Raw genomic sequence first — 72,089 nt, 5'->3', positions numbered from 1 at the left:
TTAAGTAGATTCTGATTCCTTTCTCTTCCCCACTTCTATGTGAAATGTTGCATCTTGTTGGAATAATTAACAAAACGCTTATAGGCAAGATGACAATTTGGGGAAATGTCTGTGGAATGTGGAGCAATTTAGCTAGACTTGAAAGTAGCCTAATTATAGTGGCACACAGTTTAAATGATTTTTGGAAAGGTGGGCTGCAGCCTGATATGCAGGGCTTTGCAAGTTAGGGCAAGAAATTTTAAGATAATTTCATTGATGATAGGAAGCCATTGCAAGTATTTAAAGTAAAGAGAATCACACTTAGACCCGTGCTTTAGAGAGATAATCCATAAGCCATGTGAAGAATGAATCGGAGAAAAGGGCAGAAAGATAATTTTAGGAGGTTAGTTACATAAAAAGATCAATAATTGTAATTTTTATAATTGAATGCCTATTTGCAGCCAGAATTTATATATATATAATTTTATCTTCTCAGCTATCTTAGAATACAGATCTCTCCATTTTGCTAGTTAAGAATATGAAGCTCAGTGACTTATTCATGGCATAGCTAAATAGCATATGCCATGACTTACATAAGGCATGTTACTAGTTGATCCAGTGTTTAAAACCACAGTTTTCCGATGCCACACCCCATAATAGAAAGAAAACTCACACTGATCTGAATGAAATGTGTGACCTAGGATAAGTCTCTAAGTTTCCCTAAGATTCAGTTTCTCCATATGAGGAGACAAATCAAACTTTTAAATTTTACAGTCTACCTATACCCATACATCCGATTCTTATTACAGTCAATGGCATGCATTTGTGTCCTAAGAGGCCAGGGAATCAAATAGAGACTAATATGGAATTTCCTTGGGAGCTATTTTTTGACTGAAAAGAGCCTTACTCTTCAGGCTAAAGTATACTGCATTTTAGCAATTTCTAATAATATGATTTTTATAACTTAGATTATATAGAGAGTTATACTTACAAGTCATATAAATTCTGCAGGAATAAGATAATATTTAACTATAATTTTATAAAAGACACATTTAGCAAGATCCAATCAATTATATTTCACTTGCAGATATTCCAAGTTAAGAAGAAAAAGTTTGAGAAAAAATATAAAGGCTTTAAACCCCTTATTACTTTAGTTCAACAAGGAATCAAGAGTAGAGTTCTTCAAAGAATTAATTGAAGACACCCTGGGAAGAGGGTACTGAGGTTCTGAAGTTTATCATAAATCATTCAATGCCTTTGGCAAAGCCTCGGTGGAACTTATGAAGCTGAATATTATAATGTAATTTAAGTTTTCACTAAGGACTTAATTCTAATTCTAATGGGACTTTGACCCACGAAAGGATTGCAGAACTGAATGCCAAGAGACAGATTCTGTTGATCATTATAATGTTTTGCTTCTACCAGAAAGGAGAGCTGCTGTTTTTGAACCCAAATGAGAAACGTTTTCAAGGCATCATATCTATTCTTTTATATTGATCAGGAGTAAACCAAGGAGAGGATATGAAATCTATGCCTCTTCTGGGAAAAGGATAAATGATAGTACCTTTATTTGTATAGGACTGAACTTAGAAATCTCTTCTGAAATCTATATCAAGTGTTTCTAAATGGTATAGGCGTGTGCATCAGTGATGGCTCAGTAGATCTAAACCTGTCTGAAAATCAGAGCAATTGGAAAATGTTTGTGCTCACTCACCTTCTGACAAAGGAAACAATAACTAACGCAGTAGGGAGCTGCAGCTATCTTCTGACACATTATGTTTCCAGCCCCAAAATGTCACATGAAACCCACTGAATGGAGATGAATGAAAACCAGCAGTGGTCCTGAAACACGCAAAAGGAAAAAAAGCTCCAGCTGCAAAAACGGCTGAGGTTCTTCAAAGCCCAACAAGCTGTTGACTCAGACCTTTGCAAAGTTGAGAGCATGTATTCATTCTTTGGTAAGGCCAAGGGTCTTATAATTGACTAGGCGGGGAAACTCAAATCTAATTTGAGGTATAACTGCAACATGCAAATTCTTTGCAAGAAGCCCTTAGAGGGAAAAGCTATGGTAAACGTTAAAATGATTTTCTGTTTCTCTGTCAATTGAAAGTTTAAGGACTCTGAAGCGTATAATGTTTGAAGACAAAGGGACCTAGGAGCTTCCAGAATTCAAACTTATTCTCCTAGGGCTGATTCTCCAAATTTAAATTGTGTACCCTATGGTGCTAACAAAACAATCCTTTATAATTTGTGTGGGTTGAAGACAGCTGATGAGTGAAGACGAGTTATAAACTTGATAGTAATATCCTCAGAGTTTCTTCTATCACCATTTTTGCAGTCAATATGAACTTTTTAAACCACAACCATTTCTTAATGAATGAAGTTAGAAATTTATGCTCATTAAAAATCAAGGGGAAAAATGAGAAAATATGAGTTATCTTTCATAACTTTAATTTCGAAAGTTATCTTTAAACTTTAAAATAATTTATAACAATAACATATTTTGAGACTCTACTGAGCAATTTTACTTTATTATGAAACAATGTAATTGAGTTCCATGTATGTGCTGGACATCAGAATTTCTCCTTTTTCTCTAGTTTCTTATTTGCATGTATTGTTTGCTTTCAATTGGCCTGGATTAAAAACTTGGCTATCTTTTTGGTTGGTGCACTAAATAATAAAAGCATCTTGCAGAATCCGAGAAAGACCTCACCATTTTATGAGATTATTGTGGTCCTGAGTTAATACAAAGCACCAAGTTTTGTTAGTTTTCCTGTCTCACAAAGAAGGTGCTGGTGCCTCAGATTTTTGCTTGTTGCTATTGTTTCACATTATATTGTCTTTCCAGTAATATTAACAACGAACTGGAGTCACATTTTTAAAATTGGGTGGATAACTCCATTAATTGGGAAGGTAACATCTGAAGTTAGGTAACTGATTTCAAAGGTGAGAGGTTATCGGAAGACAAGAAAAGGGACTTCACATTAGTTATCTAGTTGAATTGTTCATTTGAATAGAAACATTGCATTCTGACCTTGGAGAAAGCCATAAATAACACAACCACACTTTAGGAATTTCTTATATTTGTGATAAGTATATTTAAGATAGGCCATTTTTACATTTATATATAAATCCTTGGCTCTTTTTCTACCGAGGATCTAAGATTTCATTAAAAATATTTCAACCCCATGGTGGAATTTAGAGGCTGGTGAAATATGTGCCGAGACCACTATGTGTTGACATTTAGTTAAAATGAAACATTACCATTAGGCTAGGTAAATAGATACTATTGCTTCTCTCACCAAGTTATAGTTCATAACTGGGCAAAAAAAATGAACCCTCTCTAATTTTTTCAGCACTTAGACCTGTCAGAGCTCAATACCTGTCCCGTGATCAGTAATAAAGTGACTCCTCTCAAAAATGAAACTACACATATACTGACTTTATTTTCCCAAGCCCTTGAAATCCCTCTGGTAGCCAACCCAACATGATCTGTCAAGAGCTAAACTGAAATGTGTATGCAACGTTATAAATTCACAACGTTCTCTTTAATTCTGAAAAACTTAATTTTGCTCTTGTAGGCATTATTTTCTAGTATTTTGTAGTAGTAGGCAAAATATGTTATCAGAGACATCTGGTACAAAAGGAAAGAAGAGAAGCTTTTGGGCTATTGAAGTTTTATTAACACCTTTCTCTAGCATTATTTTAAAAATTGAGGCAATAAATTTCATTTTAAATGTTTTATCATACATTTAATCTGGTAGAGTTGGGCTTTGGCAATTTATTTTTAAACATAATGTTTCTTAATGAGGTTTTTCATACACAAAATTCATTAGTGTTCAGGACAAAGAAAAATAAGTGAATTTGTACCCCTATGTTGCCATGTGTATGATTTGTTGGTTTACTAAATAAGTATAGTTTTTATATTAATAGATTAATTCCACATACATTATGAAAGTATGAATTGTCCAATTTTCCTAATTTTATTTTGCAACATCATAGAAACTAATTAAATTTGTGTCTAAGAGATCATTCCTCAAGCTTTAATAATGTGAGGTACGAGTTTATAATGAATTTCAACCTCTTTGTTTTATGATTTTGAATGTCTCAGATAATCTAGAGATTCATTGATTAATTCATTCATATATTCAGAGTGATGCATTATGCCTAATATGTGCCAGGTACTAATTTATATGCTGGGATACAATGGTGAAAAGGGCTGGTTCTTGCCTACAGTGGTGTGGGTACCTGGCACCCACAAGAATGATGGGAGGGGATATTGGAGGCTTGGCTGAGGTGCCAGTTGAGGGACTACACTATGTAGGCTTGAAATGCTTTCCTTGGAATGTGTATATGCCCCAAATTAATGGCAACATATGGTGCTACTAGAATTAAAAAAGCTGGAATACATGGGTTAGGAACCATGATGTAAAGACTAGCCCCATTGTTGTCACTCATACTTCCTAGTGATGCCTGTGCTTCTCATTCCTACAATCTAGGCTCTGATGAATTAAGAGTTCTGATTTCTACCATAGTAGGAGGATACATCACCAGAGGACAGAATAAGCATTTTATGGCCTTGGAACTATGACCATTTTTTGGCCATTTTGGGCTTCTCATACAAGTGTCCCCAAAGGCAGAGAAGAAAGTCACCATGTTGGTGGGGACAACTGAACCTGATTTTATTGAGGAGCAATGGTTGCTACTGGTGGTGGTGCTGCTTGGTGTTACCATGGAAGAGCTGGTGTAGAACCCAGGAATTTCCCTGGGGTTGTCCAGGTAATAACAGAAAATGGACTATTGTAAAGCCAATGACCTGACTGGAGTGTAGTAATAAAGGTTTCTAACCCCATGGAGATGATGGTTTGAGCCATCTCTCCAGACAAGGCAGTGTAGACCAACTGGAGTGGTAACTGAGAGTAGGGGAAACTTAGATGGCATTGGCGGAGGAAAAAAGTTGGTTAATATCAGTGATGGCCTGGTAGTATCAAGGACTCCCTTGCTCAAATAACTTTTCTTTATTGAGTATATTGTAGAAATCACTACTAACCACACTACCTTGAAGGCTCTGAGTGCAGTCTCAATGATGCAAGAGGAGGACTCTACCATAAACCTCTTATATCCTACCTCACAACATCTTGGTTGGCCATTTTATTCCAGACAGTGATACCACAGCTAGCTGATTGCAGGTGTGACCAGCTGGCACCTCACTACAACTTTTGCCCTGGTGTTCCTGTGTGGAACACTCATGGGAACCTGCTCAGCCCTTCGGAATTTTTCCTAACACAGCCATGGGATTACCCTTAAATAATGGAAGATAGAAGCCTGCATCTCAGAAGATAATTCTGACATGTATTATGCAGGCCTTCCAGGGGATCCCTAATCATGTTGAGCCCTAGTTACCCACATTTGTCACCAACATGATAATGCACTGCTAGATTAGCTTTTCTTTTTTTCTCTTTTCACTCTTCCCATTTTTCCATTTTCATTCCTTGGCATTACTTGCAAAATAAACTGCCTGCATGCAAGCTCTTCCATCAGGTTATTTTGTTGTTGGGGGCAGGATTGGAATAGAGGGGTGATGTAGAATATGGTGGTGAGGGATGTTTTAAACGGAAGTAAAACAGGGAATGGAGTAGAGGAATATCAAGAGGAAGAGAGGAACTGGTGACATTCAAAGAGGCCTAAGGAAAAACAATGAACCCTGCAGATCATAAGGGGAGGAGCACCACAGGCAGATGAAGCTTAGTGTAAGGGCCCCATGGAAATGTGCCTGTTACATTTGAGGAGCAGCAGGGTGACCAGTGTGGCTGGAGCTGATTGAATGAGAAAGAGAGTGATACAAAGTAAGTCTATAGAGGCAACTGGGCCAGATGGAATTAGGGGCATTGATGTCTACATCAGGATATTTAGAATTCCCGGTCTCTCATTTGTTAATGGGGCTAGTAATGCTGACCTTCCATGGTCCTGAAAAAGGTCCCAGAGAGTGCCTAAGAGGTATGAGACTGTTTTCCATTTTTATATCTGTTGATCTATTGATTTATCTATCATCACCTTCCTAGCTAAGCTATCTACATTGTACTCCTTAATTTTCTCATCCTCTTCCATCTCCTCCTGTAGCACAGCACTCATTGATACAAAGTCTACTATGGACTCTGACCACACAGGCAGTAATCGAAAAAAACTGGAGGTCTGACAGCCTTCAGGGGATAAGACCATACATCTTTGTGTATGGCACATCACGTCATTTGCTTCCCTTTCTCATCCTGTGTCTCTGTTAGGTCTCTGGACTGTTACCTCTTTGCCTAAAAGCACTGTACTGCAAGGAAAACTTACATTCCTATCATTTAGAAGGACATTTGCTTAATTATGTACTTTCTCTAAAGGAGCCTGTAAAACTCATAGGGATCTTGACCTTCTATTCTATTATTGGTAGCAAGAAGGCCCTTAGTTTGTTGAGTCTTGCTTTATGTTATTCTTTTTCATTTAGGCTATCAAGAAAAGTGTGAGTCATCATTATTGGAAACAACAAGGTAATGGAAAGAACAAGAACAAGTCAACAAATAAGTTGACTATCATCAGAACATGGGCAAATTATTTGACACCTCCTGGAACTTCTGCTTTTATATTAATTATGAAGCAACTTTGATATGTTCTCTTCTTTTGTGATATGTTCTTTTCTTCTTATATACTAATAGAATTTTAACCTGAGCCAGCTAAAAGTTTCCCAGCTTCTTCCCATTTGTGACAACCAAAAATGTCTCCAAACATTGCCAAATATCTCCTGGGTACATTCCTAATAAGAAACCTTTCTCAGGTAGATGTCCTTGGGCAAGTCACCTGACCCTTTGAAATCTTAGTTTCCTCAAAGGTGAAAATAACAGATATTTATCTCTCTTTCTTTTTTTCAAAGATGGTGTTTCACCATGATGGCCAGGCTGGTCTTGAACTCCTGACCTCAGGTGATCCACCCACAAGATTACTGACGTAGGCAGTATTCTAAGATGTCTTAAATGGTTAGGCTTTGTGTCCCCATCCAAATCTCATCTTGAATTGTAATCCCCAGGTATTTAGGGAGAGCCTTGGTGGGAAGTGGTTGGATTAAGAGGGAGATTTCCCCCATGCTGTTCTCATGATAGTGAGTTCCCACAACATCTGATGGTTTTCTAAGGCAGTTTTCTCTGCTCTTGTTAGCACTCTCTCCGACTGCCATATGAAAAGGTTGAAGTTTGTTTCCCCTTCACCTTCCATCATGATTGTAAGTTAACTGAGGCCTCCTCAACCAGGTGGAACTGTGAAGCAATTAAACCTTTTTCCTTCATAAGTTACCCAGTATCAGGTAATATCTTTATAGCAGTGCGAGAACAGACTAATACATACTTCCTATTCCACATTTTGGCTACTTAAACATCTGTTAATTTTGTATCTGGTGATTTTGACTTTCCTCAGTACTATGAATTCTACTTGTAATAAACTATATGAGATCCATTCATTAATTTGTTTGCCAGATTATATTTAATCTTATAGGGTTATAAAAATGATTGTGACTTGAAAAATATCCATGCCTGTTAACCCATCTTTACAATTTTTTTCTGCCCTTTTTAACAAGGTAGTTTGGGTCTCTCATTCTTTATTTTACAAGAATCTGATTATGCCTGATATGGTGCCAGATACCAGGAAAATAATAATGTACAAGATGTGGGTCCCATGGTGTAATGTCTCCAGCAAAGGGTAAGTACAGAGATTGGAGGAGCTGATAACATAGGCACTAGCTGGGCCTGAGCAGTTCTGTGAGTCTCTGTGCTGTATGCCTCATTCATTCACTTTTCCTGCCACTTATACTCTGCTGTAAATATTTAGAAGCTAGAAACTCAAGCTGGAAGAAGACATATTCTGATTTCTTTCACAAGGCAGCATGCCATGGGAGCAACTAGGGAGGAAGTTCAATAGAGGGGTTCAGTAATGCAAGACCCAGAGCCCCTCAAAGAGGAGCTGTTCAGAGACTCAACTTGAGTTCTGAATTATGCAATTAGGTCTAACTGGAATTTAAACTAATAGGATAGTTCCCAAATCACTTCCTTCTACTTTATCCTCCTATCCCCTCTATGACTTCACCAAAGCCAAAACCAAATGAGGTAGAAACACGTTTCTTACATAAAATTAACTTTGTGGTACTTCAAGTGGTAAGGCTACTGACACAACTTCAAAATTGATGCCTAAAATTGCAGGCAGTAGATAAAGCCCAAATCACAAAATGATTCTTGTGGACTATTTTAAAGCTCAGACTCCCACAAACCATGCCTAGAATAGGCATCCAAATATAAGACCTTTGGCATTAGAAAATGTAAACTAAGGACAAACAGCATATACTTAGGAGTTTTAAAAGTTGAGAATTTTTACAGTTTGAAGCATTAAAGACAATACTGTACCCCAAACAAGCATGCTATTTCATAAATATTACACTAAAAAGACTGAAAGAATTTGAAAATAATTTTTGGAATCTCAACAAAATTGGGTCAAACTTGAATGTTCATGACACTATAAAATAAAGTTGGGATTTGACTATAATCTCTTGAGCATTTTAATCATTAATTATACTACTCAGTTGAGATTTCAAAGTAGAATTTGTTTGTTTAAATTTAAATATATTCACTGACATATTAAATGCTCTGCTATTTGGGGATGAAAAATTATTTTTATTTACAAATAAATGTATAAGTTATACTGTCATGCTTCATTTCTTTCATTCTTCACCTGGCTCCTGGGAATTAGCACTCTCCTAGATCCTGTCCTTCCTCACTGATCATTTCACCTCAGTCTTCCTTGTTGGGTTCTCCTTTGCTCCCTGAACTCTAAAGAATGAGTGTCCAAGAACCCAGCCTTTGGACTTCTTCTCATGATCTCAAAATCTTAAAGCAAAGATGTCTCCGTAATATAGAAACTTTTACAGGCAATTGCTTACTCAACCCCTCCTTAAATGTTCAAACTCTGATCCACTTCCCTCCACCAATCTGCTCCTCCCAAACCTTTTTCCATTGAATAAATGGCAATTCCAACCTTCCGTTTGCTCAGGTTAAAAACTTGGAATTATCCTTGACTTTCATTCTTTCACATTTTTTATCCAATTTATTGGCAAATCCTATCTACCCCAGCTTCTAAGTGTATCCAGAATCTAACTTCTTCATTCCATCTCCACCGATAATACAAACCTTCCTCATCTCTCATCTGCATTATTTTAGCAGCTTCTTAACTAGTCTATTTCCTTCCCTTTATCTATCAAGAGTCTATTCTCAAGGTAGCTCAGTGTTCTTTTTCCGTCATAAGGCAAATCATATTGTTCATCTGCTAAGGGTCCTTTGACAGCTGATTGTCTGACTCAGTGTAGAGGCTACTCAATGGATGCCCCCTCCAACACACACACATTCTCCCTACCATCACCATTTCTCTGATCTCATCAACTGCACTTCTCCCTTTTTTACTCCCACTGCCTCAGCTACATTGGCTTCCCTGATATTCCAGGGAAGCACCTGTCTGAATGCTTTTACAATTGCTTTTCCCTCTGCCTAGAACATTCTCTGCAGCCCCTAGCTGCATGGCTTGCTTCCTTTCTTCCTTTGGGGACTTTTGTGCAAATGTCATCTTTTCAGAGAGGCTCTCCCTAAACATTCTCTTTTCTGTCTGAATTTTCTCCATAACATTTGTCATCAACCAATATACTATATGTATATCTATCTCCCTACTGTAATGTACATTCCAGACAGACATTTTTGGAAGTTTTATTCATTTCTTCATGGTGAAATTATAATTTAAAAATAACTAATATGCACACATGCACACCTTAAGAAGCGCATGTATTACACATTTAATAACTAGATGAGGCAGGCAGCATAGTGAGGTCTCCGTGTGGACTTAGCTTTGAAACAAATCATGGAACATTAAGGTTTATCAAATTATTTAAAGATCAAGGCTTCTGCTTAGATGAAGTTGTTACATAGTTTAAAGATAAAATATTTAAACAATCATGAAAAAGTGACAAAAATTATTCCTAGAAAAATATTGTTTTAAATGTTTGCTAATTATGTTAATGTATGATTATCAGCAGATTTTGATGTGTTAATAAACTATCAAACAACTCCAAGAAAGTAGCAAAAGTAACCTCTGTCTTAGAGTGTGTAGCTGACTACAACAGAAGACAATTCTATAATCCACAGTACAAGTTCTCATGACTATTAAAAATCTGTATAGATCCCAAGAGACTCCAAATAGAAGCAGGCCAGACATCCTGGCATCCATGCAAAATTAGGCATGACAATTTATTAAAAGTATCTTTTAGAGAGGATTGATGGTTCTTTTAAATTCTCTTGCTGCAAAACAAAACAAAAAAAAATAAGATGAAATCCTAATATCATGTTTAACTGGCTGACATTCTTTCTGTTTTTTTTTTAATAAAAAAAGGATTTCAAGTGCCACAATACCATATTCATTGTCAAACATAAGAATGATGTGTATGAATAAGAAATAAGTAGAGATGAAGACAGTGTGCATCAGTGTCCATATCAATCTTGTAAAGTTTTACATATTTACAAATTCTTGTGGCCCTGCACTTTGCCTTTCTGGGAATAATAATCTCTGGAATTTAGGACTGTTTGTTTATAATTTAGGAATATAATGTTTCATTTTTTTCTGATACGAATGGGACTTATTAGTAATGTTATACTCTTTTTGTGAACACACCCATTTCTCAACAAATTCACGGCTTGGTGCTTTGGCTAAAAGGAAATGCCATTTAAAGGACAGACTGCAAACTGAAATAGGATGCAGAGAAACAGCAGTGAGGAAATTATTGAAAATAAAACTCGGCTGGGTGCGGTGGCTAACACCTGTAATCTCAGCACTTTTGGAGGCCGAGGTGGGCGGATCTCCTGAGGTTAGGAGTTCGAGACCAGCCTGAGCAACATGGAGAAACCCATCTCTACTAAAAATATAAAAAATTAGCCAGGCATTGTAGCACATGCCTGTAATCCCAGCTACTGGGGAGGCTAAGGCAGGAGAATCGCTTGAATCAGAGAGGCAGAGGTTGCAGTGAGCTGAGATCACGCCATTGCACTCCAGCCTGAGCAACCAGACTGAAACTCCATCTCAAAACAAAACAAAACATCAACAACAACAAAACTCATTATTGAATCAATCAAGATAGTAATTTGGGGGCTAATTTCACCTGCTAATGGAAAAGTCTCTCACAACCTCTAAGATTTCAAACTCAGATTTTATGTGTTTTACAAACTGAAAAAATAAAGCAAAGGTTTGACTACTGTTTCTCGCCCCTTTCTGAATCCTTAACTCATGTAAAAGCTTTGTTAGGAAGGCTGGCAGCAGCCTTAAGTGTTTTAGTTCTCCACTGCTACATGAAGTCAAATTGCCATGGAGTGATAATTGCTCAGAAACTGAACTATAGGAGGCTCTGTCCATACGGTGTATCATCAGACAAATATTTCAAAAGGAATATTGAAACTCAGAGAAGCACAAATGATCTTGGCTGTGGAAGTCTTAGGATTTCAACTTCAATCAAAGGAAATAGGGCCTGCTTAAAAATAGTCGTCTCCATGCACACTGCAGCCTGAAGTTAGCCCTGCGTAATCACAGACAGTCCCTGTCAAGTGAATGGAAGGCTCCCCTTAAAGCAGGAATGCACATGCGGCTCTCGAGGCAGCGCGTTTGGATGATTTGTGGCATAGGATCAGAAATTGCTTCAACTTGTTTGAAAGAAAAGAGCAACATACTTTAGAAAAAGAACACAAAATCCCATGTGATCTTGATTCTTGGAAACACTTATTTTCTTAGTAAATGTAAAGCATAGAGGAGAGCATCTTGTATTATTTATTCCTGGATGGGAGTGTATGTCAGAGTGAAAGGGCTGTGTGTGCTTGTGCGTGCGTGTGTGTGTGTGTGTGTGTGTGTGTGTTGGCATACAGGATTGGAATGAGACAGACAGAGCAACACAAATATTCCATTGTTTGCTTCTGTAGACTGAGGGATTGGAGACAAAGGCACTAGAATGCTGGAGAAGCACTTTTGCAGAAGTGCTGGTGAGAAGCACCAAATGCTACCCTCCTGTCTCCCCAGCTTGCTTTCATTTCTCTGGAGCTGAAACAAAGGTAACTCTAAAAGTACACACACACACATACACACATAATAGAAAGGTGATATGCCGAGTCACAGTTACAAATGAGAAAAATATTCTTATAACATTTACAAAAATGGGAACCTACTTGGAGCCCCCCTCATCACCATGCATACACCCTCAATTAAAACAATGCCCCTGATAGCAGGCAGTATAATCTGCATTTTATTTCACTCATGAGCAAAATAACAAGTTACTCAGGCCTGAGGCACTCATGAGTGATATGGGGCGTGTAATATCCTTTCCATTGAGTTTCCTATTATTAAGCTTGAAATAAGGAGTTCAGAATTAACTGTGACAATGATTTTATCTAGTGTTGGCATCACCATTAGCTTTTGCAGTTTACTGCTAATAAAACTTTAAAATTGCTATTACTTCTAATAACCTTCTTGCCACCTTAGCTGTAGAAATTAGACAAAGAACCCTGCTGACATGTGGCTAGTGACATTTTCTGGAAATGCAGAAAACACCAATGACAACAGTGACTATTATTTACCAAAGTATAATAAAGCCAGGCCCCACTGGCCTTTGGCAGCCTAATTTAAAGCACCTATTCCCAGGGTTTAAAGGGGCCTGTAAAAGAACAAAGCATAAAATTTTAGTTTCTGTTATTGCTGTTCCAAGCATTCGAGTTTTATTTTATAGCAGTCCAGTAGATTCCAAAGTAGGAAAAATAATTTGTGACAAGTCCTACATGAGTGAGATGAAATATTCAAGTCATTGCTCAAAACAGAAACTCAAATTCATTCACCTAAAGCATGAAAAAATGAGGCAATGATAGATACATTCGTGGGCTTGATCACTTTCTATCAAATCTCTAGTTTCTTTCAACCCTTCCCCTGTGATATTGGGCTTTGGTCTTCCCCAATTCACACCCCTAGTTATAGGGTAATGGTTGCTCCCATTTTCCCATATTGTCCACAGAATTTTTCTGACTTCTGGCCATAGCTGAGATCGATCTTGTAACCTTGTCCCAACAAAATTTTCCCAAACAAACAAACAATAATGAGACAATAGACTTAAGCATTCAGAAAAAAATATAATAATGGGTCATTAAATATTTTTTTAAGTATTTTCTTTTAATCACAGTGAAAAACATTAGCCAGTCACCAGACTTTATTTGGGAACCAGTATGTATTTGGGAACCATCAGAATTATGTCTTTCCCTCACACATGTTCATCTCAGGGCATGCCGTGATATTGGCAGGTTTGCTGTTTACTCTCATTGGGCAGTGCAATTGTTTGTTGAGAAAGTCTGAGTTCCAGAAAATTGGGGAATCAAAATATAGCCTGTTGGTCAAATAAAAACATGCCTTTGTGCAATGATTCCTTTTTACTCTATCTTCTTTCGTCAATTATCTCCTCATTTTACATAATTGAAGTTTATTAAGAAATGTGCAGCAAAGAAAGAAATTTTTCTCCCAAGACACTTCGTTGAAGATGTGCTCTTTGCCAGCACTTCTAGCTTCACTTTGAGCAAGATGTCTGTAAGTGGCAATAGAGAAGGGAGCCACCTCTTGAGAGTTGCTGAGCTGTGAATGAGTTTTTGATAATTGGAGGAACATGCTCAGAGTTGATTATGGCCTTTACAGAGTTGATTATGGCCACAGTAAATGGTGGTACTTTCTTTCTCAAGTAACTTCAGCATCATTCTTTTTTCCCCAGACCACTATAATCACTTCCCTAGTGAAAGTTAGGCATGCACCCATTTCACCTTCCTCTTTTTTTTTTCTTTTTTTGAGACAGAGTCTTGCTCTGTGACTGAGGCTGGAGTGCAGTGGTGTGATCTTGTCTCACTGCAACCCCCACCTCATGGGTTCAAGCAGTTCTCCTACCTCAGCCTCCCAAGTAGCTGGGATTATAGGCACCCACGACCATATCCAGCTAATTTTTGTATTATTTAGTAGAGATGGAGTTTTTCCATGTTGGCCAGGCTGCTCTTGAACTCCCAATCTCAGATGATCCATCCGCCCTGGCCTCCCCAAATGCTGGGAATACAGGTGTGAGCCACTGCACCCGGTCTTCACCTTCCTCTTAATCCATATTGTCTTTCAGCCAATCACTCATTGAAGAGCTAGAGCTTTGCTACTGCTCTTCTGGGCCAGCCTTTTTGAACCAGAAATAAGGGTATATGGGTACCAACACAAGGTCTAACTAGGAGTCAGGGGAGGGGGTTTGTGTGAGATTACAAGAAGGCTAAGTGCCAAGGAAAACACTTGGAACTGGGTGGGATATCAATGGTATTCTCTTGTTATGACTTTCTTGGTGACCCAGGAAGTATTCCTTATGGCTTTTGTTAAATTTCCCAATTCCCTCTCAACTCTAGGAAATGCTATCTTGGTATTCTGAGCCAGGACAGAATGGTATCTTCCCTTTAATGAGCCAGGATTTTATTCTCTGTGAACTATTTTTTGCACATCTGGGATTCATCTGTTCAACCACAAAGCATCGGTTAAGAAAGAATTTAGTAAATATGGATATTCAAGGTCAGCCCATTCTGAGCTGGCTGAGAACTTGGTTATTAGAGATAGAAAATGACTGAGCACCAGGTGAGAACTACTGATGGATAGACAGTGCAAAAGGAAGGACACAGCTCCTGGCCCTCGTTGCTGACCCCTCCACTTGCATGTGATTCCTCCTCATGTCAGGGACCCATCCCAAGTTCCTGCCTTTAGTCCAAGCATCATGTTTCTAAAAACTCCATTTTGATTTCCTAAGTTACAGACAAGACAGTTGGGGAAGAAGGAGAGAGGAGGATCTCCTGCTTTAACCTCCAGGGGGCTTGCTCCTGACCTGCACCAATTTAGGGGTATAAAATGTGATTGCAAGTTCCCACTGGACTCTTGTTGAAAAATTGTGTTTAGCATTGAGTTAGAGCCACTGAAAGTTAAATTGTCACTAGGAAAGGCATTACTAATATGAAGTAATGCATCTGGGCCTTCCAGATACCTCCTCTCAACAAAGCATTGGAAAATGTAATTGATTCACACGTGGTTTTTGCAAAAATGCTGGACTAATTTCCATAGAATGCCTTGGATTTTATTGCCTTTGAATAGATATATATCATCTATGTTTATTAAAATTCTTTTTTTCTTATTATTAAAATAGTGACAACTTTTCTAAACTTATTATTTGCCCCCCAAAACAGTACTAAAATTGCATGTACTTGTCCCCAAATGGCTTTCTTCTCTGGTAGTTACTAACCACTTGGACTATTCATCTCAATTGCTGAAGCACAACAACAAGACAAAAGGTATCTTTTGTTATATACAAACAGCTTTCAATCTGTTAATTAAGGCTAATTGGAGGACAATTGAACTTTGCTTTGCTTGTGTTCCCTCTTTAAACTGTAAGCTGATGGCATTTTGCAGACTAACAGAATGAGCAGTCTTCCTGAGCCTCGTACTCTTTATTCATTCTGGTTCTATACTTTCCTTGTCAGCGTTGGTATATGGAAACTCTAGGAGTGCATCTGTACTTAGTACACATGCTAGGTGGGACTAAGGTGACTGGATAGAGCTTGGCTGTTTGTAAAGAGAACCTTTGGCGTAAGGAGGGGTAAAGAAAGGTGTCCAGGAAATCCCTTCGGATTCACTTATTCTCTGATTATTTACAGATACTTTCCTCTGTAAAAGTAAAGTACAAAAGTAAGACTTCTCTGTTACTCTGTTCCATATTATTAACTAACATGATTTCTCTGGTTTCTTTTATCAGCCTTGTAGGGTGAACAGTTTTCTGAGCCCCATTTCTCTGAGAAATGGAGGCTTGGAGAACTACCTGGAAAGGGAACATGACACAGTATGGTCTTTGAAATTAGACAGCCTTAGGTTTAACTTCTGCTCTGCTCTTTCTGTTGTTTACTTGAGCATGTTTCAGAAACACTTTGAATTTTACATTCCCTCAATTCTTTATGGAAAGATAGTACCTAAGGATTTGGTGAGACTGGGAGTCAAAAGTTAAATTCAGTGAGCTCAAGATTCATTCATTCATGAAACTCTCGTTGAAATTCTATGATGTGCTATATATTATAAGGTACTGAAAACATGAAAGTCAACAGAGAAGATGCTGTCCTCCAATGAATTTTGATCCAATGGAGAAGACGTGCAAGGTAACAGAAAAATCAGAAGACAGTGGCCATAGGAGGATAAGGGTGAGAGGGTCACCTGATTCAGTTTGGGGAAATTCAGGAAGGGAATCTAGAGAAGGTGGCAATTTAGCTGAGACTCGAAACAAGAGACAAGTTAACAAAATCAAATGATAAGCAAACTTAAGGTAATGGGACTCCAGAAGCAAATGAGTGATGGCAGGTGCCCATACAGAAAATTCAGGGAGTTATAAATACATAAGTTGTGGATGAGAACACAGGGTTCAGGGGAGTAGCTAGAGAAGTAGTTGATAAGGTAAAAGGTAGTATCAGTTTAAGATTGTAATTAAGAAGAGGTAGAATCAGGTTTGAATGCTAACTTTCTGATTTCAAATCCTATTCTTTTTCTTCACTGTCCTATCCCAGGTCACATGAGTATGGACATATATGTGTGTATGCATATGTGTGTATGTATATATGTGTACATTTTCATGTATTTGTATGCATGTGGTATGTGTGTACATGTGTATGTGCATGTATGTGTATATATATATGTGGATGCATATGTGTATGTGTGTATATCTGTGTATGTATGTGTGAAGCAGGAGCGGCTGCGAACAAACCTCTCAAACACCAAACTGGGAAGGAAATGGCTTTTTATTCATCTGGGAATCTCAGCAGACTCACATCTCAAGAACCGAGCTCCCCGACTAGAAAATCATGGCCTCTTTTAAAGGCTCACAGTCTTAGAGGGTACATGTGAGAGGGTCACAACTGATGAGGTAAGTGAGGGATATGTGACTAGGTGGGGATTTGAGCAAGATTGAGCGAGAACAATGCTTTCTGGAGGGCATTTCTCCATATTAAACCTGTAATCTATAGATAGGAGTGCGATTAAGGGTTGAGGGTTTGATCTTTAATCTCCAAGTCCAGCTAGTGGCGCTGGTTTTGTCTCCTCCACTGACCTTGTGCCTTCTATTTTCAACTTTTACTTCTCCTTTTGAAATGTAGAAGGCTAAGGGGAAGTGGTCTTAGAAGCTTAAGAGGAAGGCATTTCCTTCCTCATGTGTATGTGTGTTTATGTGTGTATGTAAGTGTATGGTTACATGTGTTTATATGTGTGTCTGTACGTGTTATGTCTATGTTTGTATATGTATAGTCATATGCTGAAATGAGTCCTGCACATAATGTGCTTACCACTGTAGAGATGGTATTTTCTTTACACACAACATGTGAATATACATTGTAATCCTGTTCTAATGAAAAAGGAGTGTCAGCATACTTTGAGAAACATCTTTAGCTATATGTTTTTTTTCTACAGTTATCTGTATTTTAAAAATACAGAACAATTCAAGCCATTCAAAACTGTTTGTGAAATACTCAAGCTTTAAAAAGTTGTCTTTGATGAGAGTGCAAGCAAAGAAAGAAAGCAAAGCAAATTTGGGCAGAACATAGTTATCATTTTATCTGAAGTGAGAACCAACCATCCTAATGGACTTTAAGGACTGTGAATATTGTTCCAGTGATTGGCAGTTGCAGAGAGAACTCTGTAAGCAGGCTACTTTTTGTCCTTGATTCATTGTAAATTTACATTCGTAGATAGGCAGATAATGGATAGATATTTTATCTATGTAGGGAAGTAGTTGTTACTTTTTGTTTTAAAACACAACCAATATGTGTTACATAATACCTGGATTCAGTATGGAATGTAAATTTTCTGGCCAAGAATGTCACTTTTCAAATGAAAATAGATAAATTTGTATTTTTAAAATAAGATTCCATGGCATTCTAATCCTCTAATTCTAACCCAGAGCATTTGATTGCAGAAACCATAATGAAAACATCTGTGAATGAAAAAAAAAAATACACAAAACAAAAATAACTAAGCCCGTATCTAATACCTAACAGATTTAAATGTTTACAATAAAATGGGCTTCTTACAAAAGTGCGATTTAGAAAAGAAAAAACCAAAAGTTCATATACATTTTAAACTTGTTCTGACAAACATACGATACTGATGTCACTCTTTTTATGGATATAGTGCATATTTTAAAATATAGTCTATGATTAAATGTCTTTAAAGCAAATCCCAGTTTCCTGTTGTTTTTCTTATTAACTAGGGGGCACATTTTAATAGTCTGATTAAGGGGGTTCTTTGGGAGAGTAGTGAGGAAGAGGTTAGTTATTCCCATGGCTCCTGGGAATATTATCACAGTATTTATGCTTGCTGTAATGTTGTATTTGCTAAGAAGTGGAAGGCAAAGGTTAACTGATTTCCACTGCTTTTGTTCTGCTTTGTTTAATTTTGTTTAACTTCTATTTCTGAAGATCTTAGTTTCTCCCAGTCATAGATACTTTTACTTGATGCTTGTACGTCCCAAAGCTGAATCTCTCTCTTAACTTGGTCAGGGTATGTCATAAGTGCAGCAAAAAGATGCATTTTTGTTTTTCTGCTGAAGTTTAAGAATTGCAATTATATTGCCAATTCCAGGAGTATAGAGTATAGATCAAGAATAAAATACTCTTACAATGCAATGTTGGGTTTTGTTTGTTTGTGCCCTTCTAGATCATTCTGGGGCTTTCTCCCTTGGTGCTATGTCTCAGCAGGCTGGTATGAAGAGACTGTGAAATAGGCTTCTTTTTATCTGGTTTTCAGTGGGGTTCAGCCAGTAGGAGCCCCTGGTAGGAAGCTGGAAGACATGAAGAAACAAAAGGTGGGGTGATTGTTCCCTTGCTTCATGGATTGGCAGTGTCTGAGCTCCTCTTCCATCGGCCCCAGCTCCTGTTGGGTGGCCTTCCCTTCAGACTCAGGCCACAGCACCTCTTGAAACATTCTCTTCTCTCTTCGCTTCAGACTCGGTGGTGGTTGGGAGCCTCAGGAATGCTTGTTTCACCCTCCTTGGTTGAATTCCCTTAACCCTGCCCATGCTTTGTGCTACTACTGAAACTCTTTAATCGCTCCTTTGAGTTCTGTTTCTGGCCAGAACTCTGCTTAATGCTACTTTTTAAACCCAAAATGAAGCAAACAATGGAAACAAATAAATTTCGAGTTTGGGCATTGAATAAGCTGAACTTCGTTTCCTTGCATCATCATGTACTGTATAAAGCAAATTGATCTGAATATAAAGTGAATAATCTCTTTAAAAAGAGGTCAAGTCAGGACTCACAAATTATTAGTATTGCCTATGCTTAGTACTTATTGTAGACCAAACATTTGCAAATAGTACCAGTTTGCACTGGAAAGTAAACTGTGTTTTCTTCTGTCCTGGAAGGCCAATTCTGTTTGAATATGACAGTTTATTTTTCATGCAAAGGGATGTACAGAAGATGGAATTACAGAAGCCAAATACAGATGACTTCAAAGCCACAGTTTTAGGCATTTTATAGGCTCCTCAATCTGATATGGTAAAATCCTGCCTGCCAATCAGTGGGCCTGTGCTTAAAAGACAAATTTCGTTGTGTAATGACTTACCACTAACTCCATTAATGCAATTTGGTGGGTTTTGTTTGTTTCATTTGTGGCTCGTTTCTTGCTGCACACTTTCTTGGTATCTGGTGCTGCTTTCCACCATAAGTTAGAAATGAATTTTTTAAAATAAGCACTTGTACTTTGAACCATAAAACAAAATCTGAAGCTGAAATCAAAGGAAGAAGGTAAATTACTTTTAGTGCTCTGCAAAGAAACTTTCACTTGGCTATTTCCTGTTGTTTTGAGACTCTGAAAATCAATACCGAAACATATCATATTCTGAAGGCAGGTCATCTGTGCACTAGGTGTTTTTAACAGTTGGCTTTGAAGGGGATACTTATGCCCCCTTGACATGAATCTACAGTTCTTTGCACTAAGTGTCCCCATGAAACTACATTTTTGCTCAGGCTATCCATCTCAATGGTTATTACTTTTTACTGTTCCAAGCTCCCATCTTCTATTATAGATTCACTGATAGATCAATATGACAGAGGCGAGATAAAAGTCAGTTAGCTGTACATGTCTATTATGAGCCTGAAAATTCAGACACACATTTCTCCTGACAGAAGCCAGGCACATAACTGAGCCGTTACGTGTCTGGGTGGTTTTCTAGTCCTTTCTATACAAACTCACATTTCTGGACATCTTTCTTAATTTTGAGGTCCTCATGGCCTGTCGGGGAGTTAGTAGTGAGTGGCTCCCTAGGGGCAAGAGTGATTTTAAAATATAATCTTCACTTTCGAAAGGAGAGAACAAAACACATTTGCTGCTACACTGAGGCAGTAAAAAGGAGTGCTGACATGCTTGGTTCCTAAACCACAGGCAAGCGGACTATAAAACCAAGTGTTGTTTCAAAGTCAAGGGAAAAATCTTTGTGGTCTTCTGGTGGGAAACAGGAATGAGAAAGCTGGCTTTGGGCAGGTTGGAAACCTCAGGTTCCCTCTGGGGTTGATCCCTTCAGCTATTAATCAGCAACCATTTTGAGAAAGAAGTAGAAATCTGCCAAACATTGAAGCTACTGTCCACTAGATGGTCTAAAATATCTACTAGTAACAGTTGGGATAGAGTGCTTCAGGGACATGCCAGAAAAGGAAGAAATGGGCAGCAAAAGAAGCTGAGATTCAAATAGTCTCATATTTTAAGATTTTTAGCTCTTATTGCAAGTTCTCATCATTAGATTTGTAGCAAAAGACAAAACTTGAAAAGCACACAAAGATCATTAGAAATTCAACTAAAATATAGTGCTTTTAATTCATTAACATATCATGTCATGCATGGATTTAATACACAGTTATTGAGTTCTTACTGGGTATCATACACTGTGTAAGGTGTCCAAGTTGGGAAAAGGCTGGTTTCCCATCCTTAAATAGCTTCCAATTCAGCAGCAGAGACAGACAGGTGAAGAGCAATTATGTGTAAAATACTCACAGACATTTTTACAGTCTTATTCACAATCAAGAATCCGTACATGTATATGAATCCAAAGGACGCCATACAGCAGGTGACTATAGGCAGAGGTAATGGCATGAAAACATGAGGATGCAGGAATTAATTAATTAAAATTAATTAAAGTGGTTTTAAAAAAGACATTATATGCACTGGTAACAATTTGCTATGAAAAAAGTTTACAGAAAAATAAAACCAATCCTAGAAGTGATAATGCTATGTGATGTGTGCATAGAGCACTGCTGTCAACATGGACAAGGGTGCTTGGCTTAGATGGGTTTAGAAAAGGTGTTTCTGATCCAGTAGCTTTAGAGATGAGAACACACAAATCTCAGATTTAGAAAGGCCTCCTGGCAGACTTGGTGCTAAAAGGACTGCCAGAGGATGAGGGGGCTTGTCAAGTGAAGAGAGATCAATAAAGATATATCCAAATCTATATAAATATTCATAAATTCAAGTATTCTATGGTAAAAAGCATATGAGATGCAGCCTCTTAAATTTTTAAGTGTGCAGTACAGTATTGTTAATACTAAGTTCAATGTTGTACAGATTTCTAAAATATTTTCATCTTGAATGAATAAAACTTTATACCTGTTAAGCAGCAACTCCCCATTTCTTTCTCTCCCAGTCTATTTAATCTAGTTTTAATTTTAATTTCTTCCCTTCTACTACACATAAAGACAAGGGAGCACTTATTTGAAGGCATGAGAGAGAACACTGAATGTTTATTAGCTCCAAGGGGAGGGAGTGGCAAGATTTCTCATGGCTGTCAGATTATGAAAGGCCTTCTAAGTTACACTATTACATTTTTCCTTATCTGGTGTGATTGTAAGAAACTGGAATTATTTTTTGTAAGGACACGAAATGTCAGGTTACCCACTTCACAACCATCACCCTGGGGGCAATTAGGAGAGTGGACTTGAGGGGAGTGAAACCAGAAGCCAGTGAGCCAGTCTGGAAAAAAGTGGCAATTTAGGCAAAAATCATGAAGACCTGAAAAAAAGCTGTGGTGGGTGGCAGTGGGTGGGGATTCCAGAAGAGATAACTCAGGTGACAGCACTGCGGGCTGTCTGTTCACTCAGTTTCTCACAACTGGGCAAGTTAAACCTCAAACCTGCTACTGCAGGAGAGGCTGTGAACATTAAATTGAGGACAGCTCCAAGTGTGCCTGGTGCAAGTGTCATTTCCACCCTGAAGTGGGCCTTGATATGCAAACCCTAAAAGGTGATAAGTAGTGCCCTTTCTTTTTCACAGATCGATTTTAAGAGCAAGCTGAGAATGAGTGAGTATCACAGAAAACAAGACAGAGCTGGAGTTCTGGGAAAAATCAGTGTCTAGTATAGAACATCAAAAATTCTTCATTATTTCACTTTTTAAATGTGTCAAATATAGTAAATAAGTGTGCGGTTCTAATGAAGCACTATGAAGACTTTTGATTTGTTTGGTTTTCACTATAAAGCTTCCAATCAAGAAGGTAGAAAAAACAGAGGCTAAAACAAGAAATAAGCCATGTTCTGATCAGAAGATGAGGCTTAAGTGTTTTTGTAATTTTTACCAGGTTCATTGAGATATAATTCATATCGTATAAAAATCACCTAGACAATTAGATGAGTTTTAGCATAAACACAGAGTTGTGCAACCATCACTGTGATCACTATGATCTAATTTTACATTTCTTTTCACCCAAAAGAAACCCATTGTACTCTTTGGTAGTTACCTCCCATGCCCTCCATCTCTGCAATGATCAATCTGTTTTCTTTTTTATAGAATTGCCTGTTTTGGGCATTTTGTATAAATAGAGTCATATACTATGTGGGACTTGGTAACTGGCTTCTTTTATTTAGTGTGATGTTTTCAAAATTCATGCATTGTCACTTATATCAGCACTCATTCCTTTTCCTTGCTGAGTAATATTTTATGGTATGGATATACCAAATTTTGTTTATTAATTCATCTGTTGATCCATATTTGAATTGTTTCCTTTTTGGCCATTTGTGTAATGCTCTCACGAACATTTGTACAAGTTTTTACATGGACCTAGGTTTTCCTTTCTCTTGGGCAAATACCAAGGAGGAGTATTGCTATGTTTAACATTTTGAAGAACAATTTGACTGTTTTCCAAAGTGGATGCACCACTCTATATTCCCACCAGCAACATATGAGGGCTCCAATTCCTTCATATCCTTTCAAACATTTGTTTTTATCTATCTTTGATTATAGTCCTCCCTAGCGGGTGTGAAGTGGTGTCTCATTGTGACTTAATTTCCATTTTCCTATATTTGTATTTTAAATCTGGTAACTCAATAAAAAATCTCTTCTTGCATTATTTATAGAATGCATTTCTCCGGTATTTCTTTGATATTGTAAAACTTTGTGAAAACTCTCCAGTTGTCTATTAACGCAGTAATGCTCTTAACAAATAGTATACAACTCAGGGGCTTAAAGCATTCAGCGTCTATTTGTTCCTGAATCTGTGGATGATGTAGGGTGGACTCAGGTGGTTCTGATTCGAGCTCACTCAGCCATCCAGGGATTGGCTGGTTGTTGGCTGGCCTTAATAGAACAACTTAGCTCTCTTCCATGTGTCTCCTGCCCTCCAGCAAGCAAATCCAGACATGTTCTTCCTAGACAGTGTCTTCATAGCCTAAGCTGACTTGTGCAGATGCTTTTCTATGCCAAAAATTTTCTGCTAGCAAAATTGCTTCCATCCCATTGGCCAAGACAAGTCACATGACTAGACTCAGAGCCAAGGGACAAGGAAAGATACTTGCTTCTTGATGGAAAGAGCAGCAAAATCTTGTGGCAAAGGGCATGAATATAATGAAGGGTGAAGCATCAGAGCCATTTATAATATCAGTCCCACATGTTACCCTGTCTGTCATTTGGAAGAGAGATGGATTAAGTTGGTGGGTCAGTACCTGTTGCTTCACTAACCTCCTACACTAGGGCCATATTTGTTTTCAAGGTTTTGTGAAATATTCAGGGTTAAACATTCTCCTGGTGATAGCTATTCTATTTTCTTTTAAAGATAGAAAAGATGTTTATGTGGCAAATGAACATTCTATTGTTTGAAAACATCTCCAGTGCCATAATGAGAACTCAGGACAAACTAGGATCAAATAGCAGCAGGTACTCTGAAATATTCTGTGAAGTGCTTTAGCCTGGGATATGTGACATTATTTAAGTATTTATAAAAGTCATATTATCTGTTTTAGGAAAAGCTAATAGAATGTCTTGCAGACATTTCAAGTCTTAAAAACATGCTTCTGTAATCTATTTCTATAGAATCCGCAAATATGGAAGCAGATATATTATGGTTCAATACCAGTGAAAGGACGCTCTGCACAGACATAGGATTCACAGTCCATTAAGCTTCAGGTCTTCCCTGATGCGGATTCCCCTGATGTATTACTATTATATCCTATTTTTGTTGACTCAGTTACTATGTCAGCAAAATCAAACATTTTGGCTTGTGGCCCAGCCTCCAGCTGTCTATGGAGGATATGTTTTTGCCTTTACCACCATGACAGTAATGAGCAACTGGCATTAGTTTGATTTGCATAATTGTGTGCTTCCAACTTAGACTCTGTGTCAGTGGGAGACAACTTATTGTGATGATACCCACAGCATATTATCTGTTTTGTGCTATCAGCATTTATTTATGTAAATTCCATCATTACAAGGGGTCATTTTCCGACCGTCTACCACGAAATCACTTCTCTGCCAGTAAACTGGAAGAAAATGCCATAGGAGGAGCTGGGTGTATTCTGTCATTCACAGTTGTTGGTCAAGGAGTTGGAAAGGGTATTTTTGGTGGTGGCTTGCTCGTTTGCGTTCTAGGGTAGTTTGTTTTAAGGACTGACAGGTAAGATGACAATCAGGTAGTCTGTCTACGATCATTTAGAATGAATGCCATCAAGCAGACATTCTCCTTCTCGCTCACAAACATGTATACATATATGACAAAGAGTATCCAACTCATCTAAGATATTCTTTAAGAATAATTTATGGTCCAAAAAATATTTTGTGTTTCCTAGATGATGAGTGAATGCTTTCTTTGATAAGAAGCAGAACTCTGTAATTTATTCATGCCAGAGATAAAAAGATAGAATAACTAACTGGGATATCCTACTTGTAAAAGTATCTAAAAATACAGTCAGAAACCATGTGAAATGTGAGATTTCATTAACCAGACTTCACAACTCTGTTCACAAAACTACAGCCCAGGTTGATTGCCTATCTTGTCATTAGAGGTGGATGAGCCTCCTAAGCATCAGTGTAACTGGAGCTATAATTTATACATTGCTTTGATAGTTATCTCTGGTTAAGCACAAAGGGATGTCAGCATTTAACCCTACCTCAAGGAATGACAGTGTAGAAAAAAGGAAAAGAAAAAAGAACCCAGCAGCCAACCATTTAAATCTAGTTGACACCTGTCAAAAGCAGCCCTTACTAAGAGGATGATAATTAGGGTATTACTCTGTTGCAAACATGTAGTTCTCAGCTTGGTTTGTATCACTCGTTAGGCTGGTCAGAGAAAAGAAAGAAGAGGGAAAATGGAAGAAGGAAAGACAACAATCAGAAATCACATTTTATACTTTGGCAAACTCACATTTAAGAATTGTCTTTGCCAAAGCTTTTAATGGGAACCCAGCTGATGATTCAGCTCAAAAGGAACTTGAAATAATCTTATAATGGGTACAACATAAAACCCACATTTGGGAAAGTTTGTAAGGAAGAGGTGGGGTTTCCCTAGACAGCTTTCCAAGCCCCAGTGCTAAGTTGAGATATAACAGAAAGGTATTTCTAAACCCCAAACTTAGTAGAATAATCCTTTAAAAGAACATTCTGTTAGGTGTATGATTTTTCCCCCACTTAATTTTTGACACTTTGGTATGCAGAAGGGCAGTGATTCACAGGTATATACGATACCTACAATGGCATGGGACATTCTTTCCTCTTGTATAAGCATTTAGAGCTTCAACTCATATCTAAATATGTTTTACATTTTTCTCTTTATTTCAATTGCCCTTCTTGATAATATTATTCACTTTGTATTTTATGAATGAAATCTCTCTCTATAAAACACGTAGAATCTGCTGCCACTTTAACTTCTGTTTAGAAAATATAGTGGGAAGTGAAACTGGGTCAGGAATACAGTGATCAAATGAGATACCACGAAGTACCGTACAAAATATGTGATGAGGAGTTATAGAAAGATTTAATTCTCAGTCATTTTCTACTAATTATGTAACATTTGCTAGCCTTTTAACATGTTGGGCCCTCGGTTTCCTCACTTGTGAAACACAATTGAGAGCTCTATTGTCCTGTGAGTGCAACCTTTCAAACAGCAGTATGATTTGTTATCATTTGCTTGACTGCTTGCATTTGCCATGGAGCTAGGAATGGAAAAGTTAGGTCTACTGATGTTATTTCTCATGTGACACAAGTTCTCAAAGGGAGAGGAGAAAGTTCTCAAAGAAACACAAAGCCAGCCCATCAGTGCACACTTTCCCTCAGGAATACCTACTAACAAAGAGTTCAAATGAGTGAGAAAGGAAAAGCTGGCTGTGGAAGAAAAGCTGGGAGAAGCAAAGGTCTAGCCACTGCTTCGTCTACAGTGGGAAAGTTACACCACACACATATGTTAAAGGGAAAAGGCAGCATTTCTAAAGAGCCCACTGTGTATTTGGAGATGTGGAAGGTTGAAAGCCAATGTGAAAAATCACCTAAAAGCTAGAGGGGCAGAACAGTAGCACTGGGAAAATAATACCCAACCCAAATGGGGGCAAGACAACTAACAGTTACAGTTTAAGGAACTGAGATCCATGTGAGGTAGCTGAGCAAGAAAGATAGAAGGAAATGACAGTAGCAGTCTGGAAAAAAGTGAACATGCTGGACCACAGCAACTGACAGAGGCATCTGGAAACAATGAGAGGCAGAATTTATTTTTCTGCAAAAGTTTTATTTGAAAATAAAACTCCCATAAAACAAAGACCATAATAACAATACCCTCACATTTCACTTTCATTTGTTTTAAAAAATGATCTAAGAAATAAACACACAATTCTGGCTTTGTTAATTAAGTGGAAATAAGATTTACAAAACAATTGCTTGTAGCCTTTTCTGATGTCATGAGGTCTAACTCTACTTAGAAATCTAGGGCATAAGAAGATGGCTTTAATGAATACTCATTCTCTATTCCCTATAGCCACTCTTTACTCTGCTCACCCTCTTTTGGACATAGGGAAGCATAATGCAAGGAATGAACAAAAGACTTAGTGATGTCTTTTCTTGGCTAATGACAAAGAAAAAAAATCCATGCTGATCATTTATAATATGTAATGTACTCATATCAAAGATAACATAATCAGAGAAGAGTGGGTTGCAAACTACCCAATTGACTCAGCAGGTATCACCAAAATATTTGCAGGTTGCTTGGTAACCCAATTAAAAGGCTCCATTTAAATCCAAGATCATTAGTGACTGAAAGTCACTATCATTTGATGGCTCATCTCAGTCCAGTTCTTAGAGGAGATTTTCCTGTATCAGAAAACCACCAACATATTTGGCACTAATTGGCTCCCTTGGTGGCAATCTCAGCCTATAGGCCAAGAATTGAGTGGACCTGAGAGGATAAACTATTTCCCCAGCCTGAGAGTTGGTGCTTCTCAACACAGACTGAAGGACATTGGTGGGTTAATATGAGATTTTTACATGGATGTTACCTGTCTTTGCACAGATTGAGGTGCTTTATTTTTAAGAATATTATATTGGTGTTGAGTTCTTTTTTAAGAAATTAAGTTTCATTTAGGACTTTCTTTTTAAAACATGTCTTCCCTCCTTTCACCTTTCTCAGATCCTCCCCCAAGCTTACAATGATTAACAGGAAGAATATCAAATTTTATTATCTTAAAATTAGAAATGTGAATTACAGACATTGATGTGACCCAAAAGACAGGCTGAGAGTGAAATGGAAATTGTTTCTTCACTAAAAGTAACTGATAGCCTTGCTGCTCTGCAGGGTATGATAAGAATTTCCGTAGGGATGGACATATTTATACAGCATTCATGTAAGTATATTAGAGCTTATTATTTGAATACTTTTCTGTTGAAAATTGGTCTGAAATTGCTCTTTTGAAATAATGGATCTTCCATATATTTTAATGTTGACGGTAGTAAAAAAAAATTCGTCATCAGTGAAGAGAAATAAATATGAAGAACACATGATTAGAGATTTCAAGGTTTGATACTAGAAATGATATTGTAACTAAATATGTCCATCTTGGACATTTGACTACTTGACATATGATTATAGCATAATATAGATAATTGCAAAATAAATGTATCATATTTATGGTACAGTATTTCTCACACACACACACACACACACACACACACACACATACATAAATGATAATGAGGACCATAGATAATAGAACAAAGTTACAAAGTCTAAAACTTAATGTAAGAGAACTGGACTGAGTTAGATGGCCTGGACGCCAGTCATACCCTGCCACTTCTATGGTACTATATTTTTTTTACCTGCATATCTGGAATTAAGAATATAGAAGACCTTTTTCCAGTTCAGGAATTGTGAGATTATTGCAGAAGATATTCCTTTATAAATTATTTTCCTACTAATATCTGCTTTTTGATGTACTAAGGCTAAGAAGAGTTAGTTATATTTTATCTTAAAGGTTTTTAATAAAAATTTTAAAATGACAAAACCGGCTGAATTTATTGGACTGCAACATTTTCCTATAATGAACCTCAGTGGATGTACTATGAGAAATATTTAACCATGTCAGGATAGTTTCAGCTTCATTTGGTCAGCGTGTACTATAAGAGGAAGGTGGACTTGATTAGTATTCAAAGACGCAATAGGAAAAACCTCTAACATTCTTATAACAATGAACTTCCCCAGCAAGAGATTTATGACAACAGCCAAGATGCAGCTCCCAAGTCGGTTAAGTGCACTAGCTTTCAACTGTTTACAAATCAGGAAGATTGAGATTTTTTTTTCTGAACTGAGAATAGCAGATCACAATAATTTCTTTCCTCTTTTTTCTTTCTTTCTTTCTTTTTTTTTTTTTGAGCCAGAGTCTCGCTCTGTCACCCAGGCTTGAGTGCAGTGGCGCGATCTCAGCTCACTGTAACCTCCGCCTCCTGGGTTCAAGTGATTCTCCGGCCTCAGCTTCCCAAGTAGCTGGGATTACAGGCACCCACCACCACGCCTGGCTAGTTTTTGTATCTTTAGTAGAGATGGGGTTTTACCATGTTGGCCAGGCTTGTCTCGAACTGTTGACCTCGTGATCCACCTACTTTGGCCTCACAAAGTGTTGGGATTACAAGCATGAGCCACCGTGCCCGGCCAATTATTTCTTAATTTCCATCATTATCTGATATGGTTTTGCTGTGTTCCCACCCAAATCTCATCTTGCATTGTGGCTCCCATAATTCCCATGTGCTGTGGGAGGGACCCCGGTGGGAGATGATTGAATCATGGGGTTTGTTTCCCCCATACTGTTCACATGGTAGTGAATAAATCCCATCACATGTGATGATTTTATAAGGGGTTTCCACTTTCACTTGACTCTCATTCTCTCCCTTTCCTGCAGCCATGTAAAAGATGGCCTTCTTACATCAGTGTGAGGCCTTCCTAGCCACATGGAAATGTAAGTCCATTAAACCTCTTTTTCTTCATAAATTAACCAGGCTCCAGTAGGTCATTATCACCAGTGTGAGAATGAACTAATACATTATTGTTAACAATTTTTGTTGAATCTGGGACAGGAGTTTCACAATTTATTTTGTTCAGGTGATCTTTCATCCAGTTACACTTTGAGGAGGCAGAGCTTTAAGCACTGTTGTCTAACGAATTTCTATGAGAATATATATAATTCAGTTAAGTTCCATAGACATTGAAATAGGCACCACTCATTTTCTGTAGCTGCTGTGTACATATTCGGCTTACATTAATAAAGATGACCCAGCTCTGGCTAAGTACTGAAATGTGTCCTGAAATAGAAGACACTGCAGTGGTTATGTTGAAGCACTCTCTGACGCACAAATACCCCATAACATACAGTAGTTAACCAAGTAAAGTTTGTAAAATACCAGTCCTAAAGGTGTCTAATTGAAAAATAGTTTTGGTGTTCTATTTTTCTGGAAAATTTTGCATGTCATATCTTTCTGTCTGAGAATTACAGATCATAATAAAGTCTTTGAGAAATCCTGCAATGGGAGGAAAATGCTGCTTATTTGTTTAATCTAGAGTTTCCTTTACAAATTTGATCATAAATTCATTTAATTATTTAATTTCTATTTACCTCTATTCTAAAGAATAAAGTCTTTTATAAAATGGCTAGGCATACCTAGGGATTTTCCATAATTTTTTTCCTAGCAATTTCTTCTATGTATTTTACTAGAATTCTTTCTTGTTGCCTTCACCTATTCATTGTTACTGTATACCTTAAAGACACACAGTGAATATTGACCTTATGTCAACACTGCAAATATTTTAAATCAAGAAAATAATTAATATTGTCTTTATGACTCCTCTCCTGCACACTAAACACCCTCAAACCCTTCAGACTTTCCTTCTATAGCACAGTTTCAAGAATTTTTTTAAATCTCTAAACATGCTCCAATTTACTACTGTTTCTCTTAAGGGCAGCACTAGAGAGTGATAGAGTATCCCAAGGGACTAGAACAGGGCAGAGCAGAGGGATACTCACCTCCCCTGTGGAGAAGTCAGTAGTTTACCACGTCACCAGCGATCACTTGTTCTGCTTTTGCTGAGGAAGACTCATGACAGGTGTCCACTGTGGTAGGCAGAATTCTAAGATGGCCCTCCAGATTTCCCACCCCCTCATGTTCATTCTCTGCCCGTTTCCTGGGACTATGAATATGATGGATTTTACTCCCATTATTAAGTTATAGCACAGTTGACCTTAAGATAGGGTGAGCCTAATGTAATTACACAAGCTATTTAAAATTAAAATTTTCTCTGCCTGCTCACAGACAAGTAAGTCAGAGATTCAAAGCAGGAGATAGATGCAAAACATAGTTGCTGAGTTGAAGGTGAAGGCAACCAGGTGCCAGGTGGCATGGGATGTAGATGGCTTCTAAGAGCTGAGAGCAGCCACTGGCTGATAGTCAACAGGGAAAACAGAGACCCCAGTCCTAAAACCACAAGGAGCTGAATTTGGCCAAAAACCTGAATTATCTTGAAAGTGGATGCTATCCAAAATGACAATTGAGCCTAACACCTTGATTTTGGCATTGTGACATCCTGACCAGAGAACATGGCAACACTGTGCCAGATTTCTGATCTGCCGAATCCTGAGCAAATAAACGGGTGTTTTTGTAAAGCCACTAAGTTAGTGGTAACTCATTACACAGCAATAAAAAACTAATAAAGCCAGATAACCAAAGCTCACCATCTTTGCCATATTTTGCTTTTATATGTGCTTTGTGATGTATGACAGTAATGCATTTTCCATTTTCTCTGGCTGAACAGCTTTAAGTGTCCCACATAAATAAATATTACTTGTATGCCTTCTTTGCTTTGCTTCCAATAAGATGCTGCCGGCTTGCAGCCATTTTCTGATTCATGGATTTCCTCACAAATTGATATTTCATGGACGTATAGATCTATCTAGCTTTGTATACTTTCTATGGACTTTTTCCATTAAGTTATGCACTTTCAATTCTGGAATCTAAGCTTGAGGCACACGGCATAAGTGCTTTATTATTCATAGTAAGCATTTACCTTTATCTACTAAGATTTTAAGTTTACTCTGTTGATTACCCATACCCTAAAATTATTCTGCTGATTGACCTTAAGTTTTGATTATGTCCTCTTTTCTCATTTGCTTCTTTCTCTTTCTGAATTACCAGAAACTATCTTTCTGATTCACATTCTTTGTCCTTTATATTAACTGGTATTAAAGATGGCTTCCTTCTATTCTCCTACATTTTTCTCATGCTCACTCAGCTCTTATATTATTCATTCTTTGACCAACTATCTTATGCCATCATTGCAGTATCTTGAGTCAGGGCCTAGGACACCTCAATCTGCTGTGATATCTGGGTATAGATAACTGTTTATTGCACATTACCTGACGTATCTACCATAATCCCAGTCTTACAATGAACAAAACGGTGGAGTTTTCATTTATCTGGGGCCCAAGTCCTTCAGTATTAATATCCCTGAGGGTATTTATTAACCCTCTTCCCCTGTCCTGCATGAATAAGCAGTTACAGACAATAAAGGGTAAGCCTCAGAAACCTGTAATATCCCATAAATCCTCTTCAAGAAGTAGCAAATCCCCAAAGAGACAAGTCATTACTTCAGCCTCCTAATTTTGTCTCTGAAAAACCTGGCCATTTCTTTTCAGTCCCCTTTGTTGCCTCCCTTTCCTCTGTTGATCTATGTAACCACATTTCACTATGGGCTCAGGATGTGCTGGATTTTAGATTTCAATGTGAAGCAAAGAACAGTATAATTTGGATCCTATGTGTGTGGGTGGCTGGCTACAATAATCTCAATAAAATTCCCTCCTCTATCTTTTGTAGTTTTTATGGAAAATAAGGGCTTATACTTTGAAAATATAATTTCAGCTACCTGATTTGAAAAAGGCTTATGATCTATGCTAGTAAATATCAAAGATTAATATCTAATGCCATTTGCCTTAAATTCACACATGATCCCTAGAACCAGGAATGAGTAAGAAGTCTATCTGATTCTTCAGATAACAAACTTCAAAGGAAGCTTTTATTTTTGCTCTTGGTATCCCACAGAGTTCAAGGACCTCCATTAACCTTAATCTTCTCCAGCAGAAACTATCTTTTGTCACTAATATTTATTTTAATCTTTTGGTGGCTTCACTTCTGAAAACTTGAGTAATAGGTGGGTGTGTATGGTGCATGTACATGTGTGTGTGGGGCTGGTACTCTTTGGTTCTGTGTTCCTAAGTATTTTTCTAGGTTTTCCACCTTGATCATTCATTCTGAAACCCATGATAATTGTTTGGCTTCCCCATTACCCTACAAATGTAGTAAATACACTTCCATTTTTTTTTAATATCTCAGTTGATTTCCCTCTAATTAGTTTAATATTTCACTAATATTTACTTTTACTATCTATGTTCTTTTTAAATATCAATTCCAAATCACAAAATCTGAAAATATTTCTTTAACTGTAAAAATTCAGTAAAATATTATTAAAAATTCTCTTTTTAATAACCAAAGTACAAATTATCTGAACATATATATTGCTTACATAGTATATTTTATAGAATATTATAACTTTCTAATATGCTCCTTAATAATACAATGTTAAATTCTGTTAAGTACTTTAATATTAGTACAATAGAGTGACAGGTGTGAATTAAGTTCTAAAGTGATTAGGTGGGAAGAAAATCATATATATGTATATTTAAAAGGTCCATTGAAAATCTCTCTGAAAGGTCATGTTGAAATCTGGAAAACCAATATTTTCCTTCAGCATTAGAACGGATTGCTGTTTTCTTGGTTGAGTTTCAGATGAAATATTTGGCATGAATTTAGGGGTCATATTGTACTGAAAATAAGCATCTTTCAGTGATGGTTGATGACTGAATGGAAAGCCAAATCATGTCTGCCATCTCTTGCTTGCTAGGTGATTCATACTCCATTCATTATTAGAATGGCAGGAAGAATCTTCTATAATTATTAAAATGTTCTTTCTCTTTTTCTTTCACTTGCTTACTCTTTCCTTTTATTAATACAGCTGAATTAATATTATGTGGATCAACTGATTATAGTAAACGATGTATTGGTATGATAGCTATTCATTTTTTAAGTTGACTAATTTTCAAATGATTAGAAAACGTAAAATATATTTTATTCTATTTATTCCCATGACATACTTTATACTTTTTCAGTTTTATTTTGATATGTTTGAAAGTGAGGAAATAGAGACAGGAAGGGGAAATCAAGAAGAATTGTGATGTATCAAGTATATGTTCTATGCTAATGATTTTACATTCATTGTACCATCAAATCTTTAAATTAGTCTCATAAAAATATATTATTTTACCCATATTACGGGAAATAAAAGACTCAGGAAAAGATCATTTGTTGAAACTTACACATCTAGTATGCACCGATGCTACTCTATTAGGAAATACAGTAATAAGAGTTAAAGTCCAAGTTCTCTCCAGGAAGCCACCCACCCTCCTGTCATCTGTTCTTATCCATGTAGTCAGACGAAGGCTTTGGGGTAGCAGGTTGAGGTTTCCTAAACCTTGTTAACTGCCCCCATAGTCTAAGTACAACAGTTTTTGTCTCATTTGCAACAAACAGAAAATTTATTTTTTGTGGCCCCAATTTGCTCCTACTCTACCCACAAAGAGGTCTTTGTTTTACCAAGAACTATTTGGACAAGTAAGATAACTTTTTAAAAAATTACTGAACAAAAATGTTTTGTTTACATCAACATTTCGCTTACATCAAATGTAAGCACCTCAGATTATTAACAACAAAACTTAAATCCCTATGCTTATGCCCACTATGGTGTACTGTAAACTTGGCAAAACATATGTTATTGCTTATAATTTTGATTGCTGAAAATTAACATCATAAACACAAAAGTCTGTTTTTTTCCCTTAGTGCTTATGAGATGTGTGATGCAGGTGTGTGTGTGTGTGTACGCACACACGTGTGCATGTAGCTCTTATTTCTTCTTGAACTTGCATTGGTAGAGTATCTATCTTTTTTTAAAAAATACCTATTTTTCTAGATATTTGTTCTATGTAAGTCAGCATTGTATATTGGCCCAGAATTGAAGCTATACTTGAATATATAATGCCAAAGATTTCATGCAAAGTTAGAGATGTTATTTTTTAAATCACAGGAAGTCTGCTAGTTCAGAAACATTAAAAGTGAACTTCTCAATTTCCTCAAAAAATAGTTGAGACTGTGGAGAAAGAAAAATTGGTTGGAACTTAGTGAACTGAAGAAATAAATTCCACTCTGGTTAGATCGACTTCCTAATGTCACAAGTCAATTTAAAAATTATGTGGAAGATAAATCTCTTTTCTCTCATTGCACCAATGTATTTATCTTAATCAGGAGCATCAGTGGAGACAGAGACTGAAAAGTAAATTGTTCACTGTCTCCAAGACAAACCCCAAATAGGAAACTTGATATTCTGCCTAAAATCTATCTCTGGAATATGCTTTTGAAAAGGCATGGTATAATTATACGTAGTATTATAGAGATTCTTGTGTATATAAATATTTTCAAAAGCCTTTGAAATTGTTTGTAAATCCAAAGTTTATAAATGACTTATGAAATCCACAAATTTGCTAAATATGTTTCTGCATTTTTGTATTACGCTCTCTGATTTTTCTTTCTATGTGGTGTAAGTCAAAGAAAATGATATACAATATGGCTAGATGGGACTAAAATTTCCAAACAAAAGAAGCATCTGTTTTTCAAATTTAGTTTTTGAATTTATGTTGGTTTCACAATTGGTTACACTGCAAACAATGTGGTTCAAATGACAATGACACTGATTACAATTCTACTTTGCACTGAGAATGCTTTTTAGTCAAGATTGTCAACTCCCTTAACTAACAATAACTAAGCCTTTCAGCACCTCTCTACCTTGGGTATTGTTTTACCCAATGTGAAGCAGATTGAACTGTGATTTTGCAGGAGGCTAGCAAGTCTTTCATGAAGCAAGAGAAGGCTAGAATGTTAAAGCCAGTAGGTTGTAACAGTTTATCTCTTGATGTACATTTTGAAATACTGGAGCAAGCAACTTATGAATATGATTTCTCCCCTATGCTTGTTTTTTCTGGTACTTTCAAATGACCCCAATCTCAGAGACTATAAGCCTCTAATTCTTAATTATTACTGGTTTTCTTTAAAAAAAAAAAAAAATCATTTCTTGCTTGCTTCCTGTTTCTTTTTTTTTTTTTTTTTTTTTGAGACGGAGTTTCGCTCTTGTTACCCAGGCTGGAGTGCAATGGCGCAATCTCGACTCACCACAACCTCCGCCCCCTGGGTTCAGGCAATTCTCCTGCCTCAGCCTCCTGAGTAGCTGGGATTACAGGCACGCGCCACCGTGCCCAGCTAATTTTTTGTAATTTTTAGTAGAGACAGGGTTTCACCATGTTGACCAGGATGGTCTCGATCTGTTGACCTCGTGATCCACCCGCCTCGGCCTCCCAAAGTGCTGGGATTACAGGCTTGAGCCACCGCGCCCGGCCGATTGCTTCCTGTTTCTATGCAGTGTGTCCCTACTGTCTCCCGTAGCCAGTGGAAGAGGCTGTAGGTGGATAGCAACCCTTCAGAGTTACCAACCTGGCCCACAGATCTCTGAGATAGTTTCTATCAATTGCTGTAGTCTGGAGTTTCACTTTGAAAATTCTTTAAATATTCATGTCTGTCCTTGTTTTCTTAAAAATCTATTTCCGTCTATGCTGCAACCACATAGACTATGAAACCCTTCAAGATAGAAAAAATTTGCATTCTCTATTTCCTCATTCATTCATTCTTGATTTGCTTATTCAGGAAACATTTATTGGATATCTACAATGTGGAAGACAGGTGTGCTAGTTCATAGAAAGAAATGAACATATTTTTCTTGTTAAAATAGCGATTGTTTCAATATGGTGAGGGCCCCAAGGGAAACCCATTGGAAACTGAGTTGACTAATGTGATCTACTGAAATGTTTTAATGGTGTAATTTGTGCTTATAATGTCAGAACATTTACATTGTGTACTTCTACAGTTATTATGTTTTAGTCCTGGTAACCACCATTTTGTACTTTCTCTGTTGAGTGGAAACCTTGCCTTCCGCGAGCTGTAAATGGAAAACTCTAAATCATCTTTTGAGGCTTTTACTTTTTCTATGATACCTTCAGTGATTTCCTTAGCATTTAGTTGTGTATTAAAATATGCTCAGAAAAAATAACTAATAAATACAAGGCTTAATATCTGGGTGATGAAATAATCTGTATGACAAACATCCATGATGCAAGTTTACCTGTGTAACAAACGTGCACATCCTGCACATGTACCTCAAACTTAAAATAAAAAATAAAATAAAATACAGTTTGTTTTCTAAGTAAGATAAACCTAATGGCCAATTTTAAAATGAAAAGAATAATATGTTATAATGAGGTAGTAAATGTACATAATTTCTTAACAGCAAAACCAAACTAGAATTAATGTATGCTTTATCCACTAATATGTTACAGTAAAGAGCAATTGCAGATAAAACATTTAATTACACTCTCACTAAGAGAGTCAAAAATGACCTGTTACCTAATTCCTGTTTATACCATTATTGACATTAACTAGACATGTAAACTTTGCTTGAGTGTTGTTATAATATGATGGATAACTAACCTGATTCTGGAATCAGGCAAACTTGGGTATACAACTTGCTTTTGCCTCTCACAAACTGTATAAACATGGGGAAATAATTTCATCTCATGTAAAATGCAGTTTTACTATGTAAAATGTAATAATCAAAGTGTTTTCATGAATGAATCCATGGGATACTTAGAAAAGAGCCTAGTACAAAGTAGCCACACTACAAACGTTAGCTGGTAATATTAGTAGTGGGTTTTGAATAAATTTAATTTATGCTAAATTTGTTGGAACAGATGAATCAAGTCACATGAGATCACAGATAAATTAGTAAGTTGTTATTGACTGGTCAGAAAGAAACCAATACTTCAGAGGATTCTCAGGTTATCATTATATAGAACCTTGGCATGCAGTTTTATTAAAGTGATCAAACAGTCATTTAGTAACTGTAAGAAGTGTTTAATCATCACAACATCACAACAATGTTATGAGGTAGGTAATGTGTTCATTTTATAAGTGAGGAAACTGAAAGTCAGTAAGAGAAAGCTCTTTATTAGAGTTGAATTGCTGTGAGAAGGGCAGGCCTTGACTCTAGGTTTATTAATTTCCATATGTTTCTTCTGCATGCTTTCTAATAGCCTGTCATTCTAATTAGCATTATTTAAATGTAAGTAGCAATTAATTCTGTCAAAAAGTGTCAAATCATCAGTTATGATCTAATAATTATTAAATGTCTATTACCTGCCAAATATAGAACAATCTTTAATAAATATTTTATAATATGCTCCTACAGTCATTAGCTATACTTTTATGCCATCAATTCTGCCACTGTACTAGCTACTGGGGACACAACAAAGAAGATACAGTTGTCCACTTAAAGTGTTTTTTTTAGAGTTTTTTTAAATTTTATTTTTTAGATTAGATTCACAGCAAAATTGAGAGGTAATTACAGAGATTTCCCATATATCCCCTGCCCCTGCATATGTACAGCCTCCCATATTATCAATGACCATCACCAGAGTGTCAAATTTGTTAGAATTCATATAAACCTACATTGATATATCATTATCACCCAAAGTCCATAGTTTACATTAGGGTTCACTATGGTGTATGGGTTTGGACAAATGTATAATGACATGTGTCTGCCCTTATAGTATTATAGGGAGTAGTTTAACTATCTTCTATGCTCCATTCCCACCTCGCTGCCACTTCCCCAGGCAACCACTGATTTTTTTTTATTGTATCCATAGATTTGCCTTTTCCAAAATGTCATATCACTGGATATGCAGTATGTAGCCTTTTCAGATTGGCTTCTCTCATTTAGTAATATGCATTTAAGCTTTCTTCATATCTTTCCATGATTTGGTAGATCATTTCTTTTTAGCACTGAATAGTATTCCATTAGCTGAATGTACCACAGTTTATTTATCCATCCATCTATTGAAAGGCATTTTGGTTACTTCCAAGTTTGGGCAATTACAAATAAAGCTGCTACAAATTCTTGTGTGCAGGCTTTTGTGTGGCCATAAGTTTTCAACTCCTTTAGATAAATACCACAGAAAGTGATTGCTGGATTGCATGGTAAGAGTATGTATAGTTTTTTAAGAACCTGCTGAAATGTCTTCCAAAGTGGCTATGTCATTTTGCATTCCTTCCATCAGTGGATAAAAGTTCCTGTTGATCCATATCCTTGCTAGCATTTGGTGCTGTCAGTGTTCTGGATTTTGGCTATTTTAATAGGTGTACAGTGATATCTAATTATTGTTCTATTTGCATTTTCCTTACAGCAGATGATGTGAAACCTGTCTGGGTATGCTTACTTACCATCTCTATATTTTCTTTGGTGAGGAATTTGTTAAGGTCTTTGGCCAATTTTTAAATTAGGCTGTTTTCTTATTGTTATGATTTCAGGATTCTTTGAATATTTTGGGTAACACTCCTTGGTCAGATGTTTGTTCTGCAAACACCTTTTCTTCCTCTGTGACTTGTCTTCAAATTCTACTGACATTGTTTAGAGAGCAGAGGCTTTTAATTTTAATGAAGTCTAGCTTATCAATTATTTCTTTTATGGACCATAGCTTTGATCTAAAAGGTCAAAGCCAAACCCACAGCCTCCTATTTTTTATCCTATATTATCTTCAAGAAGTTTGTAGTGTTGAATTTTACACTAAGGTCTGTCATTCATTTTTAGTTAGTTTTTATGAAGAATGTAGGATCTGTGTCTAGATTCATTGTTTCGCATGAGGATGCCCAGTTTTTTCAGCACTCTTTGTTGAAAAGACTCTTTCTATATTGTATTGCCTTTTTCTCCTTTCTCAAGATCAGTTGACATTATTTATGTGGGCTTATTCATGAGCTCTCCACTTTGTTTCACTGATCTATTTGTCTATTCTTTTGCCAGTATCTCACTGTTTTGATTACTGTAGCTTTAAAGTAAGTGTTGAAGTCTAGTAGTGTCAGTCGTCCAACTTTGTTCTCCTTCAGTATTATATTGGCTATTCTGGATCCTTTGCCTCTGTATATACAATTTAGAATTCATTTTTTTAATATCCCCAACATAGATTTCATTTTTTGGTATCCCAACATCTTGATATTGTTGAGATTTTTAATGAAACTGCATTGAATCTATGGATCAATTTGGGGATAACTGACATCTTGACAACATTGAGTTGTACAACACATGAACATGAAACATTTCTCCGTTTATTTAGTTCTTTGATTTATATTCTTAACATTTTGATAGATGTTGTATATATTTTGTTAGCTTTATATCTGCATGTTTTATTTTGGGGGTGCTAGTGTAGATGTGTTGTTTTTAGTTTGAAATTCCAATTGTTCATTGCTTCCATGTAGGAAGGCAATCAACTTTGGGTGTTAACCTTGTATTCTGCAAACACGCTTTAATCCCTTATTAGTTACAGGAGTTCTTTTAATTGAGTCTTTTGAATATCCTACATGATCCTGTCATCTGCAAAGAAAGACAGTTTTATTTCTTTCTGACCAATCTGTTCACATTTTATATTTATTTTTCTTGTCTTATTACATTAGATAGTACTTCTAATATCATGTTCAAAAAAGGAGTGCCGAAAGGAGACATCTTTGTCTTGTTTCTGATTTTATTGAAAATGTTTCTGAACATTATATATGATATTAGTTGTAAATTTTTCTGATGAATAGATGTTGAGTTTTATCAAATGACTTTTCTGCATCAATTAATATGATAATGTAATTTTTTAAATATCCTGTTGATGTGTTGAATTATATTAATTTATTTTCAAGTGTTGAACCAGCCTTGTACACTTGGAATAAATTCAATTTTGTAATGGTGTATAATTCTTATACATTGTTGGATTAAATTTGCTAATATATTGTTGAGGATTTTTAGATCTATGTCCAGAGAGATCTTGATCTGTGATTTTCTTTTCTTGTAATTTTTTTGGTCTGATTTTAGTATTAGGGTAATAGTGGCTTCATAGAATGAATTAGGAAGTATTTACTCTGCTATTCCCTGAAATAGATTGTGGAGAATTAATAATTTATTCCTTAAATGTTTGGTAGAATTTGCCAGTGGATCCATTTAGGCCTGATGCCTTCTGTTTTGACTGGTTATGTGTTATTGATTCAATTTATTTAATAGGTATAGATATCTCTGGATTATTTGTTTCTTCTTGCATGAGTTTTCACAGATTATATCTTTCCTGGAATTAGTCTAATTCCTCTAGGTTATCAAATTGGTGGGCATAGAATTGTTCATAGCATACTTTTGTTAATCTTTATTTTATTTTTGAGACAGTCTCACTCTGTCACCAGGCTGGAGTGCAGTGGTGTGATCCCAGTTCACTGCAACCTCTGCCTCCCAGGTTCAAGCAATTTTCCTGCCTCAGACTCCCAAGTAACTAGAACTACAGGCACATTGCCAACATGCCCAGCGAATTTTTGTATTTTTAGTAGAGATGTGATTTCACCTTGTTGGCCAGGATGGTCTTGAAATACTGACCTAAGGTGATCCAACCTCCTGGACCTCCCAAAATGCTGGGATTATAGGCCTGAGCCTATAATCCAGCCTCTTATTCTCTGTCTAATGTTCATGAGATCTATAGTGATATACCCTTTTTTATTTCTGATTTACTTAGCGACTAGCGTCCTCTCTCTTTTATTTTTTAGTTAGCCTGGTCAGAGGCTTATCAATTTTATTAATCTTTTCAAGGAAATAGCTTTTGGTTTTGTCAATTTTTCTCTATTGAATTTTTTTCATTTTTATTGATTTCTGCTATAATTATTACTATATATTTTATTTTGTTTATTTTGGGTTTAATTTGCTCTTCTTTTTTGTAATTTGTAAGGTAGAAGCCTAGATGAGTGACTTTAGGTCTTTTCAAAATTCTAGTAAATGCATTTGATGCTGCCAATTTTCCTTTAAGCACTGCTTTAGCTGCATCCCACAAATTTTGTTAATTGTGTTTTCATTTTCATTTAGTTCAAAATATTGTCAAGTTTTTCTGCAGATTCCTTTTTGACCCATGTATTATTTAGAAATGTGTTGTTCAGTCTCCATGTTTAGCTATGTTTCTGTTTCTGACTTAATTCTATTGTGTTCTGGGAGCTAACATTGTAGAGTTTCTATTCCTTTTAATTTGTTTCAATATCTTTAATTTTAATTTTTCTGTTAGTTTGTTTGTTTTTGAGACAGAGTCTTGCTCTGTCACCCAGACTTGAGTGCAGTGGCACAATTACTGTTCATTGCAGCCTTGACTTCCTGTGCTCAAATGATCCTCCCACCTCAGCCTCCTGAGTAGCAGGGACTATGAATACAAGCCACCATGTTTGGCTAATTTTTACATACTTTGTAGAGATGGGATCTCTTTTTGTTACCAAAGCTAGCCTAAGTCATAGGCTCTAATGAACCTTCCACTTCAGCCTTCTAAAGTGCTAAGATTATCGGCATGAGCCATTGCACCTGGTCAGTGTATATTTTATAGCCCAGAATGTGGCCTGTCTTGGCTAATGCTCTGTGTCAGCTTGAGAAGAATGTGTATTCTGTTGACGTTGGATGAAATAGTTTATAGATATCAGTTATATTCATCTGATTGATGGTGTTGTTGAGTTCAACTACATTCTTAGTGATAGTCTATCTGCTGGATCTGTTTATTTCTGATAGAAGGGTATGGAAGTCTACAACTGTGATAGTGGAGGCATCTATTTCTCACTGAAGTTCTATTATCTTTTGCCTCACATATTTTAATGCTGTGTTGTTAGGCAAATAAATGTTAAAGACTGTATGACCTCTTGGAGAATTGAGCCCATTATAATTGTGTAATATCCTTATTTATACCTAATAACGTTCCTTGTTTTGAAGTCTGCTATGTCTGAAATTAATATAGCCATTCCTGATTTCCTTTCATCAGTGTTAGTATGGTATCTTTTTCTTCAGTGATTTAATTTTAATCTGTATGTGTCAATATTTATAGTTGGTTATAAATATTTATAGTGTCTTATAGACAGAATTCAGTCGGGTCTTATTTTTTTATCTCTAACAATATCTGCTTTTTATTGGTGCATTTAGACCATCAATATTCAAAGTGATTAGTCATATAATTGAATTAATATATACCATATTTGTTCCTGTTTTCTATTTTCTGCCCTTGTTGGTTCCTATTTCTGTCTTCCATTCTTTTTCTGCCTTTGAGGGGCTTAACTGAGGCTTTTATGATTCTTTTTCCTCTTCTTTCTTAGAATATCAATTATACTTCTTTTTATTTATTTATTTATTTTCTTTAGTGGTCATCCTAGAGTTTGCAACATACATTTACTATGAATTTCAGTTCACTTTCAAATAACTCTATACCACTTGACAGGTAGCTACATGAGTATATTGCTAGTATTATTTTAAACAAATGGTTATCTGTTAGATCAATTAAGGATAATAATGAAAGTTTTTGTTTTACCTTCACTTATTCTTCCTTTGTGTAGATTCATTTCTGACCTATGCCATTTTCCTCTCTCTAAAGAACTTCTTTTAAAATTTATTAGAAGGCAGGTGTACTGCTAACAAACTTTCTCAATTTTTGTCTGACAGTCTTTATTTCTCTTTTACTTTTGAAGAGAAATTTTTCAGAATGTAAAATTCTAGGCTGGTGGAGTTTTTTCACACTTTTAATATTTCTCTCTGCCCTCTTGTTGCTTGCATGGTTTCTGAGAATTCAAAACTAATTCTTGTACTTATTTCTCTGGAGGTAAGGTGTTTTTTCCCTTTGGTTTCTTTCATGATTTTTTCTTTATCTTTGATTTTCTGTATTTTGACATGCCTACATATAGCTTTTTAAAAGTTTATCCTGCTTATTGTTCTCTGAGCTTCCTTAATCTGTAGCTGGGTTTCTGACATTAATAATGGGGAGATTCTCAGTCATTATTGTTCACAATATTTATTTTGTTTATTTCTTCTCCTTCTTAAAGTCCCATTATGTGTAAGTTACATCTGTTGCAGTTGTTCTACAGTCCTTGGATATTTTGTTCTGTTTTTTTCTTGGCTTTTTAGCTGCAGCTCTTTCTACTGAGATGTTCTAATCCGTAGATTCTTTTTTCATTCATGTCTTGTCTACTAATAAATCCATCAAAGACATTCTTCATTTCTGTTACAGTGTTTTTGATGCCTAGCGTTTCTTTTTGGTTCTTTCTTAGGATTTTCATCTCTCTGCTTTACATAGCTCTATTCTTGAATGTTGTCTATTTCACGTGTTAAAGCTGTTAAAAGAAAAGCCTAAGATAAATTAAATTCAAGTGAATTTAATTGAGCAAAGAAAGATTCATGAATTGGCCAGCCCTCTGAGCTACAATAAGTTCAGAGGGACTCCAGCACAGCCACATTATCGGAGAGAATTTATGAACAGAAAAAGGTAAGTGACATACAGAGAACAGAAGTGAGGTACATGAATAGCCAGATTGGTTACAGCTTGGCATTTGCCTTATTTGAACACAGCTTAAATAATTGATCATCTGTGATTGGCTGAAACCTGGTGACTGGTAGAAGAGTAGGTTACACAGCCTGTTTATACATGCAGTTAGGTTATAGTTCACCATGTACAGAGAAAACTAGCTGAACTTAAAATATACATAGTCAGCTTTAGGCTAAACTTAATTTAACAGAGCCTTAGAATATGAATCATAGTTATTTCACATTCCTGTCTGAAAATCCCAATATCCCTGCTATGTCTTGTTCTGATACTTACTTTGTTTCTTCAAATTACATTTTTTAAACCTTTTAGTATACCTTGTAATCTTCTTCTCCTTCTCCTTCTCCTTCTCCTCCTCCTCCTCCTCCTCTTCCTCATCCTTCTTCTTCTTCTTCCTTTTCTTCTTCTTCTTCCTCTCCTTCTTCTTCTCCTTCTTCTTCTTCTTCTTCTTCTTCTTCTTCTTCTCCTTCTCCTTCTCCTTCTCCTTCTCCTTCTCCTTCTCCTTCTCCTTCTCCTTCTCCTTCTCCTTCTCCTTCTCCTTCTCCTTCTCCTTCTCCTTCTCCTTCTCCTTCTCCTTCTCCTTCTCCTTCTCCTTCTCCTTCTCCTTCTCCTTCTCCTTCTCCTTCTTCTTCTTCTTCTTCTTCTTCTTTTCTTCTTCTTCTCCTTCTCCTTCCTCTTCTTCTTCTTTTAAGACAGGGTCTCATTCCCATTGCCCTGGCTAAAGTACAATAGCACAATCACAGCTCACTATAGCCTCGACTTCCTATGCTCAGGTGATTTTTCTACCTCAGCCTCCAGAGTACCTGGGACTACAGACTTGCACCACCATACCTATAGCAGATACTGCTGTTTGCCTACAAACCACTATTTTCCACTTTCTTCCTTATTAAAAAAAAGCCTGGTTTTGTTCAGGTATCTCACGTCCCTATAATCTGGATTCTTTTTAGCTCCAAGAAGTAAATCAATATTGGTTAAAAGAACCAGAACAACACCATTCTCCTTGACAGTGTAGGCTTGGTCTTGTCACACAGTTCTGGTTAATAGGCTGAAAAGAGGTATCTGCTGGGAACCATCTGGATAAAGTCCATTAAAGAGACCCACAGAAGGAAAGACTGCATTTATGTCTCTCTATATTTTGGAGCCATCTTGGGTCCATAAAAGGCAAAGCAATTCACTGAGGATGACAGGTCATATAGAAAATACTTAGGTCACTGATGATGTAAATATGCCATTGAATTATCTAACTCTCAAACCCCTCAACCTTTAGATTTCCTAATATGTGAAATAACACATTTTACTTATTGCTTAAGCAATTTTATGTCGGATTTTCTTATTATTGAAGGAAAATATATAAAAGGTATTTTTGTGGAATTCCTTACATAGAACTTAAAAATGTTTTCATGTTCCTTCTTTGAATTTTTCTTTTGTCCTTCTTCCTTCCTAACATCACAATATTTTAGTGACATGCAAATATTATACTCATATTGGAGAGCCTAAGATGAAGTTTAAGTGTCTTATCAGACCAAGCATTAGATATGAGACCCTGATTTGTAAAAAAGGCTATAGTTACTGGGAACATTAAGTCATTCAGAGATACTTATGGATTATTTGAGAGGCCTGAGAGTGGGTTTCCAGTGAAAGGAACTCAGAGAAGGCAAATATAAGTTTTACATTTTAAGATTGGATGAGTCAATTTCTATGTTTATCTAAAAATCATAAACATCAGTTCTGTGTGGAAGTTGGGCTGGTTTCAGTACCAAGATAAACATTTGGGAACCATTCATATAAGATTGAAATTCACACTGTAAGGAGGGTTGCCTTTGCCTTCATGCCTCACTATTTACAGTTAGAGAAAAGAAAATAAGAAAATAAAGAATTCGAATTAAAAAAGAGAAGCTGATGGAGGAAATTGAAAAAAAGTAATGAAAGACACCTGAAGAAAACAAGGAAAAAAAGAGTTTAAAGGAAGAAAAGATAAGTTATTTTAGGAAGAATGATGGATAAGCATCTGTGGTTTGGCTTATCTTTGTAGCTATCTCCTTTATCTGGTACCACAATCCCCTTGCCTGTGAGGTTCTCCCCTCCCTGTGCTCTCTCCTCCCTTGTGTATGCCACACATACACAAACCCAAGGCAAAGATAAAATGATGCAGAGGCTGGGCACTGTAGCTTGTGACTGTAACATCAGCATTTTGGGAGGCTGAGACAGGAGGATCGCTTGAATTCAGAGTTTCAAGAACAACCTGTGCAATATGATGAGTCCCCATATCTACAATAATTTAAATGTATAGCTAGGTGTGGTGGCATGTGCCTGTAGTCCCAGCTACTTGCCGGGCTAAGGAAAGAGAATTGCCTGAGACCAGAAGGTCAAGAGTGAAGTAAGCTGTGATCACACCACTGCACTCCAGTCTTGGCAACAGAGTGAGGTTCTGTCTCAAAAAAAAAAAAAAAAAAAATAGATAGAGAGAACACAGATGCATAGATGAAAGTAATCATGGCTAGAGGTATTATACTCTCCAAGTCACTATGGAGATTCTTGTTTTATGCCTGTGTTCTGAGTAACATCATTAGTATTCCCCCCTTCACTTTAAAAGTCAGTTTGATACAACAATAAATTATATGTTTACTCTACTTGATGGCTCTTCATAATCTGACCTCTCCATAGCTATACAGCCACAATTTTCAGAATTCTCTTTCCTACCTGTATTCTGCACTTTAGCCAAATCAATTTTCTTATATTTCTTCAAATGCATCACAATCTCTTTAGCATCTGTGCCTTTGTGGATTTTTTATTCACCTGTATATCTATTTCACTTTATTTTCCAAGACAATCCAATACATTATTTGAATACCAGCACATGAATGATTTTCCCAGAAACCAGCCCTTCTAAATTCCAACCCCTGCCTGGATCCTACATCTTGTCTGTGCTCCTGCTTCAGCCAGTACATTACCGTACTTCCATAACTTTTCTGATTTGTTTATTTGTTTCTGTGATCCTTCTCTCTATCATGAAGCCATGCATTATTTAAGGTCAGAGAAAGTTACATTTGCCTTTTTTCTCCCCCCAGGACTTACCCAACAATTGCCTTCAAAATTACAAATATTGTTAGGTGTTCAACAAATGCTTTTGAAATGAAAGGAAAAAAAATCAATTATTAATACTATTCACTCAAGATTTGCTGTGAAAAGTGTGAGTGTAGACTGAGGGCACAATAATTAAGGTTAGCATTAATTAAGCTCTTACTGTGTCCTGGGTACTCTTTTATGGGCTTTACATTTTATTAGCTCTTTGAATCTTTAAAATAATCCCTTATGTAGATACAATTATTATTCCCAGTTTGCTGATGAGGAAACTGAAGAACAGAGAAGTTAAATAATTTGCCCTAAATGATACAATTTGTAAGTGCCAGAGCAGAACTTAGTTCTAGGTCATTTACTTCTTACCCAGCTGCATGAACAACTACTTTGTACTGACTTTCTTAAACATGAGAAAAGTAGGTGTGAAGTTCATTTATTTTAAAAGTTTTTTGTTTAAATATTTATATACTGTAAAGAAAAAAATTCAAACCAACAGTTTGTTTGAAATTTTTTTCTGACTAGTTTTTTGATGCTATCTAGATAGCTTTTTGTACTTTAGTGAGTTTAAAATTTAATCTATTGATTATATTTTATAAGAACAAAAGTGACTTTTATATTCTCTCTGACATATAAAAAAGAACCAACATAAATCCAATTATAAATTAGGCAAATATTGCCATAAACGCTGGTATAAATTTAGTGATTTTTTACAATATTAAACTATTTTTAACAGTGATTTTATAGGTTTTTGGTGATTGTAGCACTGGTAGTTCTTCATACTTGTAAACAAACTTGGCTGCATTCCCTAGCTATTGGTTGCTTTAATTAAACTTTTAATTAAGAAATAATAATAATAACTAATGGTCCATGCTATGATCTGAATATTTGTGTTCCTCCAAGTTCACGTGTTACAAAGATAATCATATCAGGAGGTAGTGTCTTTGGGAGGTAATTAGGTCATGAGGATAGAGCCCTCATAAACGGGATTAGGTCATGAGAACAGTGTCCTTATAAGTGCAGCCCAAAGAGCACCTTCATCCTTTTCATCATGTGAGGACACAGTGAGAAGATTCCATCTATGAATGAGAAAGTGAGACCTTATCAGACACAGAATCTTCCAGAGCCTTGTTTTGAGATTTTTCAGCCGCCAGACCTGTGAGAAATAAGTTTCTGTTGTGTATAAACTACCTAGTTTATGGTATTTTGTTATAGCAGCCTGAACAGTCTAAGGCACTCCCTAAATCATTAGCAGCAAATTAATTCAAATTTACTGGTTGGGTTAAAATGAGTAGTTAATTGCTCTTATGAAAAATTTTAATTTACTTTTCTGACTTTAAAGTCCCACAAAACTTCTCTTACTCTTAACATTTTAAACAACATTTGGACTGATATTTTTTTGTAAAATGTCTCCCAAACTGTAAAGGAAATATATATTTTCTTTGTCAAAACAATGATGGAAATCAGAATTGACATTTTGAGATATAGTCTCCTAATTTTTAATTTTGTAAACATAAAGGGTTAAAGATACATTGATAGATGAATATATTTAGATAGACACAGATATAGATACAATGAAGGTATATATTTTTGGCCATCATTATTTTTCACTTAAAGAAATTTTATATTATTGAATACTTTTTGCATTCTTTGAATATATCTTAATTAAACTATTCCTGTATTGCTGAATATTTAGGTCATACTTGGGATTTACTTTTATAACCAAAAGGTGGTAAAATCACAATGCATAAATCTTTGTTCACATTTCTAATAATTAGTTGGGGATTTTTTTTTAATAAACAGAATTATATGGCCAAAGATTTTAACCTTTATTAATATGTATTTTAAAATTACTTTTCAAAACATTATACAAAATTGCTGCCTCACCCAGGAGGTTATCAGAATATCTTTTTCATATCCTTGTCCACAAAGAGAAATATGATGATAAATTAACTGTTAATTTAGAGCATAAAAATTTTATTATGTTTATACTTTAATTTGCATTTATTTTCTTGTGAGTTTAGTTTTCCTCATATTTATCATTTGCCTCTTTAACTTGTATCTCTTGTTCACATCATTTACAGTGTTTTCATATTGATTGATGTGTGCTATTTATTGCTATTAACACTTTTCATTATTTTTGCAACTACTATTTTTAAGTTATTTTAATTCTGTTTATATTTTGAGTTTCCTTAATCTTCTTACACCAAATGTTTTGACTATCTTGAAATTAATTACATTAAGCACCTGAGTTATGTCAGCTAAATTATGCCAATAATATGCCAAATAGCTTTTAAACATTGGCAGATAACTGGATAGCCTACTCAATTTTTCAGTTTTATTATTAGTAATATCAGTTTCTAAGCCTCCACTTAACATTTGCAATGTAAGTGTTCAGAGAGTAAACATTGATTTAAAGTTAAAGAAATTGAGCAAGCAAGCTCTTTACTAATTTTTATCTTGAAAACATTCTATTGAATACAGAGATAAAAATAGGACCTTTCATTCAGTTTTCTGCTCTAATTATTCACTTTATTTAAATAAAATTCTGAGTAGCTAAGATGCTATCAGTTGCAAAATGCAATATAGGCAAATTTTGTGGCTCTGATTTATTTGCTATTCATTTAAGGATATGATCTACTTTCAAAAACGCTCGCACTTGCCAGAACATTTGCAAATCTGTAATCTTCAACATATAGAAATAATTTTCAAGTATAAAAATATAGCTGCTTTTGAAGTTTTAAGAGCATTGGTATGGTTGTATCAGCTATTGAAATTACATTCTAAACCAGGCAATAATTTAATTAGCCTGTTACAAAGAATATTTAATGAAATAAATGGCAACAGTTGATTGAGAGCCTTAACATCCAGCACTGTAAAATATCTTCAATTAAATTTTCTTTAAGATGAGCGTAGAGAAGTATTTGGAAAGAGGGAATTTTTACTTCTATCATGATGAAGAAACGAGGCTTTTATTATTTTAGGATTTAGTTGCACACCAATAGTTACTTGATCAAAACTGGGATGATCATATCATTTATTCTCAAGCTGAGGCACTTTTGATAGTAAAAGTAGATGATTGAATAATTAAAATAATAGAATTTTTGAAATAGTTATCATTAGATTTATTGTGCTGGTGGGCCAATACCTTAGTTCTTATGAAATTATTTATTATTTTGGTGTTAGTTATACTATATGCAGCTCTTTGGCATCAAATCATTGGCTTCATTTTCATTCTATAATGATACATAATATAAATTCACTGAAAAATAGGGACCTCATCAAAATTATTTCTAAAAGTTTATGTATTTCAATATGCTCTTAGAGAATTTTAAAATTACATCCTCCATACCATTTGCACACTTATCATCTAATCAATTCTATGTATCCCTTGCTTTTCAAGGATATCAATATCTGCCTATATGAAAGCTTCATTTTCAATAAATGCAATTTGCCAAAAGCTTTCATAGTTGAAATGTGGGTGCTTGAGGATTATAAACTTCAGTAGTTGAAATCTGGATGCTCCAGGATTTTGTTTAAAGATTTCCAACAATTTTGAAAAACATACAATCAGAAATGTGAGGACTCATTTACAAAATATTTAATACTCTGTTAGAATAACTAAGTAAATTTGCAAAGAAGTTATTCAAAGTTTATTTATTTCACAAATCTAATTGATCATGGGCAACAAAAGACCAAGTATGCTTTGCCATGCTTAAGTATTTCCTAAAATTATTTCAAATCAGCTTAATCATTAAAGTTTCTAATTCAGTCGCAAATACATACATACACACACAATATAAAAGTCTATATATACGAGTGTAAAAATATTCATAAAGTTGGGCTACTATGGTTTTATTTCTTTTGGTATAAAATCATGAATTTTTGGTACCCTCTATTTTCAAGCTCCCTTCCTTGTACATCACCACATTTCAAATATTTCTGTTCCACATATTTCTTAAGTTAGTTAAGAACATTATTTTATACATGATGCTGTATTATGTCAAAATTTATATTTATAACAACAAAAATAAATAATCGTGTCTTCAATTCACCTATCCCAACCTGTCATTTCCCACATTTTCCACTAAGGCAGCTATGATCACTAATGACTACAGAGTTGACTATGTAGAATCTTTTTTTGCAAACTCACTTTGTTTTATCAGTGAGTCCCATATGAGTTTTCCTTGAAAGGAAGATATTGGTTACATTGAGTCTGAAATGGGAAGAGTCAGTTATTACTGCTGGGAGAACTGCATTCCTTGCATTTGTCTCATGCTACTAGACATAATCATGCCAAAGATTGGGAGTATGAAGTCCATCTGGCTTATTTTTATCAGTAATAACAATAATCATAACATTGATGTTTTGTTAAAAGGTAAAACAATCAAGGATAAAATGCTGAACTGGACTGGCCATCAGGACAGTCGCTATAAAAGTGCTTCATTCCAGGGAACTGTGATGTATGGTCATCCTATTTAATAAGTAAATTGGTCTCTTTTGGCAAACCCTCTGTTCTTTTATTTTTAGTTAAATATTTGTATTCATTGTATTTCTTTTAGTCACATGGAACTTAATCATCATGAATAAAATTATATTTTACAACTTTTAAGACATTCAAGGCTATTCAATATTGTTGTTATTACTAGTAGTCCCAGCAGTAGTAGCAGTATTTTGAAATATTAATCATTTACAAGATTGTTAGAAATGTGTATTTTAAAAGATCAGAGAACTCATTTATTTGTTATAATACAAAACTTGGTTTCATAGTGTAGATAATTTTACAGGTTTATTATTCCAAGACCAACTATAGTATAATCTAATTAAATATTACTCAACTTCCCTCAGTATTTATATTTGTTATTCTTAGATATTGTTCTTGGTTACATGCTATATATTGCACAACATCAGAATTAAGACTTTTACCTGATCTTTTAAAGTGGCAGATATTTTTTTTTTGGCTAGCTGCTTATTTTCAGTTTCAAAAGGTATTTTAGCCCAAACAGCATATTGGCCTTATTCATTTAGATTCATTTACAGCAATCCCATGTGGCTGTTTGAAGGGAAACATTGGGATGAGCCATTGATAAGGCTATAGATAATTCCAAATACTTCCTCATTGAAATGTTAATTTACTATGTCCTAATATAACCATAATATTCTATGAAATATGAGATTTGGGCCACATGACATAATACTGTGTATGCTAACAATACAAATACAGAGAGAATTTATAAATACATAGCATTTATTTACTTATAGCACAATAATATTCTTGCAATTATCCTTAGAACCAAATGAACATAATCTCTGAAGTTGGAAAAATACCCAGTAGCATGTGCAGCACTGTGTCCAGTATGCAGTTGGTGAACCAGTAAAAAATGACACCATGATAGTATAAGTGTTGGAAATTTGAGGGTATATATGTTAGTATAAGACATTTCAGATGTAAAGGCATAAGCTTACATACCTGAAACTATATTTTCTTTAGCTAATCTGGCTGGCTGGGAAGGTACCTGCTTTGTCCTCACACCTCTGTGAATCCCATTCCCAAGGCTGCACAACTGATGGAAGCAAATCACCTGTTCTTATTCAGCCACATTGTTCTTCTACTGAGATAATCTTCTCCACCAAGGGTCTAGTTGGAAAGCTTAGTAGAGATCTCACCTAGATTATTGCAACAGCTTTCTAAATAAGCTCATTATTTTAAGTCTCATTTCTAATAGCTACCAGATTGATTTACTTAAAGCACAAATCTAGCCATATTATCTGTCTCATTAAAACTCCTTAGGAGAAAATAGGACCCTCATACATTGTTGATGGGAATAAAAATCATGTAACTGCTTTGGACTGCTTGACAATTTCTTATACAGTTAAGCATAAATTTACCATATGACCAAAGAATTATATGACCCTAAATATCTACCCAAGAGAAATGAAAACATATGTCTATGTAAAGATTTGCATGTGATAGCTTGTGGCAGCATTATTCAGATTAACCAAAAAATAGAAATAATCCAAATGTTCATCAGTTGGTGAAAAGATAAGCCAATGATGATATGTCTATACCATGGAATACTGTTAGACAATACAAACAAACTTGCTATGGATACATGCTGTAGCATGAATAAACCTCAAAGACCTGATGCCCAATGAAACAAACCAGGTACAAATGACTACATATTCTATGGTTTAATTCATGTGAAATTTCCAGAAATGACAGATCTATAGACAAAAAAACCAGATGAGCATTTGCCTGGCTCTTGGAAGTAGGAGTCAGTTATGACTGTAAATGGGTATGAGGGATGTTTTGGAGTGATGGAAATATTCTAAAAACTGTATTGTGTCCATGAGTATACAAATATGCAAATTTAATAATAATCATTGAATTTTTTACCTAAGTGAATCTTAAGATATGTAAATTAAACCTCAGTAAAGCTGATACAGTTTGTCTGTGTCTCCACCCAAATTTCATCTTGAATTTTAGCTTCCATAATTCCCACATATAGTGGTGGGAGATAATTGAATCATGGGGGCAGTTTCCCCCATACTGTTCTCATGGTAGTGAAAAAGTCTCATGAGGGCTGATGGTTTTAAAAGGGGCTTCCCCTTTCACTTGGCTCTCATTCTCTCTTGTCTGTCACCGTGTAAGACATGACTTTCACCTTCCACCATGATTGTAAGCCTCCCCAGTCATGTGGAACTGTGAGTCCATTAAACCTCTTTTTCTTTATAAATTACCCAGTCTTGGGTTTGTCCTTATCAACAGTGTGAAAATTGACTAATCCAAAAGTTATTTAAAAGCAAGTAAATATCAACAACAGCAAACTCTTCAGGAACTCCTGACCACAGGAGCCAGCCTGGCCTCCTATGTAGTATTCCCAGAGTGTTCCTTACTTTTGCCTTTTGCTTACTGCTCCACATTTCTTACTGGCCCCATCATCAGTAAGTAAATGCCTACATTATTGCTAGTATTTCCTTGCATGTTCTAACCTCCTTCTCAATTTCTCAATGAGCAACCTTTGCTCATTACCCTATACAAGAAATGCTACTCCCCACTGTCTTCCTGCTTGAACTCCTTTACCAAGCATACTTCTTATTCATCCTATAAGCCTCAGCTCATGCCATATCTCCAAAGGAACTTATCTTGGTGTTTGTATTGTCCCTACCACCTGACCCCAGAATGAAGCTTATAGGCTTTGTCTGTGTCCCTACCCAAATCTCATCTTGAATTCCCACATGTTGTCGGAGTGGCTCAGTAGGAGGTAATCGAATCACAGGGGCAGGGCTTTCTTGTGCTGTTCTTATGATAGTGAGTAAGTCTCACAAGATCTGATGGCTTTATAAGGTGGAGTTTCCCTGCATAAGCTCTTTTTGCCTTCCCCCACCATGTAAGATGTGACTTGCTCCTTCTTGCCTTTCACCTGCCATGATTGTGAGGCCTCTCCAGTGAAGTGGAACTGTAAATCCAATACCTCTTTCTTTCATAAATTGCCAAGTCTCAAATATGTCTTTATCAGCAGTGTGAAAATGAACTAATACAGTGCTAATACAGAACTAATACAGAACTAATACTGGGAGGGGGGCACTGCTGAAAAGATACCCAAAAATGTGGAAGTGACTTTGGAACTGGGTAACAGGTTGGATAGAACAGTTTGGAGGGCTATCTAATTGGATAGAACAGTTTGGAGGGCTCAGCAGTAGATAGGAAAATATGGAAAAGTTTGAAACTTACTAGAGACTTTTTGAATGGCTTTGTTAAAAATGCTGATAGCAATATGGACAATGAAGTCAAGGCTGAGGTGGTCTCAGATGAAAATGAGAAACTTCTTGGGAACTGGAGCAAAGGTAATTTTTGTTATGTTTTAGCAAAGAGACTGGCAGCATTTTGCCCCTGCCCTAGAGATTTGTGGAACTTTGAACTTGTGAGAAATTACTTAGGGTATCTGGCAGAAAATATTTCTAAGCCACAAAGCATTCAAGATGGGACTTGGGTGCTGTTAAAGGCATTCAGTTTTAAAAGGGAATCAGAGCATAAAGGTTTCAAAAATTTGCAGCCTGACAATGTGATAGAAAAGAAAATCCCATTTTCTGAGGAGAAATCCCAGCCAGCTACAGAAATTTGCATAACAAGTAGCTGAATGTTAATCCCCAAAACAATGGGGAAAATGTCTCCAGGGCATGTCAGAGGTTGTCACAGCAGCCCATCCCATCAGGCCAGGAGACCTAGGAGGTAAAGTGGTCTTGTGGGTCAGGACCAGGGTCCTCATGCTTTGTGCAGCCTAGGAACTTGGTGTCTTGCATCCCAGCTGCTCCAGCAATGGCTGAAAGGTGCCTACATAGAGCCTGCTCCATGGCTGCAGAAGGTGCAAGCCTCAAGCCTTGTCAGCTTCCACCTGGTCTTGAGCCTGTTGTGCACTGAAGTCAAGAATTGGGGTTTGGGAATCTCTGCCTAGATTTCAGAGGATGTATGGAAATACTCGGATATCTAGGCAAAAGTTTGCTGCAGGGGTGGGCCTCTCATGGAGAACCTCTGCTAGGGCAGTGCAGAAGGGAAATGTGCAGTTGGAGCCCACACACAGAGTCTGCCACCTAGTGGAGCTGTGAGAAGAGGGCTACCATCCTCCAGACCCCAGAATGAGAGATGCACTGGCAGCTTACACTGTGGGCTTGAAAAAGCTGCAGACACTCAATGGCAGCCCATGAAAGCAGCCAGTGGGGAGGCTGTATCATGCACAGCCTCAGGGACGCAGCTGCCCAAGACCATGAGAACCCACCTTTTGCCTCAGCGTGACCTGGATGTGAGACATGGGCTCAAAGGAGATCATTATGGAAATTTAAGATTTGACTGTCCCACTGGCTTTCAGATTTGCATGTAGCCTCTTTGTTTTAGCCAATTTCTCCCATTTAGAATGGCTGAATTTACCGAATGCTCGTACCACCACTGTATCTAGGAAGTAACTAACCTGCTTTTGATTTTACAGGTTCATAGGTGAAAAGAATTTGCCTTGTCTCAAATTAGACTTTGGACTGTGGACTTCTGAGACTGAAATGAGTTAAGGCTTTGGTGGACCATTGGGAAGGCATGATTGGTTCTGAAATGTGAGGACATAGATTTGGGAGGGACCAGGTGCAGAATGATATGGCTTGGCGGTGCCCAACCCAAATCTCATCTTGAATTTCCACATGTTTGTGGGAGGTACCTAGTGGGAGGTTACTGAATCATGGGGACAGGGCTTTCCCATGCTATTCTCACAATAGGGAATAATGTCACAAGATCTGATGGCTTTATAAGGTAGAGTTTCCCTGCACAAGCTCTTTTTGCCTGCCGCCATCCATGTAAGTCATGACTTGCTTCTCCTTGCCTTTTACCTTCTGCCATGATTGTGAGACCTCTATAAATTGCCAAGGTCGGGTATGTCTTTATCAGTAGCATGAAAATAGACTAATACAGATGCACTCTTCCTAATGCCTACATAATTCCTCCAAATAGAGCAACACATCTTTTTACAGCTGTTTATTTGTGAGTCTGCCTTTTTCTTTGGACTCTGAGTTTGTAATTATTAATTTTGGTATCCTTGGGTTCTAACACAGGGCTTGGTACAGAATATGTGCTCAAAATATTTGTGGAAAATGAATTAACATATGTATGGCTGCTAGAGGTTCAGAATCAGTATTTATGGGGCATTCTCATCTTACCTGACATGAACTACTTCTTTAATGTTATTTTTGGCAGCTGAATTCTGGGAAAGATGACATAATGACATGTACATGAGATCATAGATTAAAATATTTTATTTATAGACTCACATCAGTTCATGTTTCCCAGAACATGAAATGGCAATCTTTTGACCAAATTCATCACTTGCACATAGGATGGATCAAGTGTGTGCCTGTTGTGACTGGTGGCTCCCCGCAGTGATGATAGGTCATACCATCTAACAGGCTGTCGTTTCCTGACATGACTTACAGTTCACAGCAGAGACCACACGGGAAGATAGACAGTCACTTGGGGACCACCTGTTACAGGTGAGGAATGTAATATTATTTTCAGCTGTTATGAAAACTCATCAAGAGGATTTGGAAACTAGTCAACAGGCAGTAGGTAAACAAATATTCCAGGCAAACTAAACACCAACAAATGACAGATTTCAGACATGGGAGTTCAGATGAAGGTAGGAGTTTCACTGTTTCATTTAATATCACTATAACTGTGATTGTGATATCACTAAATTCTGCTGTTCATTGAAATGAAGCCTCAAAAATGAACATTTCCTAAGGCAGAAATACCAAGCAGATATCATTCTATACCGTGTAAGTGATGTGTTGGTTTCAAGGCTCTAAGGATTATGATTGAAAACAAAATGCCTAGCAAATATTCTAAATACAAACTGTGAACAGAAACATGTTCACATACAAGAAAATATGAGAAGAAAACCCTTTTAGAAAACAGTGGAAAGAACAATATGTAGCCTTATGAATTTTTGGTGTGAACTCTCAGAATGTTGAGCAGAATTTCATCTACCCTTGTAGGGCTATGTGTCTTAGGCTGGTGGAGAAGACAATAATGTCTTCCTAAAAGTATATGAAACTTTTTAAAAATGCAGAGAGAGTGTCTGTATACACAAAAAAACTGGAGCTTCTATTGGTTGCGTCATGGCAGTTTATTCTTTCTCTGGCTTTAATTTTAAAATGTATTAAAGAGTACAGGAACCAATTAAAGATGGCAGAGTAAAGACATTTCTGCCCTGTTCTTGGAAACCAACTTAAAACCAAAACAGAGAACAAAGAAGCAGAAATGGAAACCTGGAGGGCTGTAAAAGTGTTATGAAATTTAAATCTAGTTAAAATGAGTAAAGCAGCAGGAGGTGTGTACCTCCATGTTCACAGAAAGCATGCAGGATTATCCAAAGGTAAGTTACACTTTCTGAAATGTCATTGGTGGCCTCTTTGGAACAGCAAGGGCTCAGCTGCTGTGTCAGAGGCTGGGGCATTACTAACCCTCTGAGTAGAACAGAATGTCAGAGAAGTGGAGCTAGTAAAGTGCCTCCGCAGCAACCCTCTTTGCGAAACAAACAAACAAACAGAAAAAGCAGGAAACAAAACAAAATAACACATCAATCCTCCTAGCTGGGTGGGAGGGAAAATGTTAGCAAGCAATCTTTCAGTTGATTATTTGATATACGAAAGTAATATAAACTCCAAGTCACTGCATAAAATCTGGTGGCAAACATCACTGTGCAAAATGGAAAGCTTATACTAACACAGGGAAGAATCAAATTCTAGGATAGCCTTTTGTTCGGAAACATTTCAAAACACAAATTTGAATGCAAGCTACCCGAATATCCAACTCATTCCACTGATGTGCTTTCTAACATTATCCTCTAATGTATAGTTGGCCTGGGGAAAAACAACAAAAATAACAAAGACAAACAGAAAAAGTACAGGAGAAATGCACATATAATTCTGCAAAGAACAAATAGAAAAAAGATAACACATTAAAAATATTTGTTCATAAAAGACATTAAAATTAAGGGAAAACCCTTCCCTGAGTACTCAAAGATAAATTTTCGAAAGTCTTCTAAAATACACACACACAAACACACACACACACACACACACACACACACACATATATTTTAAGGGAACTACCAGAATATCTGAAGAAGAGAATATGCTTTCCAAATTATAAAAGTAAAACATGCACATACAAGAAATATAGACAATATAACAAAAATAAACAACATTAAATACAGGAAGTAGAACATGAAATAAAATGCCACATCTAATTGCCATATCAGTAAATATCAATTTGGACCACAAAATGACACAGGTGCTACATATGAAATTCATCTAAAATCAATAAGGCGGGAAGTAAAATATAGGTAAAAAATCAAACCCAAAAACAAGCAAGAGCCATTTTATTAAAATTACGCAAGGTCCACGTTAGGGAAAACTGCATGAAACTACCAAATGAAAGACAATGAAAAGGTTTAAATCTACAATTAAAGTTTGGTATGAAACTTAAGCTAAATAGCATAGTACTAAAATTCAAAAGGCCAAATTTTTCACAAATAAAAGAGAATTACACTGAGTGGAAAAAGCCAATCTCAAAATATTGCATACTCCATGATTCCATTCATAAAACATTCTTGAAGTGACAAAGTCATAGAGATGGAGAACAGATGTGTGCTTGTCAGGGCTTAAGGAAGAACTGTGAATAGAAAGGGGTAGCAGGGGAATCCTTATGATGAAGCACAAGTCTGTATCTCGACCACTGCAGTGCTCACAGGAAATTGCACTGTGACGAAATCGTGTAGAACTAACACCACACACACATACACACGCGCACACACACGAGGAAAGTAAACCCCACATCTGAAGAAGGTAGATGAATTGTATCAGTGTCAACTTCCTAGTTGTAACATTGTCCTGTAGTTATGCCACATGTTACCAGTGAGGGAAAATGGTGAAAGGTATACGGAATGTCTCTGTATTATTGCTTAAAACTGCATATAAATCTACAATAATCTCAAAATTAAAAAAAAATCCAAATGTCAACATAGTTTAAAACAACCATAAATAAAGTTGAATGGAAAATAACAAAAACTGAAAAAACCTGCCAAGATATATGAAAATTGGCTCATTGCTCCTAACTTTTTAATTTTTAAAAACAGGCGAAGATTATGGACAGATAATTCACAGAAAGGGAAACTTAAAAGACTTTTAAATATATAAAAACATACTCATATTTGCTCACAATAAGACCATTATGGTTTGCAATTTAAACTACAATGAGATTTATAGTTTGTAATTCAAACAGCAATGAGATAGCTTTTTAGTTACTGTACTTGCAAGGATCAAATGGTTTGATAATAAAATGCATTGGCATGAAGTTTGAGGACAAAAGCAATTTTGTGCACTGTTGGTGGGTATATAAGTGGATGTTTCACTTTGAAGGCTATTTGGCACTATCTATCAAAATTAAAACCTCACCTGCCATGTGACAAAAATTTCACTTCTAGAGATTTGTGTTAACAGGTATACTAGCCCATATATTAAACACAGTACAAATAAGCATTACATGAATGAGGAAGAAATGGAAATGGAATAATTGTTCATTAAAGACCAGTAATTCAATAAATTATGGCATAACCACAAAATAAAATTGCTATTAGGAGAAACAAAGTAGCTCTCTCTATGTTCTGAAAGGGAATAATCTCCAAATTGGTGTGTTAAGAGAAAATCACAAAGTTGTGAATAGTGTAATAAGGTATCCTCAAATGTGTAGCATTAAAACACACATATACGTACATACAAACAGACACACAGTTACACATACACGTATCTGAAGATTTTGCAAGATAGTCAATGGTGGCAGCAGAGATCTCCTGAGCTGCATTCATTCTCTTTAGAGCACTTTGTCCTGCTTGATATAGTTAATGCATATGTCTGTCTTCATTACTGATGTGTCTTACCAGAGCCTAAGAATTGCTCAGTACATTGCAGTGGCTAAATAAACATTTGTTGAGTTGCACTGAACAATATTTCTATGTTGTTCACCCTCAGGGAGTAACTCTCAGCATTGAACCCACAAATTTATTTGTAGAAAGCTTCATACTTTTATAAATCTTTTCAAATACATAATTTTTTATTTGATCCTCAAATGTTTTTCAAGTTATACAAAGTATTTGTACTTTTTATATATGTGCATATTTCAATTGTTCGTTGCAACTGAGTTATTTGTACCTGTATGATTGCATTCCTCGTATAAACTCTGAGCTCAACTTTGTTGCTTTTTCCCCGTTTGCTTTCCAGTTTTCTTCTTTCACTCTTCTGATGAACACATTAGAAAAGTGAAACTCTTGAATCTGAGCATGTTAACAACCTACCACACTTTTTATTACCCCATGCATGATTTATTATTTTTCTTCTTGGTTTTTTTTTACCGATAAAATGATAATATTAAAAAAATCAACTCAAGCTAGTTGTCTCTGTGTTCTCCCAGCATTTCTTTGAAATCTATTTAGAATGTAAGCATCACAATTTTTCCTCCCCACCCCTCAACCCCCACTCATCTATCTATACAGCAACAATTTTTTCCCCAGCCCAAGAATTACTGGCTCAGGCCAGCAGTTTGTCATAAAATATTCTACATGACATCCATGCTTTGTCCTAACTCTTCTATTTCCTGTAGACTCTTAAAGATCTTTTTTAATATCCTTATTCTCAAATCCATCAATTTCCGTGTTATAAGGAGAGAAGGCCTTTGCAATTACACTATGTAATACTTTCCTGACTACTTTTTTTAAGGATCTCATTTCGTATTCTTCATTTAATGTATTCTTTGGAAAGTTAGCTCTTTTGGCTAGGTGTATTTCATAGTGTTATTTACACTTCTGTTTCTATTTTCTGAACCTTTTACCTTCCTGCTAATTTTTTTTAAAACTCAAGTGGTCAACTAAAAACAGGATCATACTGTGTCCATTTCCAGAGCAATTTATTTTTTTCCCTGCTTTTGATTGGTTGTTTATGGTGCATTAATGTTGTCCTTTTATTAATTCCTTACTTTTGAAATAGTTCTACTTAAAAAAAAGAATTTTTCAATCATTTGCAGTTACTTTTTTAAGCATTATGTGAGTCTGCCTGTCCATTTTTATCTCCTAGACTCAATGTCCCAGTCTTCCTGACCACTGTAGGAGGTTTCTAGAAATGTCTTAATCTTTCTTCTCTTCTGTGCTTTGGATTTCCAAGAGTTTGCTTACAGTTTTCTCATTGTACCTTTTTAGTAATCATGTCTGCTGATGAGATGCCCACATTCTTTAATCTGGGCTACAATTGTTAGAATAGGCTTGGCTGCTTTATTAGCCAGGATGCTGCATCACAAACAGCTTGAAATGCAATGATTTACAACAACATGCATTGATTTTACTCAGTCATGTGTCTGTATGGCAGAGGGGACATTTCTTCTCTAGTATGAGTGTTGGTTACCCTTGAACCCAGCCCTTGGGATTGGCTAAGGGTCTGCACCACATCTCCTCTTTCTCCCTGAATTAAGAGTTACGGAGCATCTTCTCATGGTAGGCACAGAAGTCACATATGGGCATGTTTAAAGTCTGTGCTCCTGTCCCCTCTAACTTTCCATTGATCAAAGCAAGTCACAGGTATAGTAGATTTTCTCTGCTTTACTGCATAGGAAGGAGTGAAGAACTGAGAATAAATACGCACTCTTTCAGCTCCTATAGAGGCGTCTTTGGATACTTTATGTCTATGTACCCTCTGCTTCCTCCTTCAGCAGAAAAACCCTGATTTCTCCTCTGCAGTCTTTGCATCCTGCTCCAAGTTCATTCTTTCTGGGTGACGTATGGTCTCCTTCATCAGGCCTCAGGTTGGCTCCTCATAGTTCAGTTACCTAGACAGTTTTATTAACCTTAAGACATGAATAACCTTTCTGGTTGTATAGCAGCCAACTCTTGCTGAGAAGAAATGGTGAGGGCTCACTGCCCCAGTGTGGAGTGAGTTATTTAGTTGGTCCATTTGGCAGTCCCAGGTTCTGCTCTTCAATAAAAATTCTCTTGTTCATTTTCTTTCTTGGCCCCTGGATTTGCTCTTCAGGAGGGTCTTCCTTTTCTGTTGTCCTCTGTGGCCACGTCTGAAATAGACATTCAGGAGAATACCTTTACTAAGGACTTCACATATGTAGCGAGCCGCTTCTTGTTCGTGTGGGATCATGACCCACTGGATTAGTTTTGGACAGTAAGATACCCTAAAAAGTGTGATAGACTTTCAGCATAGTTATTTTTGGTCATATGCAAGTATGAATAAACACAGCCAAAGATCTTGGGTAAATGGAATAATTAAGCTTGAAGACTCTGGCCGTCTATTTACAGACCTCTGAGCTCTGCCCATCTAAATAATTTTCAGCTTGCTGTCTGCTGCATTGAGAACATATGAAGTAATGCATTATCTTTGCCAGGAGGCTAACAATTTTTGCTTGGTGTGGCAAAAGTTGTATTTATTGCTAAGACTAGAATTTTCACACACTTCTTTTAACTGTTTCAATTTGGGGTACAGACAGTTGGCCTTTTCAACCATGAGAGTTTTCAAATTACTAGACTCTCTGTCAATTGAGATTGCGTGTCTTAGGCAGAGAGCACCTTTCTTAGCAAAGGTGTGTGTCTTTGCATTTCAACTCTGAGAATGGCCAGGGAGTTAGTTCCACCTTGAATTTATCATTCTAGGATTTTTCCAACAACCCATACCAATCTTTTACCATTTCTTCTAATACTATATGTAGCCTTTGGCAACATGTGGTTGGCTTCCAATGTGTAGCAGGTGATGATTTGACTGAATATTTTATAGATTTATAAAAAAATCATGAGATTTTCAGCTTCATTACCTGAGTCATTACCATGCACCTATGCAGCTCTGCTTGCATTACATATTTAGTGCCACATTTTGGTTTCTTATACTTGAAGAACCTTACTTTCAAGAACGGAATCCATTGGCATAAGCTTTAAATGTGTATAACTAGGGAAGGAAATAATAATGACAATGAGAGTGTCTTAATCAAGACAGAACTTTTCTTTCAGTTACAAGAGCAGTTTGAAGATAAATCATTCTAGTGGCACCAGGATGTTATCAGTGATAAAGTCTATTTCTTCCTATGTTCCATTTTTAGCATGGAGCTTTCTTCTTTGAGTTTATCTATAGTCTAAATTGATTGCTATAGCTCCAGCCATCCCTTCCGTTATAGCAGGAAGAGGTGGGGAGGGGTAAGCAATTAACCCTCCTCCTTGACTTAGTTGGCTCCCTTTAAGCAGGCTTCCCAGAAAGACTGTCATAAAAGAGTAAGCTTACATATCACTGGGCAAGACTTAGACATATAAGCTCGTTTTGCTTCATGGGATGATGGGACGTGTAGTATTTTATTTCTTAACCAAATGTGAATGAGACTTGGTTAATAAAGAAGAAGATGGCAGTATTGAGATTCTGCGATTAACAGTCTCTACTAGAGAAGTAAATTTATTCTTTGCAATGAGACTTTTATTTTCATTTTTTAAAACATGTTCAGTTAAGCTTTGACATCTTGAAAGGACAGAAAACATTCCCACTTCTTTATCATCCTCATATCATAATTTAAGTCATCTCTATTATAATAGCAATTTTCTCATTCTCCATACACATCTGCCACATTTTCAACCTGCATGAAAATTAATTTGTCATTACTCGTCTTTTAAAAGGCAGAATCTTTTTCCACATAGCACAATAATAATTCTTTCACATAGATCTTGCCAACCTGACTAGTCCATTTCCTTTTAAATACATTGCTACTCTGTTTATTTAAATAGATTTAAAAAAAATTTAAATGAACTTAGAGATAACCTAATTTAATCCTCTCATTTTTCAGATAAAGATGCTTTGGCCTGGAAAGAGGTTATTAAGCCACTTGTGTCATAAAGCGAGGAATTAATACACAGTTTTCATGCCTATATTTTGGAATTGTTTGTGATGAAATGTGTCCACATATTATTTTTTGTGCCCCCCTGCTTTCTACCCAGCACACATCAAATTCCTTTTTACCTTTTTTAGTTATGCTGTTAATGTCTTCCAACTATTTTTATATGCAGAAAATAAGTCATGACCCAAAATAATATTTCCTTTTCAAATTCCTCTTACAGATGAAAATGGAGCATAGTATATTCATAAATCTGATATTTCCTCTCACTGAGGAAATCACACATATGATCATACATCTTCCACATCAAATCTCATATATTTTTGAACATTTACATTTGTGTGATTGGCAACCCTTCGGTCTTTATTATTTTCTTCCTTTTTAGCCAGTGTAAAGAAACCTGAACCATGTTCCCACCTATGTAAAAGTAAATTTCCTTCTTGTTTCTTCTTCTAAATGAATCTCATTTTCCCTTTCCCCATTAATTCTGTTTGATTAACTTAGTACTTACAGAGTACCTTTGACATGCAAGTACTTACGACTTAAAATGGAAGCATGCAACACAAATAACATGAAAACATATATTTGGCTTGATTCTGGGGAGCTGCTTTTCAACTCTCAGATATCTTTTCCTAGTACAATTTTCTTCCTACTGCTTCTCTTTATCACCAAGATACAGCAAGTAGTAAGCAGTCATAAAATGTTTTGTGCATTGTGTTTTGAACTTCAGACTCTTCACTGCTTTTTTCTCTATCCTTCAGCATCTAATTTGCAGCAGATAAAGAACTTGTGATTGTTTAGTTGGAAAAGGGAAGTTTGGGTTTGGTGTGCATCTCAGGGTGAATGCAGAGCTCATGCACAACTTACATTTGTGGGTTATGCTTGTGATACTATTGCTATTGCAATTTTGCTGTCTTTCTTCATTAAATTTCACATAACCTTACTCATTCTATACTTTCATCTTTTCCCTGATCTCTAGGAGGGTATACTTGAACTTGGACTTCTGAGTTCTCTTTCTCCTTTCCCTTTCCTAGTCCATCTCACTTGCATTTACCCCAGGTATCAGCACTGATTTTTTTTCAAACTGCACTATTGCTTTCCACAACAGAGAATATTCATGAATGTAGAGCCCAATGTGATTACACAGCATTCAGTAAATGGAAATTGTTCTGATTTTTGGTATGTGATCTTTACCATAATTCTGCATGGGTATGGCTGACCACAGTGGGGAAAGAATGTCAGAGTTTGAAGACCAGTTCTCTAAATTAACACAGTTGGAAAAAAAGAGAGAAAGAAGATTAAACAATGAACAATATCTCTAAGAAATATGAGATTATATTAAGTGGCCAAATCTATGACTTATTGGCATTTCTGAAAGAGAAGAAGAGAAAGCAAGTAACTTGGAAATGTATTTCAAGATATGGTCCATGAAAATTTTCCCAACCTCACTAGAGAGGCCAACATTCAAATTTAGGAAATGCAGAGAAGCCCTGCAAGATATTATAGAAGATAACCATCCCCAGGCAAGTAACCATCAGATTCCCCAAGGTTAAAATGAAAGAAAAAAGGATTAAAGGCAGCTAGGGAAAAGGGGAAGGACACCTTGAAAGGTGTCCTTGAAACCTTGAAAGGGAACCGCATCAGGTTAACAGTGGACCTTTCAGTAAAATCCCTGCAAACTAGAAGACATTGGGGGCCTTTATTCAGCATTCATATAAAAGAGAAACTCCTCCCAAGAATTTCCCATCCAGCCAAGCTAAGCTTCATAAGCAAAGGTCCTTTTCAGACAAGCCAATGCTAAAGGAATTCATTATCACCACAACTGCCTTATGAGAGGTCGTGAGGGGAGTGCTAAATATGGATACAAAAGAACATTGCCAGCCACTTTGAAAACACACTTAAGTACATAGACCATTAACACGTAAAGCAACCACACAATTAAGTTTGCATAATAACCAACTAACAACATGATGATGGAGTGAAATCTGCATGTATCAATATTAACCTTGAATAAGTAGTGAGTTAGTTGAATCGAGATGCATTGGTATGCTTTCTTCAAGAGACCCCATCTCACATGCAGTGACACCCATTGGCTTAAAGTAAAGACATAATGAAAAATCTACCAAGCAAATGGAAAACAGAATAAAGCAAGGATTAGTATTCTAATTTCAGACAAAACAAACTTTAAGCCAACAAAGATTAAAAAAAAAAATCAAAGGGTATTACATAACTGTTAAGGGTTCAATTTGAAAGACCTAACTGTCCTAAATATATGTGCACCCAAAATAGGAGGACCCAGATTCCTAAAGAAGTTTGGGTTGGGCGTGGTGGCTCACACCTATAATCCCAGCACTTTGGGAGGCCGAGGCAGGTGGATCATGAGGTCAAGAGATTGAGACCATCCTGGTCAAAATGGTGAAACCCTGTCTCTACTAAAAATACAAAAATTAGCTGGGCATGGTGACACATGCCTGTAGTCCCAACTACTTGGGAGGCTGAGGCAGGAGAATTGCCTGAACCCAGGAGGCGGAGGTTGTGGTGAGCCGAGATTGTGCCATTGCACTCCAGCCTGGGTAACAAGAGTGAAACTCTGTCTCAAAAAAGAAAGAGAAAGAAAGAAAGAGAGAGAGAGAGAGAAAGAAAGAAAGAAAGAAAGAAAGAAAGAAAGAAAGAAAGAAAGAAAGAAAGAAAGAAGAAAGTTTGTAGAGACCTACGAAGAGACTTAGATAACCATATAATATAGTAGAAGACTTAAACACTCCACTTACAATATTAGACGTATTATTAAGGCAGAAAACTTACACAGGTATTTATGGCCTGAACACAACCCACTTGAATTTTTTAAGTCCAAATGGACTTAAAAAAACATCTACAAACTCTCAACCCAAAACAAAAGAATATACATTATTGTCATCTGCACAGGGCACATACTCTAGAATTTACCCTGCAACTGACCATAAGACAATCGTTAGCAAAGAAAATTGCTCAAAACTATGGAATTACATGGGAATTAAACAACTTTCTCTTCAATACTTTTGGGTTAGAAATGAAATTAAGGCAGAAATCAAGAAACTCATTGAAACTAATAAGAACAAAGATACTACATATCAGAAGCTCTAGGACATAGTTAAGAATGTGTTAAGACAGAGGTTTACAGTGCTAAATGCCCACATTAAAAGTTAGAAAAATCGCACATTTACAACCTAGCATCATACCTAGTGGAACTAGAGAAAGAAAAGCAAGCCAACCCCAAAGTTAGTAGAAGATAAGAAATATCAAAAATCAAAAGACAACTGAAAAAAAAAAAACAAGATGTTAGAAAATATAAAAAAGATCAATGAATTCAGGATTTGGCTGGTTTTGGGGAAGAATAAATAAGACTGATAGATCATGAGTTAAAATAATGTTAAAAAAAATAAGAAAAGCTCTGAATAAACACAATCAGAAATGGTAAAAGGGATATTGTAACCAACCCTACAGAGATACAAAAAAAAGTCAGGGCTAATATGGACACCTCTATGCACATAAGCTAGAAAAACTAGAAGAAACTAGAACAAATGGATAAATTCTTGGAAGCATACCAGGAAGAAATTAAATCCCTGAGTAGATCAATAATGAGTTCTGAAATTGAATCAGTAATAAAAAGCCTACCAATAAGAAAAAGTCCAGAACCAGACAAATTTACAGTTAATTCTACCTGATGTATAAAGAGATGGTACCATTTTTACTGAAACTATTCCAAAAATTCAAGAGGAGACATTTCTCCCTAACTCATTCTATGAGGCTAGCATCATCCTGTTTCCAAAACCTGGCAGAGACACAACAAAAAAAGAAAACTTCAGGCCGGTATCTTTGATGAACACAGATGCAAAAATCCTCAACAAAACTAGTAAACCAAATCCAGCAACACATCAAAAATGCTAATCCATCAAAATCAAGCAGGCTTTATACTGGGATGCAAGACTGGTTCAGAACCAGACAAATTTACAGTTAATTCTACCTGATGTATAAAGAGATGGTACCATTTTTACTGAAACTATTCCAAAAATTCAATTTTTAAATCACAAAACAATAAATGTGATTCATCACATAAGCAGAACAAAAAGCAAAAACCACATGATCATCTCAATAGATTCAGAAAAGGCTTTCAATAAAACTCAGCATCCCTTTTTGAAAAAAAACCGTCAACAGACTAGGCAATGAAGGAATATACCTCAAAATAGTCAGCATCATCTATGATAAACCCATGGCCAACATCATACTGAATGGGCAAAGGCTGGAAGCATTCCCCTTGAAAACTAACACAACACAAAACTTGCACCTCTCCTATTCAACATGGTATTGGAAGTCCTAGCCAGAGAAATCAGGCAAGAGAAGAGATAAAAGGCATTTAAATAGGAAGAGAGGAAATCGAACGATTCTGTTTGCAGGCGATATGATTCTGTATCTAGAAAACCCCATCGTCTCTGCCCCAAAGTTCCTTGAGCTGATAAACAACTTCAGCAAAATTTCTGGATACAAATCAATGTAAAACAATTGCCAGCGTTTCTATACATCAACAACATCCAAGCTGAGAACCAAATCAAGAATGCAATCTCATTCACAATAGCCACTATATATATATACAACTAAGGAAGGTGAAAGAATTGTACAATGAGAACTACAAAACACTGCTCAAAGAAGTCAGAGATGCCACAACAAATGGAAAAACTTGCCATGCTCATGGCTAGGAGAATCAGGAACAAATGGAAAAACTTTCCATGCTCACGGCTAGGGAGAATCAATATGGTTAAAATGGCCACATTGCCCAAAGCAAATTACAGATTCAATGCTATTCTTATCAAAATACCAATGACGTTCTTCACAGAATTAGAAAAAACTATTTTAAAATTCACACGGAACCAAAAAAGAGCCCAAATAGACAAGGCAATCCTAAGCAAAAAGAACAAAGCTGGAGGCATCATGTTACCCACCTTCAAATTATACTACACAGCTATGGTAACCAAAACCACATAGTACTAGTACAAAAACAGACTCATAGACTAACAGAACAGAATAGAGCACCCAGAAATAATGCTGCACACTCACAACAATCTTATTTTCAATAAAGCTGACAAAAGCAAGCAATGGGGAAAGGACTTCCTAATCAATAAATGGTGCTGTGATAACTGGCTAGCCATATGGAGAAGATTAAAACAATTCCTTCCTTATACCTTATAAAAAAGCCAACTCATCATAGATTAATTACTTAAATGTAAACCCTAAAACTATAAAAAATCTGGAAGATAACCTAGGAAGTACCATTCTGGATGTAGGCCCTGGCAAAGACTTCATGATGAAGACACCAAATGCAATGGCAAAAAAAAAAAAAGAGAAAATGACAAATGAGACCTAATTTAACCAACTATCAAGAGAGTAAACAGATAACCTACAGAACGGAAGATGATATTTGCAAACTGCACATTTGACAAAGATCTAATATCCAGAATCTATGAGGAACTTCAATTAACAAGCAAGAAATAAACCACCCCACTAAAAAGTTGGCAAAGGACAGGAACACTCTCTTTTTAAAAGAAGACATACATGCAGCCAACAAGCATATGAAAAAAATGCTCAGCATCAATAATCATTAGAGAAGTGCAAATCAAAGCCACAATGAGATACCATCTCACACCAGTCAGAATGTGTATTATTGAAAAGTCAACAAATACTGCTGGTGAGGTTGTGAAGAAAGGAAATTTTTATGCAGTACTGATGAGGATGTCAATTAGTTCATCATTGTGGAAAACAGTTTGATGATTTCTCAAGGAATTTAAAACAGAATTATCATTTACCCCAGCAATCCCATTATTGGATATATACATGAAATAATATAAATCTTTCTACCCTAAAGACACATTCAAGCATATGTTCATTGAAGCACTATTCAAAATAGGAAAGACATAAAATCTACCTAACTGACCATCAGTGGTAGACAGGATAAAGAAAATGTCGTACATATCCACTATACAATGCTATGTAGCCATTAAAAAATGTGATCATGACATTTGTAGCAACATGGATGCAGTTGAAGGCCATGATCCTAAGCAAATTAACACAGGAACAGAAAACCAAATTCTACGTATTTTCACTTATAAGTGAGAGCTAAATACGAGTACATGTGAACCCAAAGGAGGGAACAACAGATACTGGGGCCTACTTGAGGGTGAAGGGTAGGAGAAAATGAAGGATAAAAAACTGCCTATCAGGCACTATGCTTATTACTTGGGTGACAAATAATCTGTACACCAAACCCCCATGACATCCAATTATCTATGTAACAGCCCTGCACATATACCCCTTAACCTAAAATAAAAGTTAAAGACACGATTTAATCAAATCGTATTATAGATATCGATAAAACTAGTTAAACACTATGCAGCAAATAATTATTACAGCAAGGCAAAAATACATTGATTTAAAATCTTTCCCATTGACTAAATAAATAAACATGACTTTCTACTTGCAAATTATACCTCAGTCACAGAATTCTACTCCATTAGTTTTCAATGTTTTAACATGAGACAGAAGAGGCAAAGAATTTGCATTCAGACACACTTGAATTTAAGGCTTGACTCTATCAGTAACTCTCATGTCAGATTGGGCAAGTTTATTGAACCCTTTCTATCTCATTTTTCTTTTTAGATGACATTGGGATGCTGTGAATATTAAATTGGAATAATCATATCTAACTTGTCTGGTGCATGTTCAAACTGCCACAAAAGTTCTCTTTTCCACTTTTTGTGGAATTTATTGGATACCAGACCATATATACCAGACCAGAGACATACATATAATATAAATAATGTATATATAATATATATGTATAATTGAAAAATAATTAGCAAGACTTTTACAATGAATGCAGGAGAGAGAAAAGATATATAGATAGATATACATATATAATTTTTTACTTATATTCTTACAAGTCAATGATGGAAATAGATTCCTTTCCATTAAAAAGTATATCAAGGATAGAGAAAATAAACTAGCAATTTGGACAAGGAAAACAATTCTAAGCCTGAATTAAACCA

The sequence above is a fragment of the Callithrix jacchus genome, chromosome 7 (genome assembly GCF_049354715.1).
Source record: "Callithrix jacchus isolate 240 chromosome 7, calJac240_pri, whole genome shotgun sequence".
Lineage (NCBI taxonomy): Eukaryota > Metazoa > Chordata > Mammalia > Primates > Cebidae > Callithrix > Callithrix jacchus.
This window is presented reverse-complemented; position numbering follows the sequence as displayed.